The sequence below is a fragment of the Oncorhynchus nerka genome, linkage group LG3, assembly GCF_034236695.1.
Source record: "Oncorhynchus nerka isolate Pitt River linkage group LG3, Oner_Uvic_2.0, whole genome shotgun sequence".
In the NCBI taxonomy this organism is placed as follows: Eukaryota; Metazoa; Chordata; class Actinopteri; order Salmoniformes; family Salmonidae; genus Oncorhynchus; species Oncorhynchus nerka.
The window spans coordinates 7,767,317-7,839,405 of record NC_088398.1 but is presented as its reverse complement, the minus strand read 5'-3'; the positions used below and the strand labels follow the sequence as shown (position 1 = coordinate 7,839,405).

Below are 72,089 nucleotides of genomic sequence, written 5' to 3'. Positions count from 1 at the left end.
TCTCAAGGATGATCAATAGGAACAGGATGCACCTGAGCTCAATTTCGGGTCTCATAGCAGAGGGTCTGAATACTTATGCAAATAAGCCATTTTTATTTTATATTTTTTAATACATTTGCAAAAAATTCTACAAACCTGTTTTTGCTTTGTCATTATGGGTATATTGTGTGTAGATTGATGAGGACAATTGCTTATATAATCAATTTGGAATAAGGCTGTAATGTAACAAAATGTGGCAAAAGTGAAGGGGTCTGAATACTTTCTGAATACACTGTATGTATATATAATGTAACCAAAAAGCTTCTTGACCGTTGGTATGAGGTTCTTACTGTATAATGCAGTTTTTTTAGTATCTGAGTTAAAGCCATTCCGCATGGAAGAGTGGGACAAAATTCCTTAATGGGACCCATGTCATCCAAAACATTGACTCAAGTTGGCCAAAAATCATCTGGATACACCTGGATGCACTTTTGGAAAAATGTTCTATGGAGAGATGATTCAAAAGTATAACTTTTTGGACGAGATGGGTCCCATTATGCCTGGCGAAAACCAAACACTGCATTCCACAGTAAGAACCTCTTACCAACGGTCAAGCATGGTGGTGGTAGCGTGATGGTTTGGAGATGGCTTTTGGTGCCACAGGATCGGTACGACTTGCCTTAATAGAAGGAACTATGAATTCTCCTCTGAATTCTACAGGATAATATCGGGGCATCTGGCTGTGAGCTGAAGCTGAAGTGCAATGAGGCAAGACTATGATGCAAAACACAAATTGATGTTTTCGAATGGTCCAGTCAAAGTCCAGACCTAATCCCAAATGAGATGCTGTGGCAGGATTTGAAACGAGCAGTACATGCTTGAAAATACCCCCAAAGTATCTGAGTTAAAGCCATTCCACATGGAAGACTGGGCCAAAATTCCTCCACAACAACATGAGAGACTGATCAACAACTACAGGAAGCGTTTGGTTGAAGTGATAAGTGGCAGAACTATGGACTATCCTCTGGTGTGGGTTTTCATCCTGGTGCTGCTCAACTTCACTACTGGTAAAGTAGACAATACGCTCATTCTGGGAAATATATTGCTCCCTATTTGTGCTATATGTCACAAAGGCTTTGTTAAATAAGTAACAGGTTGTTCAAATGTCTCTGTTCTGTTGATGCACTTCAGTTTGGTTGCAGTCATTGTGGCTAAAGGTGGGACAACCAGTGTAAAGGGGCGATTACTTTTTAGCATCGAGGAATTGGGTGTTGCACAACTTTTTTCATTACATAAATAAAATTTTTGTGAACTCAGGTTCCCTTTATCTAATATTGGGTTTTGATTGAAGATCAGATAACATTCGGTATCAAAACTATGCAGAAATATAGAACATCAGAAAGAGGCAAATACTTTTTTGCGTCGCTGTAAGTGTTTTCTTGACAGGTTCAATGTGAACAGTGTCCCATGAGCCCACGTTGCCTCAGCCACTGTGGATGTATCATGAGTTTCAACTGGGTCAGAGAACAGTAAACCATAATCAACATGAAAACACCCCTGTGTGTCAACAAAAAATACAGTGGGAAATATGCTCATTCTGGGAATATATTGATGCTTGTTTGTGCTTCATGGTATAAACACTTGATTAAATAAGTAACAGGTTGTTCAAATGTCTCTGTTTGGTTGATGCACTTCAGTCAAACAGTATCAAGTCAGAAAGATGGAGATTTCTATTTATTTGACATTGAAAACCAACCAATGTCTAGAGTAGACATTAGACATAGATACTAGGTCATGTTGTAAATTGTGCGTTCAACTTGAAGACACTAATTTGTAAACAAAAGCTTATATTTCTGTTAAAGTGACATAGTCTGAAGATTTGATTCATTTCAATTAAAATATTTAAAGGACTTTAAAGACTTTTGTACTGATTAATCACGGTACTCCATTCTGCTTGTTTGTTTTATCTGTTGGCCCCGTTGCCTAGTCAACGCCATTTTACCTGCTGTTGTCGTGCTAGCTGATTAGCTGTTGTTGTCTAACCTACTGTTTTAGCTAGCTTTCCCAATTCAACACCTGTGATTACTGTATGTCTCACTGTATGTCTCTCTCAAATGTCAATATGCCTTGTATACTGTTGTTCAGGTTAGTTATCATTGTTTTAGTTCACAATGGACCCCCTAGTTCCACTCTTCATACCCCTGATAACTCCTTTGTCCCACCTCCCACACATGCGGTGACCTCACCCATTACAACCAGCATGTCCAGAGATACAACCTCTCTCATCATCACCCCGGGCCTGGGCTTACCTCCGCTGTACCCGCACCCCACCATACCCCTGTCTGCGTATTATGCCCTGAATATATTCCACCATGCCCAGAAACCTGCTCCTCTTATTCTCTGTCCCCAACGCTCTAGGCGACCAGTTTTGATAGCCTTTAGCCGCACCCTCAAACTACTCCTTCTCTGTTCCGCGGGTGATGTGGAGATAAACCCAGGCCCTGCATGTCCCCAGGCACCCTCATTTGTTGACTTCTGTGATCGAAAAAGCCTTGGTTTCATGCATGTCAACATCAGAAGCCTCCTCCCTAATTACTCTCTCCAGAAATAAGTCTCTCACTGTTGCCGCCTGCTACCGACTCCCCTCAGCTCCCAGCTGTGCCCTGGACACCATTTGTGAATTGATCGCCCCCCATCTAGCTTCACAGTTTGTTCTGTTAGGTGACCTAAACTGGGATATGCTTAACACCCCGGCAGTCCTACAATCTAAGCTAGATGCCCTCAATCTCACACAAATCATCAAGGAACCCACCAGGTACAACCCTAACTCTGTAAACAAGGGCACCCTCATAGACGTCATCCTGACCAACTGGCCCTCCAAATACACCTCCGCTGTCTTCAACCAGGATCTCAGCGATCACTGCCTCATTGCCTGTATCCGCTACGGAGCCGCAGTCAAACGACCACCCCTCATCACTGTCAAACGCTCCCTAAAACACTTCTGTGAGCAGGCCTTCCTAATCGACCTGGCCCGGGTATCCTGGAAGGACATTGACCTCATCCCGTCAGTTGAGGATGCCTGGTCATTCTTTAAAAGTAACTTCCTCTCCATTTTAGATAAGCATGCTCCATTCAAAAAATGCAGAACCAAGAACAGATACAGCCCTTGGTTCACTCCAGACCTGACTGCCCTCGACCAGCACAAAAACATCCTCTGGCGGACTGCAATAGCATCGAATAGTCCCCGTGATATGCAACTGTTCAGGGAAGTCAGGAACCAATACACGCAGTCAGTCAGGAAAGCTAAGGCCAGCTTCTTAAGGCAGAAGTTTGCATCCTGTAGCTCCAACTCCAAAATGTTCTGGGACACTGTGAAGTCCATGGAGAACAAGAGCACCTCCTCCCAGCTGCCCACTGCACTGAGGCTAGGTAACACGGTCACCACCGATAAATCCATGATTATCGAAAACTTCAATAAGCATTTCTCAACGGCTGGCCATGCCTTCCGTCTGGCTACTCCAACCTCGGCCAACAGCTCCGGCCCCCCCGCAGCTCCTCGCCCAAGCCTCTCCAGGTTCTCCTTTACCCAAATCCAGATAGCAGATGTTCTGAAAGAGCTCCAAAACCTGGACCTGTACAAATCAGCTGGGCTTGACAATCTGGACCCTCTATTTCTGAAACTATCCGCCGCCATTGTCGCAACCCCTATTACCAGCCTGTTCAACCTCTCTTTCATATCGTCCGAGATCCCCAAGGATTGGAAAGCTGCCGCAGTCATCCCCCTCTTCAAAGGGGGAGACACCCCGGACCCAAACTGTTACAGACCTATATCCATCCTGCCCTGCCTATCTAAGGTCTTCGAAAGCCAAGTCAACAAACAGGTCACTGACCATCTCGAATCCCACCGTACCTTCTCCGCTGTGCAATCTGGTTTCCGAGCCGGTCACGGGTGCACCTCAGCCACACTCAAGGTACTAAACAATATCATAACCGCCATCGATAAAAGACAGTACTGTGCAGCCGTCTTCATCGACCTTGCCAAGGCCTTCGACTCTGTCAATCACCATATTCTTATCGGCAGACTCAGTAGCCTCGGTTTTTCGGATGACTGCCTTGCCTGGTTCACCAATTACGTTGCAGACAGAGTTCAGTGTGTCAAATCGGAGGGCATGCTGTCCGGTCCTCTGGCAGTCTCTATGGGGGTGCCACAGGGTTCAATTCTCGGGCAGACTCTTTTCTCTTTATATATCAATGATGTTGCTCTTGCTGCGGGCGATTCCCTGATCCACCTCTACGCAGACGACACCATTCTATATACTTTCGGCCCGTCATTGGACACTGTGCTATCTAACCTCCAAACGAGCTTCAATGCCATACAACACTCCTTCCGTGGCCTCCAACTGCTCTTAAACGCTAGTAAAACCAAATGCATGCTTTTCAACCGATCGCTGCCTGCACCCGCATGCCCGACTAGCATCACCACCCTGGATGGTTCCGACCTTGAATATGTGGACATCTATAAGTACCTAGGTGTCTGGCTAGACTGCAAACTCTCCTTCCAGACTCATATCAAACATCTCCAATCGAAAATCAAATCAAGAGTCGGCTTTCTATTCCGCAACAAAGCCTCCTTCACTCACGCCGCCAAGCTTACCCTAGTAAAACTGACTATCCTACCGATCCTCGACTTCGGCGATGTCATCTACAAAATGGCTTCCAACACTCTACTCAGCAAACTGGATGCAGTCTATCACAGTGCCATCCGTTTTGTCACTAAAGCACCTTATACCACCCACCACTGCGACTTGTATGCTCTAGTCGGCTGGCCCTCGCTACATATTTGTCGCCAGACCCACTGGCTCCAGGTCATCTACAAGTCCATGCTAGGTAAAGCTCCGCCTTATCTCAGTTCACTGGTCACGATGGCAACACCCATCCGTAGCACGCGCTCCAGCAGGTGTATCTCATTGATCATCCCTAAAGCCAACACCTCATTTGGCCGCCTTTCGTTCCAGTACTCTGCTGCCTGTGACTGGAACGAATTGCAAAAATCGCTGAAGTTGGAGACTTTTATCTCCCTCACCAACTTCAAACATCAGCTATCTGAGCAGCTAACCGATCGCTGCAGCTGTACATAGTCTATTGGTAAATAGCCCACCCATTTTCACCTACCTCATCCCCATACTGTTTTTATTTATTTACTTTTCTGCTCTTTTGCACACCAATATCTCTACCTGTACATGACCATCTGATCATTTATCACTCCAGTGTTAATCTGCAAAATTGTAATTATTCGCCTACCTCATGCCTTTTGCACACATTGTATATAGACTCCCCCTTTTTTTCTACTGTGTTATTGACTTGTTAATTGTTTACTCCATGTGTAACTCTGTGTTGTCTGTTCACACTGCTATGCTTTATCTTGGCCAGGTCGCAGTTGCAAATGAGAACTTGTTCTCAACTAGCCTACCTGGTTAAATAAAGGTGAAATAAAATAAAAAAATCTCAAAATATGAACTAAACTCATCAATCCATCCTCTTCTAGATGTCTCTGGCCAGGTGGTGGTTCCCTCGATGAACCCCTTAGCTGTGGGCAGTAATGTCACCCTGAACCTAGTTCCCGAAAGCTTCATCAACATAGGGACCTGGTCATATGAAACTACAACCATTGTACTTTTCTATCCTGGTGGCAGTATTGTGAGTACAAGTTATCAAGGCAGAGTCTCATTCAACCGCTCCTCCTCAGAGCTGTCCATAAGCTCTCTCCAACTCAACGACTCAGGACGATATACCGTCCAGGGAATGCATTCAGTCTTGAAAGCTGTCTGTCCAGGGTAAGGAACTGACCTCTGCCTGTCTGTTTATCTTTCTATGATGGTAGACTCCCTCTCACTGGCACACACGGCCACTTGCTCGCAAACATGCTCACCTGCACACTTACTTGCCCATTCACATACTTACTTGGTCCACATGCAAACATGCTTGCACATCAGTGGAGGCTACTGAGGGAAGGACGGCTAATAATAATGGCTAGAATTGAGTGTAATGGAGTGAATGGAATGCTATCAAACATATGAAAAACACGTTTTTATGAATATGAATACCATTCAATCCACTCCATTCCAGCCATTATTATGAGCCGTTCTACCCTCAGCAGCCTCCACTGATGCAGATACATTGTCTATCAATGATTCATCTCTGTCATAATAATTCCTGACATGGAAAGCTAACACTTAAACGTGTCAATGTTTTCTGAACCTATAGTGAAGTTGGCCTTCATAATACCTTTGAAAATAATGAAACTGAACAGATCAGAGTATGAGCAAACGGTTTGTATACATTTTCAGATAAGACCTACACAAGATGTTTTATGTGTGCAAAGGGCTCTACAGTCCTCAATCCTGTAACTTAGTCTCTATAATAAGTAAATAAAATAGCATATTTAGATTTCCAAAACCATTTTTAGTGTGAAACAAATATAAACTATATGGTTGTTATTCTACTCTCTCACCCACAGAGCCCATTTCAAACGTGACTCTAAGAGCCAACGCCACTGATCTAGTGGAATTAAATGACACTGTCATTTTCACCTGCTCCGTCTCCTCTGGCACCTCCCTCTCCTACCGCTGGCTGAATGGCAGCTCAGAGGTTGCAGCCAGTGACGAGTTCGGCTTGGTGTTGGGAACAGCACTCTCTCCATAGTCAGTGTGACACGTTACGATGAAGGGCCGTTCAGATGTGAGGTCATCAATGGAATCAACAATGGCACCAGCCAGCCCATTGGCCTCAATGTTAGATGTGAGTATCAGAGTATGCAGTACACATGAGTCATACACAACAGACATGGATTGTACCTTGTCATTGAAAGCCAGCATTCTATGCCATGATGTAATATGCCTATTTTCATCCCAAATCATTCGGGGTAAAGGCCTGTGATATGAGATAGATTATGGGTAAGGGCCTGTGATACACTAGGGGAAGGGAAAGGATACCTAGTCAGTCGTATAACTGAATGCCCTCAACTGAAATGTGTCTTCCGCAATTAACCCAACCCCTCTGAATCAGAGAAGTGCGGGGGACTGCCTTAAATCGACATCCACGTCTTCGGGGCCCAAGGAACAGTGGGTTAACTGTGTTGCTCAGTGGCATAATGACAGATTTTTAACTTGTCAGCTCGGGGATTCGACCCAGCAACCTTTCGGTTACTGTACTAATACATCAAGCTGTAACACGCTACAGAAACAGGAGATGGGCTCCTGCTCCTATGAGCTGTTCCAACTTGCACAAGCCAAGGCTTCAGGAAGGCTACTTACTTACTAATCTTTGTCAAAATAATCAAACCATAAGACTAACCATACTGTCTTGTATTTAACAGTTGGACCAGAGAGACCTGATGTAACTAGTCCAGATATAGCAATGACAGGACACATCGTGACATTCAACTGCTCGGCCTCCTCTCAGCCTCCCAGCCAGTTCAGCTGGTTCTTCAATGGCTCCCAGGTGGTGACTGGCTCAGTGTATAAGACTGGCCCACTGACCTTAGCCAGTCATGGGGAGTACACCTGTGTGGCCTTCAACAACGTCACTGGCAGAAACAGCACTGTCTCCAAGATGCTCACTGTTGTTGTTGAGTCTCGGTCTAACCTTAATCCTTTAATTGATTAGTTTGGTGTACTTTCTTGAGAACAAATAATCCCTCTGCAGCTGTTAAACCTACTGCGACCGTTGAAACATTTTCACTTAGTTCTCAGCGCCAATAACCTCAGTGTCCATAAGCACCGGTGGAAACCAGGCGATAGAGGGTGACTCCTTTACAATGACTTGCAATATTGTCGGTGATCCTAGCTCCATTCATTGGTGGAAGAACCGCACGTCAGTGCGTCTAGATAACAGAACACATGTCTCTTTCGACAACAGAACATTGGCCTTCAACCCTGTACAGCATTCAGACTATGGAGAATATCAGTGTATGGCCAGAAATAGTGTGAGCAACAGAACTAGCACCCGCTACACACTCCTAGTGAATTGTAAGTAATAATGGGGATGTATTCTTGTCAAATATAGAGAAGGTAATAGCTGTGATGAGATACTATGAAGTCAATCATCAGCAATAAGTTAGTTAGAGTTAAATATTTCAATGTCGTTGTCTGATTTTCACAGATGGACCCAAGCAACCTGTGATAGCTGGTGCACCCATTGCCGTAACAGAACAAAGAGTGACATTCAACTGCTCGGCCTCCTCTCAGCCTCCCAGCCAGTTCAGATGGTTCTTCAATGGCTCCCAGGTGGCGACTGGCTCAGTGTATAAGACTGGCCCACTGACCTTAGCCAATCATGGGGAGTACACCTGTATGGCCTTCAACAACGTCACTGGCAGAAACAGCACTGCCTCCAAGATGCTCACCATCATTGGTAAATCAGACTACAGATTGTTTGCTTTGTTGTGTTAATTTACGATCTGATAAGAGGACAAATATCGCAAAATACACAGAGTATAGCAAATATTAGGAACACTAATACTGATACTGAATTTCCCTCAGAAAAGCTTCAATTCGTTGGGGCTTGGAGTCTACAAGATGTCGAAAGCATTCCACAGGAATGCCGGCCCATGTTGACTCCAATGCTTCCAATAAAAAGCATGAGCTGGTGCACACCGAGAGAAAATGATTATGTGTAGAGGTACTGACTAACTGCGAATAAACTGTAAGCTATAGAGTCGCACACTCTATATATACTCTCTATATATAAACTTTCAATAATAACTGCGCTTTCTTCACGAGGCACAGTGACACTGAAACGTGAGTTTATATATATAGAGTGTGTGACTCTCTTTTTTCAGCGTGAAAAACCCAGCAGCATTGCAGTTCATGACACAAGCCAGTGTGCCTGGCAACTAATACCATACCCCGTTCAAGGCACTAAAATCGTTTGTCTTTCCTATTCACCCTCTAAATGGCACACATTCATAATCCATGTCTCAATCGTCTCAAGTCTTAAAAATCCTTCTGTAATCTGTCTCCATCCCTTCATTTACACTGATTGAAGTGGATTTAACAAGTGACATCAATAAGGGATCATAGCTTTCACCTGGATTCACCTGATCAGTTATGTCATGGAAATAGCATAGTTTTGTACACTCAGTTACAATAAACATATTTATCATACAAAATAACTAAAACTACAGCTTTATACAGACACTGAAAACAAATATAAACACAACTTGTAAGGTGTTGGTTCCATGTTTCATGAGCTGAAATAAAAGATCTCAAAAATGGTCCTTATGCACAAAAAGCTTATTTCTCTGAAATGTTGTGCTCAAATTTGTTCACATCCCTGTTAGTGAGCAGTTCTTCTTTGCCAAGATAATCCATCCACCTGACAGGTGTGGCAAATCAAGAAGCTGATTAAACAGAATGATCATTGCACAGGAGCACCTTGTGCTGGGGACAATAAAAGGCCACTATAAAATATGCAGTTTTGTCACACAACATAATGCCACAGATGTCACATTTTTTGAGGGAGCGTGCAATTGGCATGCTGACTGCAGGACCAGAGCTGTTGCCAGAGAATGTAATGTTAATTTCTCTACCATAAGCTGCCTCCAACCTCGTTTTAGAGAATTTTGCAATACGTCCAACTGGCCTCTCAACCGCAGAACACGTGTAACCATGCCAGCCCAGGACCGTCACATCCAGCTTCTTCACCTGCAGGATCGTCTGAGACCAGCCACCCAGCCACCTGGAAAGATGTTGAAACTGAGGAGTAGTTCTGTCTGTAATAAAGCCCTTTTGTGGGGAAAAACTCATTCTGATTGGCTGAGCCTGGCTCTCCAGTGTGTGGGCCTATGCCCTCCAAGGCCCACCCATGGCTGCACCCCTGGCCAGTCATGTGAAATCAATAGATTAGTGCCAAATTAATGTATTTCAATTGACTGATTTCTATATCATAGATATCATATAGGATATCATGATATAAAACAGGAAATATATAAAACAGTAATATAAAACAGTAATATATATCCAACTATTGCGTCGCTGGAACTAACCATTTTATCAAATGACAAATCTTGATACTGTACATAAAGCAATACACTTCCTCTCTCCTCACAGAGGCTATAAAATCAGTGATGGTGAAACTAAACAAATTACCAATAGCATCTGACAACCTAACCCTGACCTGTGACGTCACCGGGCACTATGACACCATCTACTGGATGAAGGACAACCTGTCTCTGGTCCTGAACAACACCTTGAACTCTGACATCACCATCTCTAACAACTCTCTGCACTTCAGTCCAGTCAAGGTGTCTAACGATGGAAACTATCAGTGCGTCGCCACCAATCTCTTTGGTCCAAACACCAGCCCTAAATACCAGCTACTGGTGAACTGTAAGTACTGGTGTTGGAATCTGTTGGTAAAATATTTTAAAAGATAAGCATTTGATGTTATATTATGTAGAAAGTCAGAAACCCACCACTATTATGACAGTTAGTGGTATCTGGGTTATTTGGGACATCCCTACCCTAAATCTTAACCTTAACCATAACACTTACCTAACCCGAACCTTAACCCTTACCTTAACCATTTTATATTTCAACTTCAATGGGGTGATGTCAGAGTTGGATGTCCCTAGGATTATGACCCCACTTCTCTGAACCTCTGTCTGTAGATGGCCCTCTGAGTGTGAACATCTCTGGCCCAGGATTAGTGGTGATTGGCTCAGTAATTACTGCCAATCTGAAGTGCTCAGCCGACTCCCGGCCGACCAGTGAGTACTGGTGGAAATACATCAACCAATCATTGCCGGCGACTGGTTCTTTGATGGCTGTAGGTGTCTCCTTGAAAAATGCAAGGATATACACCTGTGTGGCCAAGAACCGTCTAACTAACATCTCAATGTCCAAGACCATTAGTCTGGATGTTACTGGTAAGTGGGTAGGTTGTTATAGTAAGACCTAGGTGGTATATAATGAGTAATAAATGTCACAATATTGTTTTTATTATGTAGAATTTAATTTGGTTCTAGTTCGCGTACGTGTTTGTGCAAGGATCATTTTCATGCATCTGGGAAATGCAATACAGACATTTTCTGAACTGGGGGGTACAGACAGGAATCAAGAAGATGTATACACTGTATATTTATTTTTAACATCCTCACTCACTCATTCTCCTTCCCTGCCTCCCCTCCTCTCCCATTATCTTTGTCCACCTCTTCTCCCATTCTTTGTCCCCCTCCTCTCCCATTATCTTTGTACTCCTCCTCACACATTCTCTTTGTCCTCCTCCTCTCCCATTCTCTTTGTCCTCCTTTTCTCCCATTATCTTTGTCCTCCTTTTCTCCCATTATCTTTGTACTCCTCCTCACACATTCTCTTTGTCCTCCTCCTCTCCCATTCTCTTTGTCCTCCTCTTCTCCCATTCTTTGTACCCCTCCTCTCACATTCTCTTTGTACCCCTCCTCTCACATTCTCTTTGTCCCCCTCCTCTCCCGACCTCTTTGTTTCCCCTCTCTCCCATTCTTCTTTCTCTCTCAGGCCATTCACCTGTCCCCCCATTCCAGTCCAGAGGTGGTCTGATGTTGATGGGCCTTGTAGCTCTCTCTCTGCCTCTGATCAACCACTGAGACCACCACAGTTTGCACACTGCACGTTTGTTGGTTGGCAGCCAATCACTCCCTTCCCTCTACCCTCACTGAGTCCCCTCGCAGATCTGAAAAAGGACTGGATAGGAATAAGTGGTATTGTCAATACTGTAATTGCCCCTTCTCTTGTCACCATAGGGCTGGGTTTAGTATACTCAGCTCCTTTCCAATGCTTTTAGATTGTGAGGAAAGAGTCCACAAGAGGACAGATGGGAGGGATCTATCCCCTTAGAATAGAACCCACCTCTACAGTGCGTTTTTATGTCAATCATCTCTATAAACTGATATTCTTTTAAAAAACAAAAATCTTGAAAACTGGTCTTCAACATGGTAATTGAAGGGGCAAACATCCACTGCTCAGCTGCGTTGCCTATTTATGTTTTGAATTCAATGTTCTTAGATATTCACTGCCTTTGTGACTGTGACTATTGCCCTGAAGTCCATTCACTGAGTGCCTTTCTGTGTTCTGCGTTTGATCATGTTTGTAAACTCTGTAGTTCAAGTACAAATTCAGGTTTAATTACCTTATAAATACCTTAAAGGTAAAATGTTTCAAAACGATAATACATTAAACTGGTGTTTATGTAAAATATGGGTTGTCTTATGTTCATATTTCCTCTTCATTAATTATTGTCTTAAATAAAGTGTTGTCTTTTCACCCATGTCCTACTGAATGGTGCAATCTTGGTTGATTTCTTTATCTGCAAAATCGCTGTGAAGAAATGTGGATTTAATGAAGCAGTAACAGAGGGATTTAGAGTGGCACAATACACGCAAAAGGGAATAGGAAATCTAATCCACACACATAGTGAAACTTGTTTTTAAAAATGTGTATTTCAAAGGAGTATAATTATATCATATTTTTTTATAAACAAAAACAGTCATGGTTCTTGAGCGAGCAACATGAGATTACAAAACATGGTTACAAGGTTAATACAGAAGTTATTAAAGATCAACTCTTTAAATTGGAATACTCATGAAGTTTTTGCCTTGGTCACCCTTTGACCTCTCTACTCTTTCCATGATCTTCTGGCATTTCCACTGATTCTGGAATCCTTTCCTTAGGCACATTTCCACAACTGGATTGTGTATAGGTCGGAGAGAATGGGATGGGAGAGAGATACACAGATTGGTGACTTTGAGAGATTCCACTGTAACAGGCATTGTAGAAACTCTTCAATGTACTGCTGTTAGTGTTACAGAAACACAGGACTACTTACAGGCCTTCCTGGGCTTGCGGTAGGATTTGGCAGACTCCTGGCAGAGGCAGCCTCCACTCAAACCCTCTCTCCTCCTCCCTGAGTGACACAAAGTAAACTGCTGTATTAGTCTGAGTGCCATTCAGTTTCTGCCAACTAATTGATATCCAAAAATATTACTATCATGGGCTGTCAGAAACAGACTGACAAGCAGGCTACAATTGTAAAAAGAAAATCACAAACTACTGTATACCCTTAAAATATACATACTGGACAAATAGCAATGACTTCGTAATCACTCACCCTTACAGTCACACAGTCTGTCATGGTGTCTGGGGGGGTTGATCTGGTCTCCAACTCTCCCTGGGTCCTCCACTGTAGCTTCACTGACACCTGAACGTTGTACATCAGTTTCAGGAATCCCTTGGTAGAGAGGATGAGAGAGAGAGGCTGATCCTAATGGATATGTACAGTAAGTATGATGGATATTTTTAAATGATTGATGAATCTGTATGATGGATGTATATCTAATCAAATCAAATGGAATTGGTCACATACACGTGTTTAGCAGATATTATTGCAGGTTTTGCGAAATGCTTGTGCTTCTAGCTCCGACAGCGCAGTAATATCTAACAAGTAATATCTAAGGATTTCACAACATATACCCAATACACACAAATCTAAGTAAAGGGAATTAAGAATATATAAATATATGGATGACCAACGTCAGCGCAGCATAGACAAAGTTATAGTAGAAAAGTATAGAATACAGTACATACATAGAAGATGAGTAATGCAAGATATGTAAACTATTAAAGTGACTAGTATTCCATTTATTAAAGTGGCCAGTGATTTCAAGTCTGTGTATATAGGCAGCAGCCTCTCTGTGCTAGTGATATGCTATTTAATAGTCTGATGGCCTGGAGATAGAAGCTGTTTTTCAGTCTCTCAGTCACCAGCTAAGCCTCACCTGTACTGACCTCGCCTTCTGGATGATAGCGGGGTGAACAGGCAATGGCTCGGGTGGTTGTTGTCCTTGATGATCTTTTTGGCCTTCCTGACAGGTACTGTAGGTGTCCTGGAGGGCAGGTAGTTTGCCCCTAGTGATGCGTTGTGCAGACCGCACCACCCTCTGGAGAGCCCTGCGGTTGTGGGTGGTGCAGTTGCCGTACCAGGGAGTGATACAGTCCGACAGGATGCTCTCAATTGTGCATCTGTAAAAGTTTTTAGGTGACAATCCAAATTTCTTCAGGCGCTATTGCGCCTTCTTCAGAATCACACTGTCTGTGTGGGTGGACCATTTCAGTTTGCCAGCGATGTGTACGCCGGGGAACTTGAAACTTTCCACCTTCTCCACTGTGGTCCCGTCGATGTGGATAGGGGGGTGCTCCCTCTGTTGTTTCCTGAAGTCCACGATCATCTCCTTTGTTTTGTTGATGTTGAGTGGGAGGTTATTTTCCTGGCACCACACTCCCAGAGCCCTCAAATCCTCCCTCTAGGCTGTCTCATCGTTGTTGGTAATCAAGCCTACTACTGTTGTGATGTCTGCAAACTTGATGATTGAGTTGAAGGCGTGATTGGCCACGCAGTCATGGGTGACATAGGGACTACAGGAGGGGGCTAAGCACGCATCATTATGGGGCCCCAGTGTTGAGGATCAGCAAAGTGGAGGTGTTGTTTCCTTCCTTCACCACTTGGGGGCTGCCCGTCAGGAAATCCAGGGCCCATTTGCACAGGGCGAGGTTCAGACCCAGGGCCTCGAGCTTAATGATGAGCTTGGAGGGTACTGAGCTGTAGTCAATGAACAGCATTATTACATAGACATTCCTCTTGTCCAGATGGGACAGGGCAATGTGCAGTGTGATGGTGATTGCATCATCTGTAGACCTATTGGGGTGGTAGATGTGATAAGATTCTTGACTAGTCTCTCAAAGCACTTCATGATGATAGAAGTGAGTGCTACCGGGGATCGTCATTTTGTTCAGTTACCTTTGCATTCTTGGGCACAGGAACAATGGTGGCCATCTTGAAGAATGTGGGGACAGCAGACTGGAATATGTCCGTAAACACACCAGCCAGCTGGTCTGGGCAGGCTCTGAGGATGCGGCTAGGGATTCCATCTGAGCTGGCAGCCTTGCGAGGGTTAAAACGTTTAAATGTCTTATTCACCTCGGCCACAGAGAAGGAGAGCCCACAGTCCTTGTTAGCGGGCACTGTGTTATCCTCAAAGTGGACAAAGAAGGTGCATTGCTCCACTTTGTCTCTATACTGATGTGTTGCCTGTTTGATTGCCTTGTGGAGGAAATGACTACTCCGCTTGTTTTCTGCCATGTTCCCAGTCACCTAGCCAGTTTTCCTCGAATGCTGCCATCTATCCACGGTTTCTGGTTAGGGTAGGTTTTAATAGTCACAGTGGGTACAATATCTCCTATACACTTCCTGATAAACTCAGGCACCGTCTCTGTGTATTCGTCAAAATTATTCTCGGAAGCTACAAGCAAATTTCTGTATGATGGATGTGTCTGTATGCAACTACTAAAAGATGGCCATCTCTGTCTGCAGCTTCATGAAACGCTCAAAACATCAGAAAGAAACATTCAAATGCAGATGTCTATAAGTCTTCATATGAGTTAAGAGCTAAATGTAGTTCTTTAACAGACACCTCACATGATGCACATCAGTAGCAGCTGTAAAAAAATGTAACCTGCTATAACTCACTGTACATTATAAAGCCAAGTACATTCAACAGTAAATCAAGCAGAATGTTCAATACTTTACCTTGCCCTTGGCCAGTGAATGACAATACACAGAACAGCAAAAGCATCTTTATTCCCATTCCTCTGGCCTCAATATCCTTCTGAATGTGCAATATGATCTCTACAGCTATGACTGAATGAACAACTAACCTCCGCAGTTACCTCAGCCCTTTATATAGACGTGTGTCTCAATCTGAGATAAAATGGGCCATGTTCTATGAAGCGTGTGCCCCTACCTACACCTGCCTGGATTCTTTTATATCTCCCAAGCGTTTAGGAAAGAGTGGACGTTGGCCAAAACAACACCTCATAGTGTTACTGATGAGTGACGTCAGCCTGACAGGTGGATGAGAGTCCTTCATGATACTGACCTGTGATGGAAAAACACTCTTCTGCCTTCATGGCTTCTGTTCAATAAATATACTTTCTTTCAGAGCAAACTAACAAATAATGTTAATTAAATAGAATGTTCACCTGAAGACTTGAAGGCCGCTTGAAACTGTCAGCCAGACACTGCGATTGTGTTTCCTTGGCAAACAAGACAATGATCAAATATTCCTTTAGCAAAGCAATGAGGAAATAAAAACGTCATTGATCTGATAGGTCAATATGCTGCCCAGATCATCATTCAAGCGATTAGAGGAAACTAAATGACAGTTTATGTGAAAGGGTTAGAGAAGTTCTGTTTGCACAGAGTCAAATCTCACATTGACTATCATAGGACATGAACATTCTTTCACGGCATAACGGTTTGGTGCTTGCTGGATTCCATTAATCAGTCATGGTATTGGGCTCCACACCGCTACACTGGATCATTCATCACCATGTCGATGGTATCTCTGAAGACAAACTTAAAAACAGATATTTACACTTGGTCTCTTGAGCTTCCATTTTCAGCATGTTAGAAGCTGTAAGGTGGAACTAGTAAACAAATACTTCTCGACAACTGACACTGCCAACTAACCATACGAAGGAGCGGGTCCAACGTCTCATCACAGTGCTGTGTGTCACTAGACAGCTCTCTTGTGGTTCTCTGCTCAGGCATAACTCAACACATGCAGGTACAGTATCTTGGATGTGCTCACATCATCACATATATAAAACTGTTTGGTCATCCCAATACAATACATCTCTCCATTGTTGTGTTCCATGTGAACTTTCGCTGCACCCATTGTTTTGGGTACATTAAGCAATCAAACACACTCTGGAACACACACACGGGATATTTGACAAGATACAGCTAAAGGTCAATGATGTTATTATTTTGTTTTAAAAACTTTTATTTGCAGAGCCGTCATGCAGACACACTTCAGTGGTTGGAAGCTACAAATAAACCAATATCCACACAAACCGTAAGCTTTCATTGGTTTTAATGCATTGCATTTTGACACAATCAACATTCAACATCAACAACACAACCATGGTCAAGTACAGAGGCTGATCGGCCTACATATGCAGTATATACAAACAGTCAAGCAGCCTTTTATCGGGAGTCTTGGGTCTCGTGAGGTGACTGGCTTTGAATATATAAGCTAGCTACAACACAAGACAAGACAAGTATAAGACAAGTATAAGCTAGCTACAACACATCCATACACACTGACTCAGTATCATGTCATATCCAAGCCAAATACCCACCAGTCTCAGCGCTACTTTGAAATGCCCTCATCATTCACTCCAAATACACCATACCATTCCCCTTCATTCTCCATATTTCTACAGCCAAAATAAGACATATTCAGCCTAAATCTTCACAAGTAACAAAAAGTAACGGTGGCAAACAGATACCAGAAACAAGTAATGCTTTAACAGTGGAGCCAACTGGCCAAGTGATGCATCACTTTCAATGGTCTCTGTGTCAAAACACATATGGGACACCATTAAAGGGAAAAGGAAATTATATTATTAGTAACCAATCGGATCGATAGGACTGTAGGCTAAGCTACATGAGGAGAAAAATGCAGGAAATGTTGATATTTTGAGAGGAAACAAAACAAACCTTTAGTATGGTAGGTTTTCTGATTCTCCTAACCTTTCTGTGGGGAAGCTCTTATGAAGTATCTTTCAGCCAGAAAAGACAGATCCTAACATATTGGTGCATGATATCCATAATACAGAATGAAACTGAAGAGAAGGACAATCTTTCAAATCAACTCAATCACATCTCAATTGGTGATAAGTGGTCAAATCTGATATTTGATCCTATTAGTGTTTAGCGGTCCTCTACGCAGCCATTTTGGTGGTAAGTTACAGTACGGTCCCATAGAATAGAGTTGTGCAGTGGTTACCAACCCTGGTTCTGGAAAGCCTTTTAAGTTCCGTCTTTTCTTCCAGCCCAGCATTCAAAACATTCAACGTGATTCAACTAATCAAAGACTAGATCATGGATTGGAACAAAAGTCTGTACTAAAAGCAGTGAATGTGCTAAAAGCCTGTACTCTTGTGGCTCTCCAGGACCAGGGTTTTTACCTCTGATGTAGTGAGTGGGTCATTGGCCATCAGTTCTCCATCAGTTGGTATTCAGTTTTCAGCCTGTTTCTCCAGCAGGCCCTTGAGGTGGGCGTGTAGCGGCTGGCACACAGCCTGGTAGCCCTGAGGGGTGAGGTGGAGGAAGTCATACAGGTCCTGGTGGGAGATGCTGCCGTCCGAGTGCACAAAGCCGGAGTCAACGTTGAGGAGGGAGGCGTGGGGGAGAGAGGACACTGCATCCTTGACCAGCTTGTTGACCTGGGCGTTCCTCTCCCGTAGGGGTTGGGCATCTTACCCCTGGGCAGCACTCCCTGTGGTTGGAAACATACATGATAGCACAGGAGGCTGCTGAGGGGAGAACGGTTCATAATAATGTTCGGAATGGAGCAAATGGAATGGCATCAAACACCTGAAAACCATGTGTTAGATACCATTCCTCTGATTCAGCTTCAGCCATTACCACAAGCCCATTCTCCACAATTAAGGTCCCACCAACCTCCTGTGCATTATAGCCACTAGACGGCCAAACGACAAACGTGCCAATTTAGTTAGCAATGATAATGGAGTCCATAAAGCATGCAGTTCATAATTTAGGTTTGGGTTATCATAAAGGTTAATGATTGTAAAGGAGATTTTCCAGGTGAACAAATGGGAGCGCATTCAGTCACATTCATTTACCTTATTTCAGTTTATTACAAGAATTCAGGGAGAACATCTCCAGAGCAGAAGCCAAGAAGAAATGTCTAACAAGATTCTCTGAGAGGTCTGTGCAGCCATTAGGGTTTATATCTGAACAATGAGGAGTGTATGATCACATCAACACACAATTAGTATGTCAGCTAGAATAACATAGCAGCTGTTATTCACTTGTGCAACTAGTTACCACCAGTGGTAAAGAGCGCCACAGTCAGGCAGAAAAATCTGAATGTTCTATCAAAGTGAGAACAATTAGTTTCCCTGGCTGATGTTGCTGCTACTTAGAAATACATGCCATTCTATAAATGCTATTCGTACATCACTTTAGGAAAAGGAGTCCACTGGTCTGTCAATAACCTCAATGTATGACAAACACTGGTGGTAATCAGATGATCCAAATAATATAGGCAGCCTAGTAAACAATGCCCCCCTCTGGTATGTCCTATTCAAGCAGTGGTTCCCAAACTTGTTTTGTCCCGTACCCCTTCAAACATTCAACCTCCAGCTGCGTACCCCCTCCAGCACAAGGGTCAGTGTAAGCCGTTTATTGTAAGCCTGACACACACACACTATACAGTACAATACATTTATTAAACATAAGAATGAGTGTGAGTTTTAGTCACACCAAAGTAGGAAGTGACAAAGAGCTATTATAGGACCAGGGCACAAGTAATAATATAATCATAATCAATCATTTAGCTCTTTATTTAACCATCTTACATATAAAACCTTATTTGTTCATCTAAAATTGTGAATAACTCACCACATGTTAATGAGGAGGGTGTGCTTGAAAGGATGCACATAACTCTGCAATGTTGGGTTGTATTGGAGAGAGTCTCAGTCTTAAATCATTTCCCACACACAGTCTGGGCATGTATTTAGTTTTCATGCTAGTGAGGGCCGAGAATCCACTCTCACATAGGTACGTGGTTGCAAAGGGCAATAGTGTCTTAACAGCACGATTTGCCAAGGCAGGATATTCTGAGCGCAGCCCAATCGTGCTCCAACTTCTTAATCATAGCCTCAATTTTGTCCCACACATTGAATATCGTTGCGGAGAGTCCCTGTAATCCTAGATTCAGATCATTCAGGCGAAGAAAAAAAACATCACCCAGATAGGCCAGTATTGTGTGATACTCATCAGACAAGTGAAAATTATGGTCAGTAAAGAAAACTTTAAGCTTGTCTCTCAATTAATAAAAATGTGTCAATACTTTGTCCCTTGATAACCAGCGCACTTCTGTATGTTGTAAAAGCGTTACATGGTTGATGCCCATATCATTGCATAATGCAGAAAATACACGAGAGTTCAGGGGCCTTGCTTTAACGAAGTTTTTTCATTGTAGTGTCCAAAATGTCTTTCAAGCTGTCAGGCATTCCCTTGGCAGGAAGAGCCTCTTGGTGGATGCTGCAGTGTACCCAAGTGGCATCGGGAGCAACTGCTTGCATGCGCGTTACCACTCCACTATGTCTCCCTGTCATGGCTTTTGTGCCATCAGTACAGATACCAATCATCAAAGTCCATTTGATGTAACAAAGCTGTCCTGTTGTCCAGTAGCATGGGGCTTGCCTGTCCTAGCCTCTCGATAGCTCACCATATAAGACGCTTCTAGCCCCTTCTTATTAATGGTATCTGTTGCTTTTATACATGTCTTACTACTCGAAAGTCGTCTTAATTCTCACTCAAAAAACTCCTGTGGCTTATTTTTCAAATTGGCATGTTTTGTTTCTAAACGTCTGCGCAAGAATGGAGGTTTCATCAAGTTGTGAGATAATACTTTTGCACATATAACACACTGTGGCTGAGGAAAGGCACTACTCCCAATATAAGTGAATCCCAAATCAATGTAGTTCTCATATTTGCGCCTCTTCGATGGTCTGTTGTTTGGTGCTTTCCCGGGTAAGGAGCAGTAGTTTGGTGCTTTCCCAGGTAAGGGGGCAGTAGCTTGGTGCTTTCCCGGGTAAGGGGGCAGTAGCTTGGTGCTTTCCCGGGTAAGGGGGCAGTAGCTCTACTGCTGCATCAGATTCACAACTGTCAGTGTCCATGTTAGCTGGGCTAAAAACACATGTAGAATTACTGATGCTAGCGTTGGATGTGCTCGTGGAAGCAGACAACTTGTGTTGTTGACAGGTGAAGGTGTAGTACTGCTGGAAGTAGCAGTACTACCAGTAGAGCTGGTATGTGTCTCTATGGATGCAGAACAAGTTGTGTCGTCGACAGGTGCAGGTGTAGTACTGCTGGAAGTAACAGTACTACCAGTAGAGCTGGTATGTGTCTCTATGGACGCAGGCATTACTTTTTTTTAACCATTTATACATTTTCGAGCAAACGGAATGAGCAGCAGCTATGTTTGGCTACATATGGACCGTTAGTGGAATTCCAGCGAGAGAGTAATGGTTAATGTGGTTGGATGTTAATTATTTGATGAGGCTACCTGTATTTGACATTGTGTTGTTATTTTGCTGAATACTAGATGGTTGAATTTTTTGGGGGGCAGTGAAACGAGGCTACTCAGGCGAGAAAGAAATCTCACCCAAATGTATAGCCCCATTGGAAAATATAAATGGACTATTTTAAAATGTGAATAATTTGTTATTATTATTATTATTATTTAAAAAATATATATGTGTGAATCACATTTTTATTTGGAGTACCCTCGACGTCAGTTTGGGAATACCTGTTCTATTGCAAACTGTCTGGGACTCATTGTTGTTTACCTGTTTATACTCAAATACACTCACAGACATTTTACTTACTAAGTCAAAGACTAAATTAACTGCAATACACTGGTCTCAAGTATATTAGCATAACTAGCCTACATAGAACCACGGCCGACCCATTGTACAATTATATATTTGTATAATATTAAAATGTGTCCCAGTCCAACATGCCTAGCTCTGCCCATTGGGGCGTGGCTTACGGAGTGCTCCTCGCATCTTCGTATTCCTCCGGATCAAGTTACAGCAGCTCACCACACCTTCTTCTATGATATCATGGTGGTCCGCAAACAAACGTTTAAAGTGCATGGCGCCACTTACTGTGCTGGAATGTACGATCAATTATGTACTCCCCAATTCTGTACTACCATTCAAATCAAATTTAAAAAACAAACAAATCCATACTAACTTCTACCACAACCTCCCCCTTCCCCCCAAAAAAACTCCCCAGATCCCCCTATCCCATTAAACTTAATCTATATCATGCTGAAACACTCCATCCTTAGGATCGTTCAGCATGTCAACAACCATTTCAACAGTAACATCTGTCACTCCCAATATCTCTTTTGCCATCTCCACAATAACATTCAACCTGGCATTTCTGCTTTTTACAACCTGAGTCGTATTGATAGCCTAACCAATAAAAGCTATGAAGTCGACTTTATTTATTATCAAAGTGTCCCTTAAGAAATATTTCTGAACAGGCCTCGAAACCATGCCAGGACCATCAGAAGCATGTGCCCCGACAGTAGACCTACTTACTACATGAACATCCATGTAAGCTCCATCCGTCCACATTGTATTTCTTCACTGCCTCAGCATGACACCTTCTGCGTTACGGTGTTTCTGGCCACCTCCACCTGCCTCTCTCGCACCGGACACTTCCGATCCCCAGCAACATGGGCACTCCTACAATTGACACACACAATTTTATCCACTGAAACTACACAATCCTCTGTCCCATACCCTCCAGCAACCCTTCCCACATCTTGAAATCTCCCTCATACACACTGCTGGAACATGACCATAAACGATGCACCTGAAACAACACAGTGGGTTTGGCACAAAAGCTCTAACAGGATAATGGATATATCCTAACATGACATCGTCAGGTGTTGTGTTCTATTTATTAGAGAAAGAACTCGATGGACACTGTGAAAGCTTAAACCAAGTTTATTCTTTCCAAATGATCAAACAGCTGAATCGACAAAAACATCTTTACAATAGTGGTGGTATTTGTACCCCACTTTGGGTGGAGTCTCCTCCTTCTCGCTGAACATTGTATCTTTATTGCTAGGCAGGAAACTAAGTGATATGGCAGTTAACTTTTCTTTCTCCCTTAACGTGACCTGACCTGACCTCAACCCCCTTCATCACTAATCCATGGCTCTCTCCCCTTATCCATACCTGCCACATGTGATCGCTTTCTCTACACTCAGTACATTCCAAGCTTAATTGCACCCACCATATACCTTCCCCCTACAATTCACCATTAACCTCTGATGTAGTCCCTTGGCTATGGCACCCCTCAGGTCTCTATTATAACGAATTATTAATAACATTTAAAGTTCAGAAATCCAAACAGGTAAAAACTCAGACTCAAAACTCGAAAGGACTGACAGTGACTCCTCTGTTTCACCACTCTCACCATTGAGTCTGCGTCGCACCAAACGGCGGGCATCACAAACACCAGGAATCTTCAACTTCAATTGCTCCACCTGCACACTTAACACTACCCCAGAAATCACCCCTTTCAATGGTGCCCTATTCATTACCGCAAAGCAAGAAACAGATCTTGACGCAAGTTGCGTGACACGGAGCTCCCGCTCCCTCAGGTCCAAAGAAACACAAACAAATATCACAAGTCCACTAAAGGTTACCTTCACTGATTCAACTGCACCCAACTCCTTTCCAACCTACCCTGAAACCACAAATGGATCCGCCAAAAGGCAAAGATCCATTTTCTCCAAAAGAGTCACTCCTACTGGACCAGATTATTTTTTATCATGTCCATCAATGCCAGGCTCAGAGCTCTTCACCACACCTTCCACCTCACTTAACTCGTCCTCGTTCATTTCTATTTCACCTCCAGAACTCAGTCTGGAGCACGGCTCACTCTGTTTGCACTTGACACCAATCTTCTTTGACGACCTATCTATTTTTATCGCCATTTTCCTCAAATTCAAATCCAACCTCTACTTTCCTCACTTTTTTTGACCTCTTCTTCCTCTTTTTACCCCTACATTCCACCTCAGAAATCCACCTTTCTGTGTCCCTGTCCCAATATTCCTCTTCTACCCACGTTGCTTCAATACCGTGCGTGTCATCTTCCCCTGATAGTTCCTGAAAGTGACATTTTAAGTCATTACAGAATATAGCATTGATTACTCATAGGTGAGCTATGTCAGTAAAATATGGTTTTGTTTTCATTCTAGCAGTGGAGGCTGGTGAGAGGAGCTATAGGAGGATGGGCTCATTGTAATGGCTGGATAGGAATCAGTGGAAAGGAAGCTTCCATATCTTTGATCTGTTTGATACCATTCCACTGATTCCATTCCAGACATTACAATGAGCCCGTCCTACTGCAGCTCCTTCCACCAGCCTCCACTACAGGCTCGTGATATGTATGTGCATATATATGTCGTGATATGTATGTGCATATATATGTCGTGATTTGTATGTGCATATATATGTCGTGATTTATATGTGCATATATATGTCGTGATATGTATGTGCATATATATGTCGTGATATGTATGTGCATATATATGTCGTGATTTGTATGTGCATATATATGTCGTGATATGTATGAATACTTCCCTAAAACATGTATTTTCTCTGCAAATTAAGGCTATCAAAATGACTACCAAAGGGGATTATAAAATGTAGTGTACTTCCTCATTTCTAGCTTTGGAATCTTCCGGTGTTTGTTCATGAGGGAAATGCATAACGCCAATGTGCAGATAACAGAGCAAGTCACCGATACAAACCATGATAGCTGCTCAGCTTCTTCGAATTAATACAGACTATACAAAATATTAAATATCACAATCAAATAGTGACAATTTTACATCTTGCCAACTAAAAACTTTTATTGTTGTGATGTTAATTGCAAGATTGCTTATGGAAGTTTAGTTAGCTACTACGTTACTCTGTATACAGTTAGTTCGCACTGGCTAGCTAGATAGTCAAACTGCACGTGCCACTTGATGAGGAAATGGTGCCAATTAAATGTGCTATTTTACTCAGATTGCTGCTATTGTTGAATAGCTACACACACAAGTAGCTTCATTGATTAGTGTTCACCCCAACTGCATTTTTTGGATAGTTAGCGACATTGTAGATTACACTTTTATTTTGCTAATGTGCGCTGATTCAAGACTCCTTGTTATTGTCAAATGTTTTGTCTTTGTCTTACTTCTTGCTACACTATATATACAAAAGTAGGTGGACACCCCTTCAAATTAGTGTATGAGGCCACACCCATGGCTGACAGGTGTATAAAATTGAGCACTGTCACATTGGTATGAAGGATCGGGAGACAGGCGCATAAATGCGTGTTATGAAAGGGCACGGTACGAAGACCAAACAAACACGTAACAAAACACACAGGGTAGAAACCCAAAACAAAAAGGAGTACCTTGATTAAATAACAAACACGCACAATGATTAACACAAGGGACAAGACCTGTAATCATCTGCCCAATCCAGAAGGGCACGAAAGCCCAAAACACACAGCACAGGTACTCACACGCACCAACAGACATTGTAACAATAATCGACCCCCAATGGAAACCAAAGGGCACATATATACAAATACTAATCCGTGGGAATAGGGGACTGGTGTGCGTGATAAAAGTTCCGGAGGAATCAGTGACAAGCACAGAGACATGCAATGTTCATATACAAACATTAGCAGTAGAATGGCCTTACTGAAGAGCGCAGATACTTTCAACATGGCACAGTCATAGGATGCCACTTTTCCAACAAGTCAGTTAGTCAAATTTGTGCGCTGCTAGAGCTGTAAAACAGGGATTTTTCAGCCTGTATGTGGGTGTCTGAAGAAGGATGTTTTTATAGTGCTATTGCACTGTGTGCATGAGCCACATTTGTAGATCCCATTTGGAGTGAGTGTCTGAGTGGGCTCAGGAGGCAGGTCAAAGCTCAGCAAGCTATCTCCAATATTGTGACCAGCTTATAGACCACCAGTGGGGGTTCCTTGAAGAGGTGTGCATTTTTTTTGTCTGATTGCAGAATATGCCAGTGCTTTTTAAGGATTGCTTTCATTTTCTCTGAACCCTTGGTGTACTTGGTGCAAAAGACGGTTGCGTTGTTTTTCTTCTTTTATTGAGTTTTTAGTAACTCCTCTCTTGGTTTTGAGATATTTTCATAATTGCAGCATCAAGAGTTTTATCCTTGTAGCCTCTCATTTTTTATTTATCTGTCTTTTTTTGTCTTATCTGTCAAAATCTGTCTGGTGGCCACAGATTCGTTGAACCATATTCATAACTGGCTATTTGGTAGACCATTCTTGAGGGGAAGGGGATGCATACTATCCACACATAGCAAGGCATTGTGTCTGTGGGCTTTGTGTGTAAGTCTGTGTGTAATGCATCATTCTCTTTGATGATCCAGGTAGTTTATTTTTCTCTCATCAGTCTGCATGGTGAATTTGAGGTATTCAGAGCCCTTGTTTACTATAGTTTGGAATTAATTTAGTTCCTGCTGACTTCCTTCCCAGAGCACAAAGACATCATCTATGTATCTCTTCCATAGGAGGATTTGAGAAAGTGGGGGTTTGTCTCTGTTTTGTAAAGGAGTGCTTCCTCAAATGGTCCCACATACATGTTTGCATAGTTGGGGAAAAAAGGGGAGCCCATGGCTACACCCTGAATTTGAAGGAAAAAGTCTGACTCAAATACAAAGTAGTTATTGGATAATATCAGTTCAGTAATTTGTAATATGCAATCATTGGATGGAGCAAGGGTAGAGTCTCTCTGCTGAAGGACGTGTTGTAGCACCTGCAAGCCTCCAGTGTGTGGGATGTTAGTGTACAAGCTCTCCACATCAAAAGTGGCCAGCAGGGTGCCCTCTAGTATCCTTCCTAAGCCCTCTATCAATGAGATCATGTGACTGGTGTCTTTGACATAAGATGGGAGATTCTCAACCATCGGTTTAATGTGGTAATCCACAAATGTAGAAATGTTGGATGTCAGAGAGTCGATTGCGGCTACAATGGGTCTACCTGGAGGAGGAGACACTTGTTTGTGTATTTTAGAGGCTGTATAAAAAGTTGGTATCTTAGGAAATTTGACACAGAAATTCCACTTATTTTTTGGTGATTTGTCCTGATTCCAAACAACTTTCCACTGTGGATGTGATATTAATGAATGTTGGAATTCTAGGGTCTTAATTCAGTTTGCGATAGAAGTTACCTTTAGATGGTTGTCGGCGACATTCATTCACATAGTAACATTTGTTTTGTATACAAAATGACACCCATTCCAAATGGGATCTACAAATGTGGCTCATGCGCACAATGCAATAGCACTATTAAAAACATCCTTCTTCAGACACCTGCATACAGGTAGAAAAATCCCTGTTAGGGGTATCATCTCATACAAGACCAAGGGAGTAATCTATCTCATCACCAGGTTCATGTGGAAACGCCTAAGTAGTATTGAAATGATGAAATGGTTGTTGACATGCTGAACAATCCTAAGGATGGAGCATTTCAGCGTGATATAGTTTAATGGGGTAGGGGGATTGGGGAGGGTTTTTTGGGGAAGGGGGAGGGTGTGGTAGAAGTTAGTACAGATTTTTTGGGTATTTTATTTGAATGGTAGTACAGAATTGGGCAGAACGTGATTGATCGTACATTCCAGCACGGTAAGTGGCACCATGCACTTTAAACATTTGTTTTCAGAACGCCATGATATCATAGAAGAAAGTGTGGTGATATATTGTAACTCGATCTGGAGGAATACGAAGATGTGAGGAGAATTTATTTCAAAGAGCACTCCATGAGCCACGCCCCAATGGGACAAGTTATAAAATTATATAATTGTACAATGGGTCGGCCGTGGGTTCTGTGTATGCTAATATATTTGAGACCAGTGTATTGCAGTTAATTTAGTCTTTGACTTAGTAAGTCAAATATTTTTAGTGTATTTGAGTATAAACAGGTAAACAACCAGTTTGCAATAGGACATACCAGAGGGGGGCATCGTTTACTAAACTGCCTATATTATTGGGATTATCTGGCTACCATCAGCGTTTGTAATACATTGAGTTTGTTGACCAGTGGATGCCTTTTCATAAAGAGATGTATTTAGAGCTTTCATGTATTTCTAAGTAGCAGCAACATCAGCCAGGGAAACTAATTGTTCTCACTTTGATAGAACATTCAGATTTTTCTGTCTGACTGTGGTGCTCTTTACCACTGGTGGTAACTAGTTGCACGACTGAGTAACAGCTGCTATGTTATTCTAGCTGATATACTAATGTTGTGTTGATGTGTCTTTGTCAGATGTTCTTCACACTCTCAACTTTGGGGTGGGAGGTGACACAACATATAATGCCTTGTGGAGATTGAGCAATGGAGAGTTGGCCCACATCAGCCCAAAGGTATATATACACAAAGACAACACGTTAGTACATTACATTAGAGTTGATCATACACTACTCATTGTTCAGATTTAAACCCTAATGGCTGCACAGATCCATGGTCTCAAGCCTGTTCCCAGGCCAAAAAGCACTTTCAGTATCAATCATTGAAAATGCTTTTAAATGAAGTGGTATGAATGAAACTGCCCACCAAGTTGATGTTTGTGCCTCTGCCTCCACCAGGTTGTAGTGCTGTGGGTGGGCACCCATAATCACAGTCACACTGCAGAACAGATCTGTGGAGGCATTATGGCCATAGTCCAACTCATCAAGGACAAGCTGCCGAAGGCTTACACTCTCGTACTGGTGGGTTTTTCTTCCTCTTTTCTACCACGTGACTTCAAACATTTCCCATTACAACGGTTTATCATTTTCCTGTATGTGATTCACTGTTACTAAGTACTGATGTTCCTTCCTTTGACCTGTTCAACTGCCAGAATCAAATGTCTGCCAGTGTTGAATGTTATGGTTAAAGTTTGCTGAAAGACTTCGCAGAGGACACACTGATAATGTATCTGTGACACTGTGATTCTGTAGCAGCTGGTGTTGTGACTTCCTACAAGCCTCTCGGGCTGGTGTTTACTCAACACTCAGTGCTGCGGGATTAATATATAAGTGCCCTCTCAGAGAATCTTGTTAGACATTTCTCTTGGCTTCTGCTCTGGAGATGTTCTCCCTGAATTCTTGTAATAAAATGAAATTATTTAAATTAATATTTTATATCTCCCTTTTGTTCACCTGGAAAATCCCCTTTACAAACATTAATGTTATGGTTAATGTTCTGCTAGCGGAACCCCTCGACAACATCCACTGAAATGGCAGAGCACAAAATTATTATTATTTTTATTTTTAAATATTTAACTTTCATACAAGTATAACACAACAAATTAAAGCTTAACTTCTTGTTAATCTAGCCATCATGTCAGATTTAAAAAAGGCTTGACAGCGAAAGCACACCATACACCATTATGTTAGGTTAGCGCCTAGTCACAAAAAAACATACAGCCATTTTCCAGCCAAAGAGAGGAGTCACAAAAAGCAGAAATAGAGATAAAATGAATCACTAACCTTTGATGATCTTCATCAGATGGCACTCATAGGACTTCATGTTACACAATACATGTATGTTTTGTTCAATAAATTTCATATTTATATCCAAAAATCTCAGTTTACATTGGAATGTTATGTTCAGTAGTTCCAAAAACATCTGGTGATTTTGCAGAGAGCCACATCAATTTACATAAATACTCATCATAAATGTCGAAGGAATATGTTTGAGGAATTTTAATTACGAGATTTCTGTTGTTTGAATTTGGCGCCCTGAAATTTCACTGGCTGTTGTCATATCGATCCCGTTAGCGGGATCTCAGCCCAAAGAGGATTTATTAACCAAGTGGTCACCCGGTCTATTTACATTGACCCCCCCACACCCTTTGTTTTTACACTGCTGCTACTCGCTGTTTATTATCCATGCATAGTCCCTTTACAAATTACCTCGACTAACCTATAAACCAGCACATTTACTCAGTACCGGTACCCTCAGTATATAGCTTTGTTATTGTTACCTAATTTTCATGTCTTACTTTTTGATAAATATATTTTTTTACTTTAGTTTATTTAGTAAATATTTTCTTAACTCTGTTTCTTTAAGTACAGTGTCTTGCGAAAGTATTCACCCCCTTGTTATTTTTCCTATTTTGTTGCCTTACAACCTTGAATTAAAATAGTTTTTTTGGGGGGGTTGTATCATTCGATTTACACAACATACCTACCACTTTGAAGATGCAAGATATTTTTTCTTGTGAAACAAATAAGAAATATGACAAAAAAATGGACATGGATAACTATTCACCCCCCAAAGTCAATACTTTGTGGAGCCACCTTTTGCAGCAATTACAGCTGCAAGTCTCTTGGGGTATGTCTCTATAAGCTTGGCACATCTAGCCTCTGGGATTTCTTCCCATTCTTCAAGGCAAAACTGCTCCAACTCCTTCAAGTTGGATGGGTTCCGCTGGTGTACAGCAATCTTTAAGTCATACCACAGAATCTCCATTGGATTGAGGTCTGGGCTTTGACTAAGCCATTCCAAGATATTTAAATGTTTTCCCTTAAACCATTCGAGTGTTTCTTTAGCAGTATGCTTAGGGTCATTGTCCTGCTGGAAGGTGAACCTCCGTCCCAGTCTCAAATCTCTGAAAGACTGAAACAGATTTCCCTCAAGAATTTCCCTGTATTTAGCACCATCCATCATTCCTTAAATTCTGACCAGTTTCCCAGTCCCAGCAGATGAAAACATCCCCACAGCATGATGCTGCCACGACGAAGTTCTCGGGGTGTTGAGAGGTGTTGGGTTTGTCCCAGACATAACGTTTTCCTTGATGGCCAAAAAGCTCAATTTTAGTCTCATCTGACCAGAGTACCATTTTCCATATGTTTGGGGAGTCTCACACATGCCTTTTGACAAACACCAAAAGTGTTTGCTTAATTTTTTCTTTAAGCAATCTTCTGGCCACACTTCCGTAAAGCCCAGCTCTGTGGAATGTACGGCTTTAAGTGTTCCTATGGACAGATACTCCAATCTCCGCTGTGGAGCTTTGCAGCTCCTTCAGGGTTATCTTTGGTCTCCTTGTTGGCTCTCGGATTAATGCTCTCCTTGCCTGGTCCGTGAGTTTTGGTAGGCGGTCCTCTCCCTTTTTTTGGGGGTTCCATATTCTTTCCAATTTTTTAATCATTTACATTTACATTTAAGTCATTTAGCAGACGACTTACAATTAATAATGGATTTAATGGTGCCCCGTGGGATGTTCAAAGTTTCTGATATTTCTATAACCAACCCTGATCTGAACTTCTCCACAACTTTTCCCTGACCTATTTGGAGAGCTCCTTGGTCTTCATGGTGCTGCTTGCTTGGTGGTACCCCTTGCTTAGTGTTGTTGCAGACTCGGGGGCCTTTCAAAACAGGTGTATATATACTGAGATCAAGTGACAGATCATGTGACACTTAAATAAAGTACACCTGTGTGCAATCTAACTAATTATGTGACTTCTGAAGGTAATTGGTTGCACCAGATCTTATTTAGGGGCTTCATAGCAAAGGGGGTGGATACACATGCACGCACCACTTTTCCGTTTTTAATTTTTGTAATTTCTGAAACAAGTAATTTTTTAAAATTTCACTTCACCAATTTGGACTATTTTGTGTATGTCCACTACATGAAATCCAAATAAAAATCTATTTAAATTACAGGTTGTAATGCAACAAAATAGGAAAAATGTCAAGGGGGATGAATACTTTTGCAATGCACTGTATATTGTTGGCTTGTAAGTAAGCCTTTCACGGTAAGGTCTACACCTGTTGTTTTTGGCATGTGACAAATTGCATTTGATTTGATTTGTTCCCATTGATCATCCTTGAGATGTTTCTACAACTTGATTTGAGTTCACCTGTGGTAAATTCAATTGACTGGACATGATTTGGAAAGGCACACATCAGTCTATATAAGGTCCCACAGTTGACAGTGCATATCAGAGCAAAAACCAAGCCATGAGGTTGAAATAATTGTCCGTAGAGCTCGGAGACAGGATTGTGTCAAAGCACAGATCTGGGCAAGGGTACCAAAAATGTCTGCAGCATTGAAGGTCCCCAAGAACACAGTGGCCTCCATCATTGTTAAATTGAAGAAATTTGGAACCACCAAGACTCTTCCTAGAGCTGGCTGCCTTGCCAAAGTAAGCAATCAGGGGAAAGGGCCTTGGTCAGGGAGGTGACCAGAACCCAATGGTCTCTGACTGTCAGAGTCGTGTGTGTATAGGTGGCAGGGAAGTCAGGCGCAGGAGAGTCAAACGGAGTCTAAATGGAGTCTTTTAATATAATACATGCTCCAAACACTAAATATATACATACATAAACGAACATGGGTACGAGGACCCCTCGCGCACCTATACAACATAAAACAACACTTGACATAAAACAATATCTGACAAAGACATGAGGGGAAACAGAGATTTAAATACACAACAGGTAATGAATGGGATTGAAAACAGGTGTGTGGGAAGACAAGACAAAACCAATGGAAAATGAAAAATGGATCAATGATGGCTAGAAGGCCGGTGACGTCAACCGCCGAGCACCGCCTGAACAAGGAGAGGCAACGACTTCGGCAGAAGTCGTAACACTGACAGAGCTCCAGAGTTCCTCTGTGGAGATGGGAGAACCTTCCAGAAGGACAACCATCTCGGCAGCACTCCACCAATCAGGCCCATATGGTAGTGGCCAGACAGAAGCCACTCCTCAGTAAAAAGCACATGACAGCCCACTTGGAGTTTGCCAAAAAGCACCTAAATGACTTTCAGACCATGAGAAACAAGATTCTCTGGTCTCATGAATCCAAGATTGAAATCTTTGGGCTGAATGCCTAGCGTCACATGTGGAGGAAACCTGGCACCATCTCTACGGTGAAGCATGGGGGTGGCAGCATCATGCTTTGGGGATGTTTTTCAGCAGCAGGGACTGGGAGACTAGTCAGGATCGAGGGAAAGATGAACGGAGCAAAGTACAGAGAGATCCTTGATGAAAACTTGCCCCAGAGTGCTCAGGACCTTAGACTGGGGCAAAGGTTCACCTTCCAACAGGACAACGACCCTAAGCACACAGCCAAGATAATGTCGAAGTTGCTTTGGGACAAGTCTCTGAATGTCCTTGAGTGGCCCAGCCAGAACCCGGACTTGAACCTGATCAAACATCTCTGGAGAGACCTGAAAATAGCTGTGCAGTGACGCTCCCCATCCAACCTGACAGAGCTTGATGATCTGCAGAAAAGAATGGGAGAAACTCCCCACATACAGCTGTGCCAAGATTGCAGCGTCATACCCAACCAGATTCAAGGCTGAAATCGATGCCAAAGGTGCTTCAACAAATGACTGAGTAAATGGTTTGAATACTTATGTAAATGTGATATTTAAATTGTTTTTTTTATACATTTGAAAACAAATCTTTAAAAAACAGTTTTGTCATTATGGGGTATTGTGTGCAGATTGATGAGGGAAAAATTATTGAATCCATTTTAGAATATGGCTGTAACGTAACAAAATGTCAAAAATGTCAAGGGGTCTGAATACTTTCCAAGTGCACTGTACATATCCATTCTGATCAACCTCTCTCTTATCCTCTCTACCAAGGGGTTCCTGAACTGATGTTCAAAGTTCAGGTGTCAGTGCCACTACAGTGGAGGACCCAGGGAGAATTGGAGACCAGATCAACCCCCCCACAGACACCATGACAGACTGTTTGACTGTAAGGGTGCGTTATTAGGAAGTCATTGCTATTTGTCCAGTAAGTGGATACAATCCTAGCCTGCTTGTCAGTCTGTTTCTGACCGCCCATGATAGTAATATTTTTGGATGTCAATTAGTTTGCAGAAACTGAATGGCACTCAGACTAATACAGCAGTTTACTTTGTGTCACTCAGGGAGGAGGAGAGAGGGTTTGAGTGGAGGCTGCCTCTGCCAGGAGTCTGCCAAATCCTACCGCAAGCCCAGGAAGGCCTGTAAGTAGTCCTGTGTTTCTGTAACACTAACAGCAGTACATTGAAGCGTTTCTACAATGCCTGTTACAGTGGAATCTCTCAAAGTCACCAATCTGTGTATCTCTCTCCCATCCCATTCTCTCCGACCTATACACAATCCAGTTGTGGAAATGTGCCTAAGGAAAGGATTCCAGAATCAGTGGAAATGCCAGAAGATCATGGAAAGGGTAGAAAGGTCAAAGGGTGATCAAGGCAAAAAGAGTTGACCTGTAATCTCATGTTTCTTGTTCAAGAACCATGACTCGTTTTTTAATAAAAATGTATTATATAATTATACTCCTTTGTAATATACATTTTTTATAAACAGTTTCAATATGTGTGTGGAGTGATATCCAATGTATTATTTCAGAGTTTTATCATCCCTCTGCTTTTACTTTACTAGATCCACATATTTTTTTGCATTTTATCCCTTTTTCAATCTTGTCTCATCGCTGCAATTCCCCAAAGGAGGTAAAGTTCGAATCATGCGTTTTCCAAAACATGACCTGCTAGATCACGCTTCTTAACACCTGCCCGCTTAATCAGGAAGCCACAGCAATATATCAGAGGTAACACACATTTAACCTGACAACCAAGGTCAGACTACAGGCGCCCGGCCTGCACAAGGAGTCGCTAGAGCACGATGAGCCAAGTGAAGCCTCCCCCCTCTGGCCAAACCCTCCCCTAACCCGGACGACGCTGGGACAATTGTACGCCGCCCTATGGGACTCCCGGTCACTTCTGGTTGTGATACAGCCCAGGATCAAACCTGGGTCTGTGGTCATGCCTCTAGTGCCTGTGATGCAGTGCCTTAGACAGCTGCGCCACTTGGGAGGCCCAAGAACCACATTTATTCACAGCGATTCTGACAATAAAGAAATCACCCAAGATTGCACCATTCAGTAATACAGGTGTGAAAAGACAGCACTTTATTTAAGACAATAATTAATTAAGAGGAAATATAAATATAAGACAATAGCACAAGCCTGCATCTCCTCTGAGGATTTACAAGCTTATACATTTAATGTGAATAACAAGCCATGTTAAACATAAACACCATCTGAATGTATTATCGTTTGAAACATTTTAACTTTAAGGTATTTATAAGTTAAATAAACCAGAATTTGTGCTTGAACAGAGTTTACATACATCAAACACAGAAAGGGCAATAGTCACAGTCATAAGGGCAGTGAATATCTAAGAACATTTCATTAGAAACAGAAATAGGCAGAGCAGCTGAGCAGGGGATGTTTGCCCCTTCAATTACCATGTTGAAGACCAGTTTTCAAGATTTTGGTTGTTATTTATAGAGATGATTGACATATAAACACACTGTAGAGGTGGGTTCTATTCTAAGGGGATAGATCCCTCCCATCTGACCTCTTGTTGACTCTCTCCTCACAATCTAAAAGCATTGGAAAGGAGCTGAGCATACTAAATCCAGCCCTATGGTAACAAGATGGGGCAATTACAATATCGACAATACCACTTATTCCTATCCAGTCCTTTTTCAGATCAACAATGTGAGTCAGTGAGGGTAGAGGGAAGGGAGTTATTGGCTCCCAACCAGCAGACAGACATGCAGTGTGCTTACTGTGGTGGTCTCAGTGCTTGATCAGAGGCAGAGAGAGAGAGCTAGCAGGGCTGTTAGCATCATACCAACTCTGGCCTGGAATGGAGGGGCATTCGAGTGGCCTGGGAGAGAAAGGAGAAGTTAAAAAAAAATTAAATGGTTTTTATTCCTGTCTGTACACCCCAGTTCACCAGATGTCTTTATTGCATTTCCATGATGCATGAAAATGATCATTGCACAAACAAGTACACAAACTAGAACCAAATTAAATTCAACAAAATAAAAACAACTTTGTGACATTTAATTACTCAGTACGTCCCACCTAGGTCTTACTGCAACAGCCTCCCACTTACCAGTAACATCCAGACTAATGGTCTTGGACATTGAGATGTTGGTCACAGGGTTCTTGGCCACACAAGTGTAGTCCCCTGCATTCTCCAAGGAGGCAATAACAGCGATCATAGGTCCAGTCCCAAGCACTGATTGATTGTTGAATTTCCACCCGTACTCGCTGATTGGCCGGGAGTCGGCAGAGCACTTCAGTGTAACTGTGGCTACTGAGCCAATCACCACTGAGACTGGGCCAGAGATATTCACACTCTTAGGGCCATCTACAGAAGAGGTTTAGAAAGGGGGGGTCATAATTGGGAAAAGTCTAAATTGGACACTTGGGACATCCAAATTTACGTCACCCATTGTTGTTGAAATGTAAAATGGCTAAGGTAAGGGTTAAGGTTAGGGCTAGGTAAAGGTTAAGGTAGGGATAGGGATTAAGGTTAGGGTTTAAGCTAGGGACATCCCAAGTATCCCGGATAGCATTAACCATCATACCAGTGGTGGGTTTCTGACTGCTTCTACATAATATAAAGGTGTATCTCTTAAAATATTACTAAAACGCTAGTACTTACAGTTCACCAGTAGCTGGTATTTAGGGCTGGTGTTTGGACCAAAGAGATTGGTGGCGACGCACTGATAGTTTCCATCGTTAGACACCTTGACTGGACTGAAGTGCAGAGAGTTGTTAGAGATGGTGATGTCAGAGTTCAAGGTGTTGTTCAGGACCAGAGACAGGTTGTCCTTCATCCAGTAGATGGTGTCATAGTGCCCGGTGACGTCACAGGTCAGGGTTAGGTTGTCAGATGCTATTGGTAATTTGTTTAGTTTCACCATCACTGATTTTATAGCCTCTGTGAGGAGAGAGGAAGTGTATTGCTTTATGTACAGTATCAATATATGTAATTTGATAAAATGGTTAGTTCCAGCGACGCAATAGTTGGATATATAAAACAAATGGTTGTACGATCTGATTGATTGTAAATTACTGTTTTATGTTACTGTTTTAGATATTTCCTGTTTTATATCATTATTTCCTGTTGGTATGCATAGATTGTTTTTACATCTTTAGAGATTGAAAGTAGTGTTAGGTTAAAACTCTGTGTATGAGAAGAGTTGAATTATTTAGTGGACTGCAGTGGACTGTAGGAATGTGTACTCCCAAGCCCTCTCCTGACTGAGGAGCACAGATAAATCCAGGCTGATGGAAAAGTACATCTTTGTGGAAGGAGGGGGTGAGAGCTCAAGGTTTAAGTGGACACTGCACTGTATTGCATTGATGTATTTAGCTGTACTCTTCACTGAGTAAAGATTTTAAATGTTTGGGCTCTTTTGTATGATAAGTATGTCTATTGTAATTCTTACTAGATTGTAAATTAACACAACAGAGCAAAGGTCTGACTTACCAATGATGGTGAGCATCTTGGAGACAGTGCTGTTTCTGCCAGTGATGTTGTTGAAGGCCACACAGGTGTACTCCCCATGATTGGCTAAGGTCAGTGGGCCAGTCTCATACACTGAGCCAGTCACCACCTGGGAGCCATTGAAGAACCAGCTGAACTGGCTGGGAGGCTGAGAGGAGGCAGAGCAGTTGAAGGTCACGATGTATCCTGTCATTGCTATGTCCGGACTCATGATAACAGGTCTCTCTGGACCATCTGGGAAACACAAGACAATGAAGATATTGAATGATATTAGCTACTAGAACTGCCATTAGGACATTTACCTTGGTTTGACCCATGCAACACCCAACCATCCCCTTGGCTTTATTACATTGGTGCCAGAAGCGAGATTAAAACCTACCCGAATTCCATTACTATGAATTCCATCTTGCCCTCATTATAGGTCAAAATTATAATTAAATTGGCAGATATCAATTTTGGATGTTGTGCCATAATAACTACTCACAGTTGACGATCAGTCTGTATTCTGTGCTGGTCATGTTGCTGAGGGTGTTGTAGGCAGAACACTTATAGTCTCCTTTGTCAGAATGCTGGACAGAGTTGAAGGTCAGTGTATTATTGTCAATAGAGAAGTGTATTCTGTTGTCAGCATACAGAGGCCAGCTGTTCCTCATCCACTGAATGGAGTAAATGGTTCCAGTGGTCTCACAGGTCAGAGAGAATGTCTGGTTCAGTATTGGCTGGGATCCCATGGCTTTCACCATGGTCATGGTGACTGGTTCTGTGAAGAAAATGTCAGAGTATCACAAGAATGTTGACTTCAATCACTGTAAGTTGAATGGCCTATATCTACAAGTTAAACAGTTTAGATGTATCTTACGTCTTACCAACAACAGTGAGAATCTTGGAGACAGTTCTGTTTCTGCCAGTGACGTTGTTGAAGGCCACACAGGTGTACTCCCCATGACTGGCTAAGGTCAGTGGGCCAGTCTCATACACTAAGCCAGTCACCACCTGGGAGCCATTGAAGAACCAGCTGAACTGGCTGGGAGGTTGAGAGGAGGCAGAGCAGTTGAAGGTCACGATGTGTCCTGTTTCTCCTAATGCTGGTCCTGTTATAACAGGCGCCTCTGGTCCATCTATAATACAAATTACAATCAGCTAGACCCAACATTCCAACAGCATACCACCCTGGATACCACTGCTGGCTTGCTTCTGACGCTAAGCAGGGTTGGTACTGGTCAGTCCCTGGATGGGAGACCAGATGCTGCTGGAAGTGGTGTTGGAGGGCCAGTAGGAGGCATTCTTTCCTCTGGTCTAAAAAATATATATCCTAATGCCACGGGCAGTGATTGGGGACACTGGCCTGTGTAGGGTGCAGTCTTTCAGATGGAATGTTAAACGGGTGTCCTGACTCTCTGAGGCCATTAAAGATCCCATGGCACTTATCGTAAAAGTAGGGGTGTTAACCCCGGTGTCCTGGCTAAATTCCCAATCTGGCCCTCAAACCATCACGGTCACCTAATAATCCCCAGTTTACAATTGGCTCATTCATCCCCCTCCTCTCCCCTGTAACTATTCCTCAGGTCGTTGCTGTAAATGAGTATGTGTTCTCAGTCAATCTACCTGGTAAAATAAGTAGAGGTTATTAGTAGAGGTTATTGGCAAGAAATTCAAAGGTTATCAAAATATGATAATAGTGTTAGAGGTGGGATTGAAACGTTGACTTTACTACAATATTAATAAGGAAGTTCTCAAAGATTCCACATTAAGCCGTGGGGTTAAAGTTGAACTTTATAGCATTTGTGAACTACACTCTTAGAAATAAAGGTGCTATCTAAAACCATAAAAGGGTTCTTTGGCTGTTCCCATAGAAGAACCCTTTGAAGAACCCCTTTTGGTTCGAGATAGAACCGTTTTGGATTCCATGTAGAACCCTTTCCACAGAGGGTTCTACATGGAACCCAAAAGGGTTATCGTATGGGGACAGCCGCAGAACCCTTTTGGAACCCTTTTTTCTATGAGTGTACTCACAGTTGACGATCAGTCTGTAGTTTGAGCTGGTCATGTTGCTGAGGGGGTTGTAGGCAGAACACTGATAGTCTCCGTTGTCAGAATCCTGGACAGAGTTGAAGGTAAGTGTATTGTTGTTCATAGAGAAGTCTGTTCTGTTATCAGCATACAGAGGCCAGCTGTTCTTCATCCAGTGAATGGAGTAAATGGTTCCAGTGGTCTCACAGGTCAGAGAGAATCTCTCGTTCAGTATTGGCTGGGCTCCAATGACTTTCACCATGGTCATGGTCACAGGTGCTGTGGAAAGCAGATCAAAAGTTTTTTCAGCACTTTATATCTCAACTTCCATCTCATTATTCTGTAGGTTCAACAGCACTTGGGCTGTGTCTAAAACCAAATTAACACAAACGAAGTAAAGCAAGTTTTAGTCCCTTGATTTTAAGAAGCAGTTACTGACTCACCAATGATGGTGAGCATCTTGGAGGCAGTACTGTTTCTGTCAGTGATGTTGTTGAAGGCCACACAGGTGTACTCCCCATGATTGGCTAAGGTCAGTGGGTCAGTCTCATACACTGAGCCAGCCGCCACCTGGGAGCCATTGAAGAACCAGCTGAACTGGCTGGGAGGCTGAGAGGAGGCAGTGCAGTTGAAGGTCACGATGTATCCTGTCATCGCTATGTCCGGACTCATGATAACAGGTCTCTCTGGACCATCTGGGAAACACAAGACAATGAAGATATTGAATGACATTAGCTATTGGAACTGCCATTAGTGCATTTACCGTGGTTTGACCCCTGCAATACCCAACCATCCCCTTGGCTTTATTACATTGGTGCCAGAAGTGGGATCAAAACCTACCCCTATTCCATTATTATAAATTCCATCCTGCCTTCATTATAGGTCAAATTTAGAATTACATTTGCCGATACGTTTGGTTTTGGGCAATAATAACTACTCACAGTTGACGATCAGTCTGTATTCTGTGCTGGTCATGTTGCTGAGGGGGTTGGAGGCAGAACACTGATAGTCTCCGTTGTCAGAATCCTGGACAGAGTTGAAGGTAAGTGTATTGTTGTTCATAGAGAAGTCTGTTCTGTTATCAGCATACAGAGGCCAGCTGTTCTTCATCCAGTGAATGGAGTAAATGGTTCCAGTGGTCTCACACGTCAGAGTAAACATGTTGTCTGCTATTGGTTGGGCACCCATGACTTTCACCATGGCCATGGTTACTGGTTCTGTGAAGAAAACATCAGTGTCACAATAATATTGACTAAAATCACAATCACTGTATGTTGAATGGCCTATATCTAATAAAATCAAATACAATTTTATTTGTCACATACACATGGTTAGCAGATGTTAATGCGAGTGTAGCGAAATGCTTGTGCTTCTAGTTCCGACAATGCAGTAATGACCAACAAGTAATCTAGCTAACAATTCCAAAACTACTACCTTATAAACACAAGTGTAAGGGGATAAAGAATATGTACATAAAGATATATGAATGAGTGATGGTACAGAGCGGCATAGGCAAGATACAGTAGATGGTATTGAGTACAGTATATACATATGAGATGAGTATGTAAACAAAGTGGCATAGTTAAAGTGGCTAGTGATACATGTATTACATAAAGATGCAGTAGATGATATAGAGTACAGTATATACGTATACATATGAGATGAATAATGTAGGGTATGTAAACATTATATTAGGTAGCATTGTTTAAAGTGGCTAGTGATATATTTTACATCATTTCCCATCAATTCCCATTATTAAAGTGGCTGGAGTTGAGTCAGTGTGTTGGCAGCAGCCAGTCAATGTTAGTGATGGCTGTTGAACAGTCGGATGGCCTTGAGATAGAAGCTGTTTTTCAGTCTCTCTGTCCCAGCTTTGATGCACCTGTACTGACCTTGCCTTCTGGATGATAGCGGGGTGAACAGGGGGTGGCTCGGGTGGTTGTTGTCCTTGATGATCTTTATGGCCTTCCTGTGACATCGGGTGGTGTAGGTTTCCTGGAGGGCAGGTAGTTTGCCCCCGGTGATGCGTTGTGCAGACCTCACTACCCTCAGGAGAGCCTTACGGTTGTGGGTGGAGCAGTTGCCGTACCAGGCGGTGATACAGTCCGACAGGATGCTCTCGATTGTGCATCTGTAGAAGTTTGTGACTGCTTTTGGTGACAAGCCGAATTTCTTCAGCCTCCTGAGGTTGAAGAGGCGCTGCTGCGCCTTCTTCACGATGCTGTCTGTGTGGGTGGACCAATTCAGTTTGTCTGTGATGTGTACGCCGAGGAACTTAAAACTTACTACCCTCTCCACTACTGTTCCATCGATGTGGATAGGGGGGTGTTCCCTCTGCTGTTTCCTGAAGTCCACAATCATCTCCTTAGTTTTGTTGACGTTGAGTGTGAGGTTATTTTCCTGACACCACACTCCGAGGGCCCTCACCTCCCCCCTGTAGGCCGTCTCGTCGTTGTTGGTAATCAAGCCTACCACTGTTGTGTCGTCCGCAAACTTGATGATTGAGTTGGAGGCGTGCGTGGCCTCAGGGTCTCAAGCTTGATGATGAGCTTGGAGGGCACTATGGTGTTAAATGCCGAGCTGTAGTCGATGAACAGCATTCTCACATAGGTATTCCTCTTGTCCAGATAGGTTAGGGCAGTGTTCAGTGTGGTTGAGATTGCATCGTCTGTGGACCTATTTGGGCGGTAAGCAAATTGGAGTGGGTCTAGGGTGTCAGGTAGGGGGGAGGTGATATGGTCCTTGACTAGTCTCTCAAAGCACTTCATGATGACGGAAGTGAGTGCTACGGGGCGGTAGTCGTTCAGCGCAGTTGCCTTAGCTTTCTTGGGAACAGGAACAATGGTGGCCCTCTTGAAGCATGTGGGAACAACAGACTGGGAAAGGGATTGATTGAATATGTCCGTAAACACACCAGCCAGCTGGTCTGCGCATGCTCTGAGGGCGCGGCTGGGGATGCCGTCTGGGCCTGCAGCCTTGCGAGGGTTGACACGTTTAAATGTTTTCCTCACGTCGGCTGCAGTGAAGGAGAGACCGCATGTTTTGGTTGTGGGCCGTGTGAGTGGCACTGTATTGTCCTCAAAGCGGGCAAAAAAGTGATTTAGTCTGCCTGGGAGCAAGACATCCTGGTCCGTGACGGGGCTGGTTTTCGTTTTGTAATCCGTGATTGACTGTAGACCCTGCCACATACCTCTTGTGTCTGAGCCGTTGAATTGAGATTCTACTTTGTCTCTATACTGACGCTTAGCTTGTTTGATTGCTTTGCGGAGGGAATAGCTACACTGTTTGTATTCGGTCATGTTTCCGGTCACCTTGCCCAGATTAAAAGCAGTGGTTCGCGCTTTCAGTTTCACGCGAATGCTGCCATCAATCCACGGTTTCTGGTTTGGGAATGTTTTAATTGTTGCTATGGGAACAGCATCTTCAACACACGTTCTAATGAACTCGCTCACCGAATCAGCGTATTCGTCAATGTTGTTGTTTGATGCAATACGAAACATATCCCAGTCCACGTGATGGAAGCAGTCTTGGAGTGTGGAATCAGATTGGTCGGACCAGCATGGAACAGACCTCAGCGCGGGAGCTTCTTGTTTTAGTTTCTGTCTGTAGGCAGGGATCAACAAAATGGAGTCGTGGTCAGCTTTTCCGAAAGCAGAGCGGGGCAGGGACTCATATGCGCCGTGGAAGTTAGAATAGCAACGATCCAAGGTTTTTGCAGCCCTGGTTGCGCAATCGATATGCTGATACAATTTAGGGAGTCTTGTTTTCAGATTAGCCTTGTTAAAATCCCCAGCTACAATGAATGCAGCCTCAGGATATATGGATTCCAGTTTGCAAAGGGTCAAATAAAGTTTGTTCAGAGCCATCGATGTGTCTGCTTGGGGGGGGGGGGGAATATATACGGCTGTGATTAGAATCGAAGAGAATTCCCTTGGTAGATAATGCGGTCGACATTTGATTGTGAGGAATTCTAAATCAGGTGAACAGAAGGACTTGAGTTCCTGTATGTTGTTGTGGCCACACCATGTCTTGTTAACCATGAAGCATACGCCCCCGCCCCTCTTCTTACCAGAAAGATGTTTGTTTCTGTCGGCGCGATGCGTGGAGAAACCAGCTGGCTGCACCGACTCCGATAGCGTCTCTCCAGTGAGCCATGTTTCCGTGAAGCAAAGAACGTTACAGTCTCTGATGTCCCTCTGGAATGCTACCCTTGCTCGGATTTCATCAACCTTGTTGTCAAGAGATTGGACATTGGTGAAGAGAATGCTAGGGAGTGGTGCACGATGTGCCCGTCTCCGGAGTCTGACCAGAAGACCGCTTCGTTTCCCCCTTTTACGAAGTCGTTTTTTTGGGTCGCCGGCTGGGATCCATTCCGTTGTCCTGGGTGAAAGGCAGAACACAGGATCCGCTTCGCGAAAGTCATATTCTTGGTCGTACTGATGGTGAGTTGATGCTGCTCTTATATTCAGTAGTTCTTCTCGACTGTATGTAATGAAACCTAAGATGACCTGGGGTACCAATGTAAGAAATAACGCGTAAAAAAACTGCATTGCTTCCTAGGAACGCGAAGCGAGGCGGCCATCTCTGTCGGCGCCGGAAGTTTACATGTACAAGTTACGTTTGGATGACTCCTCAGTCTTACCAATGACAATGAGCATCTTGGAGACAGTGCTGTTTCTGCCAGTGACGTTGTTGAAGGCCACACAGGTGTACTCCCCATGACTGGCTAAGGTCAGTGGGCCAGTCTCATACACTGAGCCAGTCACCACCTGGGAGCCATTGAAGAACCAGCTGAACTGGCTGGGAGGTTGAGAGGAGGCAGAGCAGTTGAAGGTCAGGTTGTGTCCTGTTTCTCCTAATGCTGGTACTGTTATAACAGGCATCTCTGGTCCATCTATAATACAAAAGACAAGCAGCTAGTCCCAACATCTGACTGTCACTCAATAGAGGTTATTGGCAAGATGTTCAAAAGTCATCAAAATATGTTAATAGTGTTAGAGGTGGGATTGAAACATTTACATTGACTTTACTACAATATTTAAAAAGGAAGTTCTCAAAGATTCCACATTAAGCCTTGGGGTTAAAGTTGAACTTTATAGCGTTTGTGAACTACACTCTTAGACAAAAATGTGCTATCTAAAACCATAAATGGGTTATTTGGCTGTTCCAATAGAAGAACCCTTTGAAGAACCCCTTTTGGTTCTAGGTAGAACCGTTTTGGGTTCCATGTAGAACCCTTTCCACAGAGGGTTCTACATTTAACTCAAAAGGGTTATCGTATGGGGACAGCCGCAGAACCCTTTTGGAACCCTTTTTTCTATGAGTGTACTCACAGTTGACGATCAGTCTGTAGTTTGAGCTGGTCATGTTGCTGAGGGGGTTGTAGGCAGAACACTGATAGTCTCCGTTGTCAGAATCCTGGACAGAGTTGAAGGTAAGTGTATTGTTGTTCATAGAGAAGTCTGTTCTGTTATCAGCATACAGAGGCCAGCTGTTCTTCATCCAGTGAATGGAGTAAATGGTTCCAGTGGTCTCACACGTCAGAGTAAACATGTTGTCTGCTATTGGTTGGGCACCCATGACTTTCACCATGGCCATGGTTACTGGTTCTGTGAAGAAAACATCAGTGTCACAATAATATTGACTAAAATCACAATCACTGTATGTTGAATGGCCTATATCTACATGTACAAGTTACGTTTGGATGACTCTTCAGTCTTACCAATGACAATGAGCATCTTGGAGACAGTGCTGTTTCTGCCAGTGACGTTGTTGAAGGCCACACAGGTGTACTCCCCATGATTGGCTAAGGTCAGTGGGCCAGTCTTATACACTGAGCCAGCCGCCACCTGGGAGCCATTGAAGAACCAGCTAAACTGGCTGGGAGGCTGAGAGGAGGCAGAGCAGTTGAAGGTCACGATGTATCCTGTCATCGCTATGTCCGGACTCATGATAACAGGTCTCTCTGGACCATCTGGGAAACACAAGAAAATGAAGATATTGAATGACATTAGCTATTGGAACTGCCATTAGTGCATTTACCGTGGTTTGACCCCTGCAATACCCAACCATCCCCTTGGCTTTATTACATTGGTGCCAGAAGTGGGATGAAAACCTAACCCTATTCCATTGTTATAAATTCCATCCTGCCTTCATTATAGGTCAAATTTAGAATTACATTTACCGATACGTTTGGTTTTGGGCAATAATAACTACTCACAGTTGACGATCAGTCTGTATTCTGGGCTGGTCATGTTGCTGAGGGGGTTGGAGGCAGAACACTGATAGTCTCCGTTGTCAGAATCCTGGACAGAGTTGAAGGTAAGTGTATTGTTGTTCATAGAGAAGTCTGTTCTGTTATCAGCATACAGAGGCCAGCTGTTCTTCATCCAGTGAATGGAGTAAATGGTTCCAGTGGTCTCACACGTCAGAGTAAACATGTTGTCTGCTATTGGTTGGGCACCCATGACTTTCACCATGGCCATGGTTACTGGTTCTGTGAAGAAAACATCATTGTCACAATAATATTGACTAAAATCACAATCACTGTATGTTGAATGGCCTATATCTACATGTACAAGTTACGTTTGGATGACTCCTCAGTCTTACCAATGACAATGAGCATCTTGGAGACAGTGCTGTTTCTGCCAGTGACGCTGTTGAAGGCCACACAGGTGTACTCCCCATGACTGGCTAAGGTCAGTGGGCCCATCTCATACACTGAGCCAGTCACCACCTGGGAGCCATTGAAGAACCAGCTGAACTGGCTGGGAGGTTGAGAGGAGGCAGAGCAGTTGAAGGTCAGGTTGTGTCCTGTTTCTCCTAATGCTGGTCCTGTTATAACAGGCATCTCTGGTCCATCTATAATACAAAAGACAAGCAGCTAGTCCCAACAACTGACTGTCACTCAATAGAGGTTATTGGCAAGACGTTCAAAAGTCATCAAAATATGTTAATAGTGTTAGAGGTGGGATTGAAACATTTACATTGACTTTACTACAATATTTAAAAAGGAAGTTCTCAAAGATTCCACATTAAGCCTTGGGGTTAAAGTTGAACATTATAGCATTTGTGAACTACACTCTTAGACAAAAATGTGCTATCTAAAACCATAAATGGGTTCTTTGGCTGTTCCAATAGAAGAACCCTTTGAAGAACCCCTTTTGGTTCTAGGTAGAACCGTTTTGGGTTCCATGTAGAACCCTTTCCACAGAGGGTTCTACATGGAACCCAAAAGGGTTATCGTATGGGGACAGCCGCAGAACCCTTTTGGAACCCTTTTTTCTATGAGTGTACTCACAGTTGACGATCAGTCTGTAGTTTGAGCTGGTCATGTTGCTGAGGGGGTTGGAAGCAGAACATTGATAGTCTCCGTTGTCAGAATCCTGGACATAGTTGAAGGTCAGTGTATTGTTGTTCATAGAGAAGTCTGTTCTGTTGTCAGCATACAGAGGCCAGCCATTCCTCATCCAGTGAATGGAGTAAACCGTTCCAGCGGTCTCACAGGTCAGAGAGAATCTCTCATTCAGTATTGGCTGGGCTCCAATGACTTTCACCATGGTCATGGTCACAGGTGCTGTGGAAAGCAGATCAAAAGTTTTTTCAGCACTTTATATCTCAACTTCCATCTCATTATTCTGTAGGTTCAACAGCACTTGGGCTGTGTCTAAAACCAAATTAACACAAAGTAAAGCAAGTTTTAGTCCCTTGATTTTAAGAAGCAGTTACTGACTCACCAATGATGGTGAGCATCTTGGAGGCAGTGCTGTTTCTGACAGTGATGTTGTTGAAGGCCACACAGGTGTACTCCCCATGATTGGCTAAGGTCAGTGGGTCAGTCTCATACACTGAGCCAGTCTCCACCTGGGAGCCATTGAAGAACCAGCTGAACTGGCTGGGAGGCTGAGAGGAGGCAGAGCAGTTGAAGGTCACGATGTGTCCTGTCATCGCTATGTCCGGACTCATGATAACAGGTCTCTCTGGACCATCTGGGAAACACAAGACAATGAAGATATTGAATGACATTAGCTATTGGAACTGCCATTAGTGCATTTACCGTGGTTTGACCCCTGCAATACCCAACCATCCCCTTGGCTTTATTACGTTGGTGCCAGAAGTGGGATCAAAACCTACCCCTATTCCATTATTATAAATTCCATCCTGCCTTCATTATAGGTCAAATTTAGAATTACATTTGCCGATACGTTTGGTTTTGGGCAATAATAACTACTCACAGTTGACGATCAGTCTGTATTCTGTGCTGGTCATGTTGCTGAGGGGGTTGGAGGCAGAACACTGATAGTCTCCGTTGTCAGAATCCTGGACAGAGTTGAAGGTAAGTGTATTGTTGTTCATAGAGAAGTCTGTTCTGTTATCAGCATACAGAGGCCAGCTGTTCTTCATCCAGTGAATGGAGTAAATGGTTCCAGTGGTCTCACACGTCAGAGTAAACATGTTGTCTGCTATTGGTTGGGCACCCATGACTTTCACCATGGCCATGGTTACTGGTTCTGTGAAGAAAACATCAGTGTCACAATAATATTGACTAAAATCACAACCACTGTATGTTGAATGGCCAATTTCTACATGTACAAGTTACGTTTGGATGACTCCTCAGTCTTACCAATGACAATGAGCATCTTGGAGACAGTGCTGTTTCTGCCAGTGATGTTGTTGAAGGCCACACAGGTGTACTCCCCATGACTGGCTAAGGTCAGTGGGTCAGTCTCATACACTGAGCCAGTCTCCACCGGGGAGCCATTGAGGAACCAGCTGAACTGGCTGGGAGGCTGAGAGGAGGCAGAGCAGTTGAAGGTCACGATGTGTCCTGTCATTGCTATATCTGGACTAGTTACATCAGGATTCTCTGGTCCAACTGTTAAAAACAAGACAGTATGGTTAGCCTTATGGTCTTACTATTTTGTCAAAGAATAGTAAGTATGTAGCCTTAGAACAGCTCATTGGTGCAGGAGCCTATATCCTGTTAATGTTGCGTGTTGCAGTTTGATGTATAAGTACATCCCCTGGACAGGACACTAGTTTTTCACAGGCCCTTACCCCCAATATATCTCCTCAGTGCTGAGTGCCAAGTAAAGACACATTGGGTCCCATTCTTACAGTCGTTGGTATGACTCATCCAGGGATCAAGCTCCCAGTGGTGGAAAAATAACCCAATTGCCATACTCAAGTAAAAGTGAAAGTCACCCAGTAAAAAAACTACTTGAGTAAAAGTCTAAAAGTATTTGGTTTTAAATATACTTAAGTATCAATTGTAAATATGATTGCTAAAATATGCTTAAACTTCATAGGGCTAGGCCCCTTTTTTGATCAATTTCCACCTGAATGACCTGCCCAGAGTATACTGCCTGTTGCTCAGGCCCTGAAGCCAGGATACGCATATAATAGGTACCATTGGAAAGAAAACACTTTGAAGTGTTTAGAAATGTGAAACTAATGTAGGAAAATATAACACTATAGATATGGTAGGAGAAAGGACAAAAACAAACCAACCGAATGGCAAGTAAAAGGTCATATTGACAATTAGCTCCCTGGATGCAATTCCTATGGCTTCCACAGGGTGTCAGCAGTGTATGTTCAAGGTTTCAGACTTGTAATTTCAAAAACGAATAAGAAATATCAGTTTTAGTACAGGGACACAGTCTTGGAAATTCGTGTTTGCGCGTGCCATGAAGACAGGATGCACCTGCTAAAATCGATTTCCTATTGAACATTCTTCTTTCCGTAAGAAATATTATAGTTTGATTACTTTTTAGGGTATCTGAGGAGTGAATATACATTTATTTTGACTTGTTGAAACAAAGTTTAGGGGTAGATTTTTGGATTATTTTCTCTGCATGTGGAACGAGTGGATTACTCAAATCGATGGCGCCAACTAAACTGACTTTTTGGGATATAAAGAAGGATTTTATCTAACAAAACAACACTACATGTTATAGCTGGGACCCTTTGGATGACAAATCAGAGGAAGATTTTCAAAAAGAAAGTAAATATTTAATCGCTATTTGTGAATTTCTGAAACCTGTGCTGTGGAAAATATTTTTTTTGTAGGGCGCCGTCCTCAAACAATTGCATTTCATGTTTTTGCTGTAATAGCTACTGTAAATCGGACAGTGCAGTTAGATTAACAAGAATTAAAGCTTTCAACCGATGGAAGAGACGTATATGTTAACAAACCAGACGGGACGATTTTCTTGTTTAAAAATATTGCAGATAGCCAGGGGCAAACGCAAACATCATGTACAAACCAGGCATTTGTGTTTAGTTAGTCCGCCAGATCAGTGGCAGTAGGGATGACCAGGCATGTTCTGTTGATAAGTGCATGAATTGTACCATTTCTCTGTCCTGCTTAGCATTCAAAATGTAACAAGTACTTTCGGGTGTCAGGGAAAATGTAAGGAGTAAAAAGTACATCATTTTATTTAGGAATGTAGTGGAGTAATAGTTGTCCAAAATATAAATAGTAAAGTAAAGTACAGTACAGATACCAAAAAAACGACATAAGTATTTTTACTTAAGTACTTTACACCTCTGCAAGCTCCCAACCTTCTAATCTCAGGGCAGATACTCTAACTATAAAGCCACTGAATTGGTTTTATCAGACAAAGATGACCAGCTCTTGTAATACTCACAGTTCACCACAAGCGTGTATGTCATGCTGGTCTTGTTACTGACAGCATTAAAGGCCTCACAGAGATATTCTCCACTGTCAGAAAACTGGATTGGGTTGATAACCATTGTCTTGTTGCCCGTAGAGAAGAATGTTCTGTTGTTTAGGGAGATGATCTGGCCGTTAATCAACCAGTGAATGTAGTCTACAGGTCCAGTCACCTCACACCGCAGAGTGAACGACTGATCCAGTATCGGTGGCTTCCCATCACGGTTCAACGACACCGCTGATATCGGCTCTATGGTCAAAAGAAGAGGAAGAGTACTTCACTCGATCGGTGGAAAAAATACCATTATATAACTTTGTATTCATAACCATCAATAATCAAATATTCACTACCAACTATACAACATTTCGTAACGATGAATGTTGCCTCACCCACGATCTTTATCATTGTGGTCATGGTGGCGTATCGGAGTGTGACATTGTTGTGGGCTAAGCAGGTGTAACTTCCTGTCTGGTTCTCCCTGGTGTTCTGCAGGCTCAGCTGTGGACTTTGCTCGTTGAGGAACACCCCATTAAACCTCCACTTGTAGGACTCAGTGGGTTTGGACTGAGCGGAGCAGGACAGAGTGATGTCAGAGCCCGTCTTGTAGGCTGTATGTCCTATGGTCATCTCAGGAACTACCATCATGGTGAGGTTACTTGGGCCATCTATGGGAGGAACAAATAACAATGAAGTGTTGGGTAAACATTACCTAGAATATGTTTCCATCCTGCTCTATTGTGCAGGCTGAGGAACTAAACACAGTGTACTCATGATCCATGCAAATAATGACCTGGATCATGTGGACACGGAGGAATGATTTTGGATGAAAATAGGCATATTACATCATTGCATAGAATGCTGGCTCTCAATGACAAGGTACAATCCATGTCTGTTGTGTTTGACTCATGTGTACTGCATACTCTGATACTCACATCTAACATTGAGGCCAATGGGCTGGCTGGTGCCATTGTTGATTCCATTGATGACCTCACATCTGAACGGCCCTTCATCGTAACGTGTCACACTGACTATGGAGAGAGCGCTGTTCCCAACACCAAGCCGAACTTGGTCACTGGCTGCAACCTCTGAGCTGCCATTCATCCAGCGGTAGGAGAGGGAGGTGCCAGAGGAGACGGAGCAGGTGAAAATGACAGTGTCATTTAATTCCACTAGATCAGTGGCGTTGGCACTTAGAGTCACGTTTGAAATGGGCTCTGTGGGTGAGAGAGTAGATGGCAGTCAAGATAAGATGGATGTGTCTCAAGAAAGGTTTTTGTGTGTGTTACTGAATAACAACCATATAGTTGCTATTTCTTTCACAGTGTAACACTTGTTTTGGAAATCAATCTAAATATGCTATTTTGTTTACTTATCATAAAGACCAGGTTTCGTGATTGAGCCCTGTTAAGCCCTTAGTGACTTTGAAAACGTAAAACGTAAAATGTATTGTGTACGTCTTATCTGAAATTGAAAAGAACAGTTTGCTCATACTCTGTGATCTGTATAAGGTATTAATTATGAAGGTCAACTTCACTATAGGTTCAGAAAACATAGACATTTTTAAGAGTTAGCTTTCCATGTCAGGAAAATTACTTTTATTATTATGACAGAGATTAATCATTGATAGATAATGTATCTGCATCAGTGGAGGCTGCTGAGGGGAGAACGGCTCATAATAATGGCTGGAATGGAATGGTATCAAAAACATGGTTTTCACATGTTTGATACCATTCCATTCACTTCATTACACTCAATTCCAGCCATTATTATTAGCTGTCCTTCCCTCGTCAGCCTCCTCTGATGTGCAAGCATGTTTGCATGTGAACCTACGTGCAAGTAAGTATGTGAATGGGCAAGTAAGTGTGCAGGTGAGCATGTGTGCGAGCAAGTAACCGTGTGTGCCAGTGAGTGGGAGTCTACCATCATAGAAAGCTAAACAGACAGGCAGAGGTCAGTTCCTTACCCTGGACAGACAAGGTCACCACAGCGGTCAGGACTGGCTCCATTCCCTGCACGGTATACAGACCTGAGTCGCTGAGTTGGAGAGAGCTTATGGACAGCTCTGAGGAGGAGCGGTTGAATGAGACTCTGCCTTGATAACTTGTACTCACAATACTGCCACCAGGATAGAAAAGTACAATGGTTGTAGTTTCATATGACCAGGTCCCTATGTTGATGGAGCTTTCGGGAACTAGGTTCAGGGTGACATTACTGCCCACAGCTAAGGGGTTCATCGAGGGAACCACCACCTGGCCAGAGACATCTAGAAGAGGATGGATTGATGAGTTTAGTTCATATATTGAGATATTATTAATTAGTACAAAAGTCTTTAAAGTCCTTTAAATATTTTAATTGAAATGAATCAAATCTTCAGACTATGTCACTTTAACAGAAATATAAGCTTTTGTTTTCAAATTAGTGTCTTCAAGTTGAACGCACAATTTACAACATGACCTAGTATCTATGTCTAATGTCTACTCTAGACATTGGTTGGTTTTCAATGTCAGATAAATAGAAACCTCCATCTTTCTGACTTGATACTGTTTGACTGAAGTGCATCAACCAAACAGAGACATTTGAACAACCTGTTACTTATCTAACAAAGCATGTGTGACTTATTGCACAAATAGGCATCAATATATTTCCAGAACGAGCTTATCGTCCAACGTACCTGTATTGAAGTTGAGCAGCACCAGGATGAGAACCCACACCAGAGGATGGTCCATAGTTCTGCCACTTATCAAACACCACGGATCAGAAATGGGACACTTTCCTATGAACCAAATGACTGTCCAGACTTCTTGATAAATCCAAACATGTCGATACTGCACAGTCACAGTCTCCTCTCAATCAGCAAATATTTATTCAGGGTTTTGTAATGGTGCTGGAGTCAGGTGGTGCAAATGTACCTACCCACCCTACCTGTCGCCAGAACACACACACACACCTACCCAACTACCCACGCCCTGGTATGCCCACATACATTTTTCCCACTGTGTTTTTTGTTGACACACGGGGGTGTTTTCATGGTTTACTGTAAATCTGATCAACTCGGTCTTTCCTATACAGGTCCTGGGAGAAGGCTGGATGGTACATGGCCAATGAGGCCGGGGATAGGTCCTCTGATGCTGTTGAAACTCATGATCCATCCACAGCGGCTAAGGCAATGTGCGCTCATAAGACACTGTTCCCATTGAACCTGTCAAGAAAACACTTACAGTGCTGTGAAAAGTATTTGCCCCCTTTCTGGTTTTCTATATTTCTGCATAGTTTTGATATTGAATGTTATCAGATCTTCAACCGAAACCCAATTTTAGAAAAAGGGAACCAGAGTTTACAAATAACAAAATAAATGGATACTTATTTTATGTATTTAATTTAAAAAGATATGCAACACCCAATTCCCCTGTGTGAAAAAGTAATTGCTCCTTTACACTCAATAACTGGTTGTGCCACCTTTAGCTGAAATGACTCCAACCAAACGCTTCCTGTAGTTGTTGATCAGTCTCTCACCTCATTTTGGAGGAATTTTGGCCCGCTCTTCCATCCAGAACTGCTTTAACTCAGAGACCTTTTGGAGTTTTCAAGCATGAACTGCTCGTTTCAAGTCCTGCCACAGCATCTCAATTGGGATTAGGTCTGGACTTTGACTAGGCCATTCCAAAACATCAGATTGTGTTCTGCAACATTGTCTTGCTACATGACTCATCTGTGCTTCAGCTTCAGCTCACAGCCAGATGCCCTGATATTCTCCTGCAGAATTCTCTGATACATAGCAGAATTCATGGTTCCCTCTGTTAAGGCAAGCCGTCCAGATCCTGAGGCACCAAAGCATCTCCAAACCATCACACTACCGCTATCATGCTTGACCATTGGTGGAATGCAGTGTTTGGTTTTCGCCAGGCATAATGGGACCCATCTCGTCCAAAAAGGTATACATAGAACATTCTTCCAAAATCTTGATGATCATTCAGATGTATCCAAATGATTGTTGGCAAACTTGAATCAACTGGTGAACCATCAAGACTTCCTGGGCAATCGGGGAAGAAGGGCCTTGGTCAGTGAGGTGACCAAGAACCCGATGGTCACTCTGTCAGAGCTCCAGAGTTCCTCTGTGTAGATTGGTAGAACCTTTGCAAAAGGCACCTAAAATGTCTCAGACCATAAGATACAAGATTCTCTGGTCTGATGAAACCAAGACTGAACTCTTTGGCCTGAATGCCAAGCGTCACGTCTGGAGGAAACCTGGCACCATCCTTACTGTGAAGCATGGTGGAGGTAACATCATGCTGTGGGGATGTTTTTCAGCGGCAGGAAAGGGAAAGGGACAGGAAAGGGAAAGGGAAAGATGGGAAAGGGAAAGATGAACGGTGCAAAGTACAGAGAGATCCTTGATGAAAACCTGCTCCAGAGTGCTCAGGGCCTCCGACTGGGGCAACAGTTTAACTTCCAACAAGACAATGTGTCATGTCCTGACCTTAGTTCCTTTTTTTTATGTCTCTATTTTAGATTGGTCAGGGCGTGAGTTGGGGTGGGCATTCTATGTTTTGTTCTATGTTTGTATTTCTATGTGTATGGCCTGGTATGGTTCCCAATCAGAGGTAGCTGTCAATCGTTGTCTCTGATTGAGAATCGTACTTAGGTTTTCTGTCTCTGTATCTGTACCAGACAGGACTGTTTTGTTTGTTCTGTTTTGTTCTTTTTGTTCTAGTGTTCAGTGTAAATAAAAGATCATGAACACGTACCACGCTGCACCTTGATCCTTTCCTTCTTCCACCAACGACAACCGTTACACAATAACCCTAAGTACACAGCGAAGACAACACAGGAGTGGCTTCGGGACAAGTCTTTGAATGTTCTTGAGTGGCCCAGCCAGAGCCCAGACTTGACCCCGATCGAACATCTCTGGAGAGACCTGAAAATAGCTGTGCAGTGACGCTCCCCATCCAACTTGACAGAACTTCATAGGATCTGCAGAGAAGAGCGGGAGAAACTCCCCAAGTACAGGTGTGCCAAGCTTGTAGCTTCATTCCCAAAGAGAATCAAGGCTGAAATCACTGCAAACAGTGCTTCAACAAAGTATTTGAGTAAAGGGTCTGAATATTTACTGTATGTAAAATGTCTTTATCATTATGGGGTATTGTGTGTAGATTGAGGGGAAAAACATTTTTTAAATACATTTTTGAATAGGGCTGTAACGTAACAAAATGTGTAAAAGGTCAAGGGGTCTGAATACTTTCTCAATGCACTGTACATGTACAAATAAATACTGTACATGTACAAATATACCCATATAGGTACAATTTCCATATACACATTCATATATAGTTAAACAGTAATGCTCAGGCACTATTCAATTCAATTCAAATGGGCTTTATTGGCATGGGAAACATGTTTACATAGCCAAATCAAGTTAAATAAACAATAAACAAAAGTGAGAAGACACAAAACATAAAAATCGATTTGAAATGAACTTTAAATATTGCACTCACAAAAGTTTTAAAAATATAGAAATTTCAAGTCCTATTTCACCATTTAATAGAAAGAAAAAAATATTATTATTATAAAAAAGCTTTTTCTTCTGGAACCCTTCTTGAATTCCAAAGAATCATCAAAGAACCCTATGAAGGATGGTGAAAAGTTTTTCGGTGGAACCCTTTGCCTCACAAAGAACCCTCGTCTTCCAAAAAAGGTTCTTCAGATGAAAATGGTTATTGGCAGAACCATATCCCTTAGTAAAGAACTCTTTTGGAACTCTTTTGTCTAAGAGTGTATACTGTATGCCATCTACATCAAAGCTTGTTGCAGTCTTTTTATTACTGCATGTTTGCTCATGGACTGCTTCACACTCAGTAATATTGACTGGGATTTAATAGAGACATGAATCCATCTGTCACTCTGTTTACCGTTTATTATACAAACCCACTAACCACAGGATCTGCCTCCACACACATCACACTAGTCACTGTTTATTGTATCTACACGGTCCAGCAGTAAATAACTGTTCTAAGGTCAGACATACATACCGTAACCATCCAGGTCTGGAGAGATGAAGAGGGTAGCGATACAAGGAAGTTGGAAATTTGCCAATTTCAATACTATTCTCCGGGCTTCCATAGTGGCTTGGGGTTTTGACGTAAATGTACATTACAGTGCCTTGCAAAATTATTAATCCTTTTTGGCGTTTTTCCTATTATGTTGCATTTCAACCTGTAATTTATGTCACGACAGATTTCCTCTTCGTCTGAAGAGGAGTAACAGGGATCGGACCAAAACGCAGCGTCGTATGTGTTCATCGTGAATTTAATAAACAGAGAACACTTGAACAAACTATACAAAACAATAAATGAACAACGACCGTGAAGCTATATACGAAATGTGCTGACACAAGCAACTAACATAGACAATCACCCACAACCCACAATGACAAAACAGGCCACCTAAATATGGTTTCCAATCAGAGACAGTGACTAACACCTGCCTCTGATTGAGAACCATATCAGGCCAAACACAGAAACAGACAAACTAGACAAACAACATAGAATTCCACTCAGATCACACCCTGACCAAACTAAACATATAAACATACAAAGCAAACTATGGTCAGGGCGTGACAGTACCCCCCAAGGTGCAGACTCCGGCCGCAAAACCTGAACCTATAGGGGAGGGTCTGGGTGGGCATCTGTCCATGGTGGTGGCTCTGGCGCTGGACGTGGACCCCACTCCACCATATTCTTAGCCCGCTTCTGTGGCCCCCTAGTCCGGACTGAGGGGCAGCTCCGGACTGAGGGGCAGCTCCGGACTGAAGGGTAGCTCAGGACTGCTGATGGCTCTGGCGGCTCCTGGCTGGCTGGCGGCTCTGGCAGCTCCTGGCTGGCTGGCGGCTCTGGCAGCTCCTGGCTGGCTGGCGGCTCTGGCAGCTCCTGGCTGGCTGGCGGCTCTGGCAGCTCCTGGTTAGCTGACGGGCTCTGGCAGCTCCTGGCTAGCTGACGGCTCTGGCAGCTCCTGGCTGACTGGCAGCTCAGGACAGACGGGAGACTCTGGCAGCTCCAGACAGACGGGAGACTCTGGCAGCTCCGGACAGATGGGAGACTCTGGCAGCTCTGGACAGGAGGAAGGCTCTGGCAGCTCTGGACAGGAGGAAGCACCTGTAGGCAGAAGACGGAGAGACAGCCTGGTGTGGGGGCTGCCGCTGGAGGACTGGTGCATGGAGGTGGCACTGGATAGACCGGACCGTGCAGGCGCACTGGAGCTCTTGAGACCGAGCCTGCCCAAACTTACCTGGTTGCAAGCTCCCGGTAGCCAGGCCAGTGCGGCGAGGTGGAATAGCCCGCACTGGGCTGTGCTGGTGAACCGGGGACACCATGCGTAAGGCTGGCCCAAGGAGATGCACTGGAGACCAGATGCGTAGTGCCGGCTTCATGGCACCTGGCTCGATGCCCACTCTAGCCCGGCCGATACGAGGAGCTGGAATGTACCGCACCGGGCTATGCACCCGCACCGGGGACACTGTGCGCTCCACAGCATAACACGGTGCCTGCCCGGTCCCTCTCGCTCTCCGGTAAGCACAGGAAGTTGGCGCAGGTCTTCTACCTGGCTTCGCCTCACTCTCTGTGTGCCACCCCCAATACATTTTTGGGGCTGCCTCTCGGGCTTCCTTGCCAGCCGTGTTCCCTCGTATCGCTGGCTCCTCTCTCCGACTGCCTCTGCTCTCCTAGCTGCCTCCACCTGTTCCCATGGGAGGCGATCCCTTCCAGCCAGGATCTCCTCCCATGTGTAGCAACCCTTGCCGTCCAAAACGTCCTCCCATGTCCAGGAGTCCTGACATCGCTGCTGCTGCTGCCCGTTACCACGCCGCTTGGTCCTTTTGTGGTGGGTGATTCTGTCACGACAGATTTCCTCTTCGTCTGAGGACATACAACATAGACATACAACATAGAATATACAACATAGAATGCCCACTCAGATCACACCCTGACTAAACAAAACATATAAACATACAAAGCAAACTATGGTCAGGGCGTGACAATTTAGATGGATTTTGATTTCATGTAATGGGCATACACAAAATAGTCAGATTATTTCACTTATAATTCACTGTATCACAATTCCAGTGGGTCAGACGTTTACATACACTAAGTCGACTGTGCCTCTAAACAGCTTTGAAAAATCCAGAAAATTATGCCATGGCTTTAGAAGCTTCTGACAAGCTAATTGACATAATTTGAGTCAAATGGAGGTGTACCTGTGGATGTATTTCAAGGCCTACCTTCAAACTCTGTGCCTCATTGCTTGACATCATGGGAAAATCAAGAGAAATCAGCCCAAAAAATTGTAGACCTCCACAAGTCTGTTTCATCCTTGGGAGCAATTTCCAAACACTTGAAGGTACCACGTTCATCTGTACAAACAATAGTACGCAAGTATAAACACCATGAGCGTTATGACCACGACCATGACGGCTGCGACGCAACTGCACATGGGGACAAAGATCATACTTTTTGGAGAAATGTCCTCTGGTCTGACAAAACTAAAATAGAACTATTTGGCCATAATGACCATCTTCATGTTTGGAGGAAAAAGTGAAAGAGTGGCCAGAAGAATACCATCCCAACCGTGAAGCATGGGGGTGGCAGCATCATGTTGTGGGGGTGCTTTGCTGCAGTAGGGACTGGTGCACTTCACAAAATAAATGACATCATGAGGTAGGAAAATTATGTGTAAGCAAGGAGGCCTACAAACCTGACTCAGTTACACCAGCACTGTCAGGAGGAATGGGCCAAAATTAACCAAACTTATTGTGGGATGCTTGTGGAAGGCTACCCAAATCGTTTGACCCAAGTTAAACAAGTTAAAGGCAATGCTATCAAATACTAATTGAGTGTATGTAAACTTCTGACCCACTGGGAATGTGATGAAAGAAATACAAGCTGAAATAAATCCTTCTCTCTACTATTATTCTGACATTTCACATTCTTAAAATAAAGTTGTGATCCTAACTGACCTAAGACAGGGAATTGTTACTAGGATTAAATGTCAGGAATAGTGAAAAACTGAGTTTAAATGTAGTTGGCTAAGGTGTATGTAAACTTCCTACTTCAACTGTATATACACCTAATCTGAAAGGCCCCAGAGTCTGCAGCACCACTAAGCAAGGCGCACCACTAAGCAAGCGGCACCATGAAGACCAAAGAGCTCTCCAAACAGGTCAGGGAAAAAGTTTTGGAGAAGTACAGATCAGGGTTGGGCTATAAAAAAATATCCCACAGAGCACCATTAAATCATTATTAAAAATGGAAAGAATATGGCACCACAACAAACCTGCCAACAGTTGGCCGCCCACCAAGACTTACAGACCAGGCAATGAGGGCATTAATCAGAGAGGCAACAAAGAGACCGAAGATATCCCAGAAGAAGCTGCATAGCTCCACAGCGGAGATTGGAGTATCTGTCTACTTTAAGTCATACACTCTACAGAGCTGGGCTTAATGGAAGAGTGGTGAGAAAAAAGCCATTGCTTAAAAGAAAAAATAAGCAAACACCACTTTGTTGTTTGTCAAAAGGCATGTGGGAGACTCACCAAACACATGGAAGAAGGTTCTCGGGTCAGACAAGACTAAAAATGAGCTTTTTAGCCATCAAGGAAAACTGGGAAACTGGTCAGAATTGAAGGAACGATGGATGGCGCTAAATACAGGGAAATTCTTGAGGAAAACCTATTTCAGTCTTCCAGAGATTTGAAACTGGGACGGAGGTTCACCTTCCAGCAGGACAATGACCCTAAGCATACAACTAAAGCAACACCTGAGTGGTTTAAGGGGAAACATTTAAATGTCTTGGAATGGCCTAGTCAAAGCCCAGACCTCAATCCAATTGAGAATCTGTGGTATGACTTAAAGATTGCTGTACACCAGCGGAACCCATCCAACTTGAAGGAGCTGGAGCAGTTTTGCCTTGAAGGATGGGCAAAAATCCCAGTGGCTAGATGTGTCAAGCTTATAGATACATACCCCAAGAGACTTGCAGCTGTAATTGCTGCAAAAGGTGTCTCCACACAGTATTGACTTTGGGGGGTGAATAGTTATGCACGCTGAAGTTTTCTGTTTTTTAAATCTTATTTCTTGTTTGTTTCACAAGAAAAAATCTTCAAGTGGTAGGCATGTTGTGTAAATCAAATGATACAAACACCCCAAAAACTATTTTAATTTAAATTCCAGGTTGTAAGGCAACAAAATTGAAAAAATGCCAAGGGGGGTGAATACTTTCGCAGGCCACTGTAATACATCACAGGTGTCAGACACAATAGATGTGTTAAATTGTATCTGGGACTAGAACCCACAAAAGAGAGTAACACACCTCAAAACACACAAGGTCACCTTTACGCACAAAGTGTGACAAACTGTGACGCACTGACTATTGCACCACAGCAAATGAAGGACTCACAGTGTAAACTTTGATTATGCTCTTTATGCAGGATACAGTGAACTCCAAAAGTATTGGGACAATGACAAATGTTTTGTTGTTTTGGCTCTGTACTACAGCACTTTGGATTTTAAATGATACCCTCATAGTCATTGTATTTTCTATTGGGCACAAAATAATCAAAACACAACCAAAACAAACAGCAAATGCATCCAACAAGTTTGTAGAGTCACACGATTGGGGTAATCATTGCATGCTAGGAATATGGGACCAAATACTCAACTTTTGACTACTTTTAATACTCATAGGTGAATTTGTCCCAATACTTTTGGTCCCCTAAAATGGAGGGGACTATTTAGAAAAAGTGCTGTAATTTCTAAACGATGTACCCTATATGGAAAAGTGCTGGAGTACAGAGCCAGAACAACAACAAATGTGTCACTGTCCAAATACTTTTGGAGCTCACTGTATATCTCACTATCTAACCAAACACAGACTATATTTAGTAGTAGTATCGGGTGTCTGGGTGTTACTACTGGGCATGAGGGCCAAAAACAAGATAACTACCACATATAATTATTGTAATTCTGTGGATAATCATTAGAGCTATAATTTGAAGGTATTTAATAGTTGCTTCCAAGAATACTATGTCATGAGTTTTTGTTTGTTTGTCTGTAAAGCTAAAAACATCCATAACTTGGTGACCATCTTTGTGTTCCTGACAGGTAAATGCCATTCGTCTGAATAATGGTATAGTGGTCCCACCCCCAGCAGATTCAGCTCACATGCAGTGTTGTTGTGAAGGGTCATTCCTTATGAACGTCACCAACATGTTGACAGATGTAAACACTGAACAGGGTCAAGGGCATATAGAACACTGCTTTATATCTATGGTTAAGGGTTTGAAGTGTGTGATGCTTGGAACTTATTTTATCATATAATCTATACTGTCTCAAATGAGGTATGCTTTATGACTAGTTTTCAGTCAGCACAAAACAATAAGGAGTAGTAGTGATGTGTTAGTATTGTTCTGTTAAATCAGCACATACCTTTCCCTTCCATATACTGTAGAACATGTTGAATGAATGCACTGTGTACCATTATTGAACATTCAGATTTATTGAAAATAATCATTTGTTTAAAACAACTTTTTCAAAACAATTAAGAACTTTATATTCAAATCAGAGTCATATTCCAACAAGAATGCTTGATATACTTTGTTTATTCCACCAGGTCTCGAGCAAATTACAGTACAGAGAGGTGTTGAAATACTGTACATGATATATGATTCTTCATTGTGATACTAATCTGGAAGAATAAATCTTCAATAATGAAAAAAGACAATGAAAGATGTTTTGCTATAATGTTCAGAGAAATAATTCCATCGACAGCATGATAGTGGAATGAGAGATATATTCTGTATCAGGATGCAATTACAGCAGAAATGTTCCTTCTCGGGATGACAGGTCCAGAAATCTGTGGAAAATATTTGTAAGACATTGTGAAAGAGTCATGCGTCAGTTTCACTCCTGTAAATACCATGGTATTCTTCTCTGTTAATATTTGACAAGATACAGTTTAAGTAGGAAGTTTACATTAACCTGAGCATTTTAGCCTTTTTCAAGATAATCCATCCACCTGACAGGTGCGGCATATTAAGAAAATGATTTAACAGCATGATCATTACACAGGTGCCTCTTGTGTTTCCCTAAGTTTTACTCCTGTAAATACCACCGTGACGATGAGTGATGCCGTGTTTTAAATAACATCATAGTGGTTAAATATATTTCTACACATTTTTCATTCTTCTCTGTAAATATTTGAATAGATAGATATTTGACTAGATTAATATGGTGCAATGTATTCTCTCGTTCTAAATACAGTGAGTGTTCAAAACATCAGGAACACCTTCCTAATATTGAATTGCACCCTCAAACTGTTGGCCTGGCACCTACTACCATACCCCATTCAAAGGCACTTCAATATTGTCTCTTACCCATTGACCCTCTGAATGGCACACATGCACAATACATGTCTCAATTGTCTCAAGGCTTAAAAATCCTTCTATAACCTGTCTCTTCCCCTTCATTCTATACTGACTGAAGTGGATTTAACAAGTAACATCAATAAGGGATCATAGCTTTCACCTGGATTCACCTGGTCAGTCTGTGTCATGGAAAGAGACGTTCTTAATGTTTTGTACACTCAGTTGATTACAAGCCAGTGGGGACACACACCCTCCTGATATCATAGCCATTATACTTCATCACAAGAAGCACACTGTGGTCTGACATTATTTCACCATATTATAAAACTCTTTCAGTCAATTACATCATTTTATTCACATTGCCCTGGCCCATGGAACTACGTAAGTGAAATGCATGTTTGAATAATTATATTTTATGGGTTCACTTAACTAAATACATTTTTTGGTCTGTGTGTTATTTTTCAGTCAGTGAGACTTGCTTGTTCAGATGAGGACCCTGGCCAATGAGGAGAGGAGGAGAAGGAGCCAGACACTAACCCCCAGCTGTACTGACACTGACCCACAGCTGATGGTGATCTGTCTGGTGACGTTGATGTAGCTCATGGTTCTGTTGTTGAAAGCCAGGCAGGAGCTTAGGCCACTCTGGCTCTCCACAGCACTGTATAGCTTCAGATCTGGATTTGTCCCATTCAGATGGTTCCCATTGAAAGCCCATTGAAACTCAGCCTGAGGGTTGGACTGGGCAGAGCAGGACATGGTCAGAGTAGACCTGATTAGGAAAGAGGTAGTGGTGTGTCGGGAGATATGCATTACTGTCATGACTCGGCAAACAGTGTCTATGGAAATGTAGTAGATACCCAATGAGGCCTGGTGGTAGAGAGGAACCAGACGCTTAAAGGGATATTCAGGGAGCCGATGTGTTATGGAACAAAATCAATTGATCATGATAAATCATACATCATTGGCCATTTGATTGTAGTGTGTCACGAGAATTTTCAATCCCAATGATGATAACAATCACTATAGCTTTGACCAATTCCCCCTAGGTTGTAAAGCTAGGGTTAATAAGAATTAGGCAAAGACTCAGATTCTGCAAACGGTTCGTTGTAGTTTATTCATGAGAGCTCGAAAAATCATATAATGCGCATAGCCTTTTATATAACTCCTACAAGCGCCTACAAGTCTACAAGCACATCTGTTCCTCCCTGGGTGGAGGAACTTTATCTCCTGTCCTTGGTCTCACAGGACCAAAACATGTCTGTTGTCAGTTCCTCTTTATCACACACAAACACAATGTTCCCACTGTCTCACAATATTCTAGTATTATGTCTAAACACATTGTCTAAGCTTCTGTAACTATTAGGGTGAAATACTTTAGTCATTTACTCTTAATGTCATTCAGATTCTCTTATTATTACTTTAAACATATAAATTCCCTTATCATAGTGTCACTCCCAAATCACTGTAAAGAGTCAAAGCTTGACATGTGGACTGCAGCCAAAATATGTGAATTCATCAAGTAGAGTTAGTGTGCATACTCTCATACTCACAGCTGATACTGAGATGTAGAGGCTCAGTGGTTCCATTACTGACGGTGTTGAAAGCATTACAGCTAAACGGCCCATCGTTGTATCGAGTCACACTGACTATGGTGAGAGTACTGTTCCCATCACTAAGCTGAATTCCATTACTGGCTGTGACTTCGGAGTTGCCATTCAGCCAGCGGTAAGAGAGGGAGGAGCCAGAGAAAGAGCAAAACAGACTGACAGAGCTTTTGAATTCCAAAAGTTGTTGGCCACCAGTCTCACAGCAGAAACAGGTTCTGAGAGAGAGAGAGAGAGAGAGAGAGAGAGAGAGAGAGAGAGAGAGAGAGAGAGAGAGAGAGAGAGAGAGAGAGTGATTGTTACAGGGAAAGAAAGAGAGGGAAAACACATAACAGAAACCAGAGGGAACACCATGCGGGAAAAGGGACAAAGACAACCTGTTTCCATTACGCCCATTCTTTTAGTGGAGTTTGTTGGTATCAGCCCATCTTTAGGCCATACTTGTCTGTAGCCATGATGACTTGCAGAATCTAAATGTGTTATAGCCCTTTAAATAGTGGTGGAAAAAGTCTGAGACCAACCACCCAGACGGCTGATGAAACTGAGGAGTATTTCTGTCTGTAATAAAGCCCTTTTGTTGGGAAAACCTCATTCTGACCGGCTGGGCCTGGCCCCCAAGTAGGTAGGCCTGTGCCCCTCCCAGGCCTAGTAATGGCTGTGCCCCTGCTAATTCATTAGGGCCTCAATTGACTGATTTCCTTATATGATCTGTAACTCAGTAAAATTGTTGAAATTGTTGCATGTAGCGTTTATATTTTTGTTCACGTTAGATTGAAGCGTTCAATCTATCGATCTATTTTATTATTTTGTTGAGCAAGGGTTTTTTACATACTGTCAAATGACAAAAGAGAAGCTGCATGTATCTAATTATAGACAAGTTGACTGACTAACAAATAGCCTTCCAAAATGTCAGAAATTATAAGGGGCGGCAGGGTAGCCTAGTAGTTAAAGCGTTGGACTAGTAACTGAAAGGTTGCAAGTTTGAATCCCCGAGCTAACAAGGTACAAATCTGTCGTTCTGCCCCTGAACAGGCAGTTCACTGTTCCTAGGCCGTCATTGAAGATAAGAATTAGTTCTTAACTGACTTGCCTAGTAAAATAAAGGTAAAATAAATAAGCAGAAACATACTGTATATAAATCAGGCAACAAAAATATCCTACACCCTCTGTCAAAAAATCATTCTTCCATCTTTGACTGTAGCCTACAGTGCATTTTCTATATTTGCGGGTTAGGGCTGGGTGTGGGCCTCAGATTTTCACTTCATCACATATAGTCGGGCGGTTACGAATATTTATTAGTGCATTCGGAAAAAGCATTTAGACCCCTTGACTTTTTCCACATTTAGTTACTTTACAGCCATTTTCTAAAATTTATGAATTAAATGAAAAATTCATCAATCTACACACAATACCTCATAATGACAAAGCGGCAACAGGTTTTTAGATTTTTTTGCGTATTTATAAAAAATAAAAACAGAAATACCTTATTTACGTAAGTATTCAGACCCATTCCTATGAGACTCAAATCAAATGAAATTGTATTTGTCACAGACATGGTTAGCGGATGTTAATGCGAGTGTAGTGAAATGCTTCTGTAAACATTATTAAAGTGACACTATATAGAGTGGCATTGTATAAAGTGACTAGTGATCCATTTATTAAAGTGACCAGTGATTTGGTCTTAATGTAGGCAGCAGCCTCTCTTAGTGATCGCTGTTTAGCAGTCTGATGGCCTTGAGATAGAAGCTGTTTTTCAGTCTCTCGGTCACAGCTTTGATGCACCTGTACTGACCTCACCTTCTGGATGATAGCGGTGTGAGCAGGCAGTTGATCGGGTGGTTGATGTCCTTGATGATCTTTTTTGGCCTTCCTGTGACATCGGTGTTGTAGGTGTCATGGAGGGCAGGTAGTTTGCCCCTCGGTGATGCACTGTGCAGACCCCACCACGGTTGAGTGAGGTGCAGTTGCCATACCAGGCTGTGATACAGCCCAACAGGACGCTCTCGATTGTGCATCTGTAAAACTTTGTCAGGGTTTTGGGTGACAAGCCAAATTTCTTCAGCCTCCTGTGGTTGACCATTTCAGTTTGTCTGTGATGTCTACGCTGAGGAACTTAAAACGTTCTATCTTCTCCACTGCTGTCCCTTCAATGTGGATAGGGGGGTGCTCCCTCTGCTGTTTCCTGAAGTTTTTTTTTTCCTGACACCACACTCCGAGTGCCTTCACCTCCTTCCTGTAGGCTGTCTCGTCGTTGTTGGTAATCAAGCCCATTACTGTTGTGTTGTCTGCAAACATGATGATTGAGTTGGCGTGCATGGCCACGCAGTTGTGGGTGAACAGGGAGTACAGGAGGTGGCTGAGAACGCATCATTGGGGGGCCCCAGTGTTGAGGGTTGTTTCCTACCTTCGCCAGCTGGGGGCGGCCTGTCAAGTCCAGGACCCAATTGCACAGGGTGGGGTTGAGACCCAGGGCCTCCAGGTTGATGATGAGCTTGGAGGGTACTATGGTGTAGAATGCTGAGCTGTAGTCAATGAACGGCATTCTTACACAGGTATTCCTTTTGTCCAGATGGGATAGGGCAGTGTGCAGTGTGCAGTGTGCAGTGTGATGGCGATTGCGTCATCTGTGGACCTGTTTGGGCGGTATACAAACTGAAGTGGGTCTAGGGTGGCTGGTAAGGTGGAGGTGATATGATCCTTGACTAGTCTCTCAAAGCACTTCATGATGACAGAAGTGAGTGCTATGGGGCGGTAGTCATTTAGTTTAGTTATCTTTGCATTCTTGCGAACAGGAACATTGATATCCATCTTGATGCATGTGGGGACAGCAGACTGGGATAGGGAGCGATTGAATATGTCCGTAAACACACCAGCCAGCTGGTCTGCCATTGCTGGGATGCCGTAGAAGGGATGTTGCCTGGGCCAACTCATGTCAGCCACAGAGAAGCAGGGGGGGTGCAGTCCTTGTTAGGGGGCCGCGGCGGTGGCACTGCATTAACCTGAAAGCGGGCAAAGAAGGTGTTTAGTTTGTCTGGAAGCGTGACGTCGTTGTCCGTTACGTGGTTGGATTTCTTTTTGTAGTCTTGATTTCCTGTAGACCCTGCCACATACAGTTGAAGTCGGAAGTTTACATACACTTAGGTTGAAGTCATTAACTTGTTATGGCTGCAATAACCCTATCGGGATAAGTGTCATCAACAACTGCTGAATAGCATAGCGCTACATACAATAAATATTACTATAAATATTTATATTCATGAAATCACAAGTGCAATATAGGAAAACACAGCTAAGCCTTTTGTTAATCCACCTGTCGTGTCAGATTTTTAAATTTTGCTTTACAGCGAAAGCAATCCAAGCATTTGTGTAAGTTTTTCGATCGCACGATAAAACATTAAGTAAACTTAGCATCAGGTAGCTCGGTCACGAAAATCAGAAAAGCAATCAAATTAATCGTTTACCTTTGATGATCTTTGGATGTTTTCAATCACGAGACTCCCAGTTACACAACTAATGTTCCGTTTGTTCCATAAAGATGATTTTTATATCCAAAATACCTCAGTTTGTTTGTCGCGTTATGTTCAGAAGTCCACAGGAAAGAGAGGTCACGACAACGCAGATGAAAATTCCAAATTGTTTCCATAATGTCCACAGAAACATGTCAAACGTTTTTTATAATCAATCCTTAGGTTGTTTTTAAAATATATAATCGTTAATATATCAACCGCAAATGTCTTTCACAGTAGGAGAGGGGAATGCAATGGCTGTCCAAATTCTGTTGCGCAAGCAAATCTCATGTGACCACTTGATGCGATGTTATCGTTCTGGCTCATTTTTCAAAATAAAAGCCTGAAACTATGTCTGAAGACTGTTGACACCTTGAGGAAGCGATAGGAAAAGGAATCTGGTTCATATCCCTTTAAATCCGGCAAAGGGAGGCCACTTCCTGTTTTGATTTCCCTCAGGGTTTCGCCTGCAATATCAGTTCTGTTATACTCACAGACAATATTTTGACAGTTTTGGAAACTTTAGAGTGTTTTCTATCCAATACTATTAATAATATGCATATATTAGGAGCTGAGACTGAGGAGCTGGCCGTTTACAATGGCACCTTTTCATCCAAGCTACTCAATACTGCCCCTGCAGCCATATGAAGTTAAAACTCATTTTTCAACCACAAATTTCTTGTTAACAAATTATAGTTTTGGCAAGTCAGTTAAGACATCCACTTTGTGCATGACACAAGTCATTTTTCCAACAATTGTTTACAGACAGATTATTTCACTGTATCACAATTCCAGTGGGTCAGTGGAGTTTACATACACTATGTTGACTGTGCCTTTAAACAGCTTGGAAAATTCCAGAATATGAAGTTATGGCTTTAGAAGTTTCTGATAGGCTAATTTACATAATTTGAGTTAATTGGAGGTGTATCTGTGGATGTATTTCAAGGCCTACCTTCAAACTCAGTGCCTCTTTGCTTGACGTCATATGAAAATCAAAAGAAATCAGCCAAGACCTCCTTCATCCTTGGGAGCAATTTCCAAACGCCTGAAGGTATCACATTCATATGTACAAACAATAGCATGCATGACCCCAAGCATACTTCCAAGATTGTGGAAAAATGGCTTATTAAGGACAACAAAGTCAATGAATTGGAGTGACCATCACAAAGCCCCGACCTCAATCCTATAGAAAATGTGTGGGCAGAACTGAAAAGGTGTGTGCGAGCAAGGAGGCCTACAAACCTGACTCAGTTACACCAGCTCTGTCAGGAGGAATGGGCCAAAATTAACCAAACTTATTATGGGAAGCTTGTGGAAGGCTACCCGAAATGTTTGACCCAAGTTAAACAATTTAAAGGCATTGCTACCAAATACTAATTGAGTGTATGTAAGAGAAAATACAGTAGACGGCACACGTCAAACGTGTGATTTATGACCCTACTTTATAGGTCAGGTTCATCGCTCTCATGTTTATCTCTGTCAGCGCGATGCATGCAGAAGCCTGGTGGCTGAACCAATTCCGACAACATATCCCGAGAGAGCCGTGTTTCCATGAAACAGAGAATGTTGCAATCTCTGATGTCTCTCTGGAAGACAACCCTATAATTTCGTCTACCTTGTTGTCAAGAGACTGGACATTGGCTTGTAATATACTCCGGAGCGGTGGGCGATGTGCACGTCTACGGAGCCTGGTCAGGTGGCCACCTCGTCAGCCCCTTCTGCGACTTCGTTGTTTTTGGTCGACTACTGGAATTAGATTCATTGTCCTGGGTGGTGGTCCAAACAGAGGATCCGCTTCAGGAAAGTCATATTCCTGGTCGTAATGTTGATTATGCACTTAAATCCAATAGTTCTTCCCGGCTGTATATAATAAGACTTATTTCCTGGGGTAACAATGTAGGAAATAATACATTAAAACAACTAAATACTACATAGTTTGCCTAGGAACTCAAAGTGAGGCGACCATCTCTGTTGGCGCCATGAGGAGAGAAAATTGAGCTCAGGTGTATCCTGTTTCCATTGATCATCGTTGAGCTGTTTCTACAACTTGATTGGAGTCCACCTGTGGTAAATTCAATTGATTGGACACACATCTCTCTATAAGGTCCAACAGTTGACAGTGCATGTCAGAGTAAAAACCAAGTCAGGTCGAAGGAATTGTCCGTAGAGCTCCGAGATAGATCTGGTGAAGGGTACCTACCAAAAAAATGTTTGCAGCATTGAAGATCCCCAAGAACACAGAGCCTCCATCATTCTTAAATGGAAGAAGTTTGGAAACACCAAGACTCATCCTAGAGCTGGCTGTCAAGCCAAACTGAGCAATCGGGGGAGAAGTGCCTTGGTCATGGAGGTAACCAAGAACCCAATGGTTACTCTGACAGAGCTTCAGAGTTCCTCTGTGGAGATGGGAGAACCTTCTACAAGGACAACCAAGGTTGAATTCTTTGGCCTGAATGCCAAGCATTGTTCCCGATCCAACCTGTCAGCACTTGAGAGGATCTGCAGAGAAGAATGGAAGAAACTCCACAAATACAGGTGTGCCAAGCTTGTAGAGCCATCCCCAAGAACAATTGAGGCTGTAATCGCTGCCAGTGGTGCTTCAACAAAGTACTGAGTAAAGGGTCTGAATTGTCATATTTCAGTTTTTTATTTTTAATACATTTGCAAAAGTTTTTGCTTTGTCATTATGGTGTATTGTGTGTAGATTGATGAACAAAAACGATGTAATACAATTTAGTATAAGAATGTAACTTATCAAAATGTGGAAAAAGTCTATATACTTTCCGAACACACACAGGTGCACACTCAAAGTGAACCAGTATTTCTAGACTGGCAGAATTGTTGTATTACACTTCAAGTCATGGTGGAAGCTAGGTTATCTTAACAGTAGTTGCAGTATAGACCCACAGGGCCTTCAGTAGTTGACTAATCTAACTATTTTAATAATGAGCTGGGCTGATGTCTCTGATTCACCTATTACAGTGAGGGTTGAGGTGGCTGTGAGCTGAGGGCTGGTGCTCTGGACCACATAGACCCCTGAGTAGACCACCGTGATGGAGGTCAGGGTCAGAGTCCCCATGCTGACGTCCACCGATGCCCTGCCATTGTGGCTTGGGAACATGGCCTGCTGGGCCCCGACCAGGTCAGGATCTGAGGGTCCCCCACAGTCCATCTGCCGCTTTGCAGCTGAGTGACCGGAAGCTGAAGCTCAGCACACCTGGAGAAGAGTGGAAAGATGGGTCTTTAGCGTCCAGTGGTCAACAATCCTGGTCCTGGAACACAACAGGGTGAACCCACTTTTGTTCCTCTTCCAGCTAAACAGTTGCTGATTAAGACAGACATGAGCTTAATTCACAGTTTCTAGTCATTTTGAAGTCATATTATCACAGTCAAATATGAACTTGAGGTCACTAGTCTTTAACATGCAATATTTTGGGGACATTTGTTAGATACTACCTGGTAAATACAACTTTGTAATTTATTTGGTAATGATATAATACAAATACAATAAACAGGTACTCAATCAAAAAAAGTTTTCACAAACTATCTAGTATAAAACTGTATCCACTTTAGAACAAGTTGCGATTTCTAGATTCCCATTTTACTGTAAATGTCTCTATTTTACACTTTAATTTCTCCATCTTCTTTACAGTAAATGAAACTGAAACTTAACTCCCTGAGTTACTTGTATTATTGAAAAATAAGACATGTTACCTTGTATCAAAGCCAGTAGAAGAACATGTGGGACTCTTTTATATTAGTATTTTGGGGTCCAGCCCCCTACCCAAATACCTCAGGAAACAAGCTAATGTATCTTTTTATGCCAGTGTCCATCATATAGTACTCATTCTTGTCAAACTACAAAAGCGGTCCCACATTTTGTAGTTTTCTTTCTACAAACATTTTCCTTGGTGGCAATGTGTGAATGACCAATTAGGGTAATCTGATTGACAATGGTGACAGAGAATGTGTGTGATCTCCGAGTCACCTATCCCCTTTCATCCCTCCTGTCTCCTTCACACTTTTACAGAGTGTGTAGCCTTATTGTGGCAATGGCATTGTAGTAAAGAATCATTACAAATATTTTCACCGATCAATTAGACATAAAAATATATATAAATAGTATTACTTCTATAGTATTTAATTGTGTGTAGTTTAAGTCTATATTTTCTGACTACAGTTTTACTGGTTTGGAACAGAGCTAAAGTCTCTTTGCAAAACACCATGACAACAAAATGTGTTAAATGTTTATAATGTAGTCAGCAAGTACAGAATAGAATGGTACATCAAGTATCATATTGGGGTGGCAGGTAGCCTAGAGGTAAGAGCGTTGGACTGGTAACTGAAAGGTTACAAGATCGAATCCCCGAGCTGACAAGGTACAAATCTGACGCTCTGCCCCTGAACAAGGCAGTTAACCCACTGTGCCTAGGCCGTCATTGAATAATTTGTTCTTAACTGACTTGCCTAGATAATATATATATATATATATTGTGTCTGTGATATTGTAACATCATACAGTACATAATTTACATCCCCATTTCACAACTTTCACAAATATTGAGAAATCTCCCTCTGTTATTCCTGGCAGTGTTTGTGTAACATGTTGTGGGGGCAGGAAAAAACTTGTCATGCGAAAGACACTCAGCTATTCTATGAAACCAACATAAGTACCCACATGCTGTATTACAAAGCTCTCAGGATGAGGGTAAGAGGTCATATTAACCAACATAAAGCCCTGAGGGAGAGAACAAGCACCCTATCATAACACCATCAACATGAGAGCTGAGTTGAACAGTGGGATATTGTACTAATCTCTATTCCAAGCCTGAATGTTCTGCCTGCTCATGTAACAAGTGTTGTATT

At 42.7% G+C, this 72,089-nt stretch overlaps 1 protein-coding gene, 2 long non-coding RNA genes and 1 pseudogene across 6 annotated transcripts; 1 reads left to right on the top strand and 3 right to left on the bottom strand.

Annotated features, from left to right (window-relative positions):
* Positions 1-898: 898 nt before the first annotated feature.
* On the top strand, positions 899-11,602 carry LOC135563617 (carcinoembryonic antigen-related cell adhesion molecule 1-like; annotated as a pseudogene).
* Positions 11,603-12,465: 863 nt separating this feature from the next.
* On the bottom strand, positions 12,466-15,790 carry LOC135563937 (uncharacterized). Its single transcript, XR_010460656.1, has 4 exons — positions 15,598-15,790; positions 13,123-13,242; positions 12,841-12,918; positions 12,466-12,699 (listed from the first exon to the last, which is right to left on the bottom strand). It is a non-coding gene; the product is annotated as an uncharacterized LOC135563937 (long non-coding RNA).
* An 18,804-nt stretch (positions 15,791-34,594) lies between these two features.
* LOC115113858 (hemicentin-1-like) lies at positions 34,595-52,545 on the bottom strand. Of its 4 annotated transcripts, XM_065007843.1 has the most exons (23): positions 52,376-52,544; positions 51,668-51,967; positions 50,637-50,918; positions 50,094-50,369; positions 49,678-49,953; positions 47,652-47,903; positions 47,263-47,538; positions 46,765-47,016; positions 46,329-46,604; positions 45,638-45,889; positions 45,249-45,524; positions 44,751-45,002; positions 44,362-44,637; positions 43,671-43,922; positions 39,970-40,245; positions 39,472-39,723; positions 39,032-39,307; positions 37,885-38,136; positions 37,503-37,778; positions 37,001-37,252; positions 36,170-36,448; positions 35,615-35,872; positions 34,595-35,383 (listed from the first exon to the last, which is right to left on the bottom strand). In XM_065007843.1, exons 1-23 carry the CDS (start codon positions 52,428-52,430, stop codon positions 35,304-35,306), a joined length of 5,754 nt encoding a protein of 1,917 aa, XP_064863915.1. In that variant the 5' UTR covers positions 52,431-52,544; the 3' UTR covers positions 34,595-35,303. The 4 variants fall into 4 exon arrangements, with proteins under 4 accessions (XP_064863915.1, XP_064863927.1, XP_064863924.1 ...); XM_065007855.1 differs by lacking the exons at positions 37,503-37,778; positions 37,885-38,136 and having other exon boundaries at positions 52,376-52,545; XM_065007852.1 differs by lacking the exons at positions 39,970-40,245; positions 43,671-43,922.
* An 8,787-nt stretch (positions 52,546-61,332) lies between these two features.
* LOC115101342 (uncharacterized) lies at positions 61,333-62,762 on the bottom strand. The gene is made up of 2 exons (XR_010460654.1): positions 62,673-62,762; positions 61,333-61,602 (listed from the first exon to the last, which is right to left on the bottom strand). It is a non-coding gene; the product is annotated as an uncharacterized LOC115101342 (long non-coding RNA).
* Positions 62,763-72,089: the final 9,327 nt, after the last annotated feature.

Coding starts and splice junctions, on each gene's coding strand:
- LOC115113858 (XM_065007843.1), bottom strand. CDS start 52,430: ATGGACCATCCTCTGGTGTGGGTTCTCATCCTGGTGCTGCTCAACTTC. Junction 47,904..49,677: donor ATACACGCTTGTGGTGAACT/GTGAGTATTACA, acceptor TGTTTTTAACAG/TTGGACCAGAGAATCCTGAT. Junction 45,003..45,248: donor ATACAGACTGATCGTCAACT/GTGAGTAGTTAT, acceptor TGTGTTTCCCAG/ATGGTCCAGAGAGACCTGTT.